Source organism: Eurypyga helias, unplaced genomic scaffold, assembly GCF_000690775.1.
Source record: "Eurypyga helias isolate BGI_N326 unplaced genomic scaffold, ASM69077v1 scaffold31177, whole genome shotgun sequence".
Classification (NCBI taxonomy): Eukaryota; Metazoa; Chordata; class Aves; order Eurypygiformes; family Eurypygidae; genus Eurypyga; species Eurypyga helias.
Window position 1 is genome coordinate 1 of NW_010263414.1, and position 58,624 is coordinate 58,624.

A 58,624-nucleotide genomic window follows, 5' to 3' on the forward strand; every position below is an offset into this window, starting at 1 on the left:
TTCCTTTTCCTTTTCCTTTTCCTTAATTGTGTGTTGGTTTGATTTTGTGTTTGTCTGCATGCACTGATCCTCTTTACAAAGTTTGATCTACCCCAAAATAGCTGCTCATTTCTGCTTCAGTAGCCTCAAGCCTGCAGAGCACATGTGCACGGCTGCACAACCTCTCCGAGAGCAGCACCGGCACAACCCGAGCACGCAAAGCAGTGATTCAGCTCCAGCCCACAGAGATCCTCCCCAGGGAGGGCCAACAGCCTTGCAGCACACGTTCCAGGCGGCAGCTTTGCCACGCACAGCATGGCTCACGTGCCCTAGAGAGGGAAAGTTCATTTTGCCATGCCAAAATTTAGGCTCAACTAGCATGGCTGGAGTAAAAGCAGTGTGTTAGGGTAGGGGATGGGGATGCAGACTTGCTCACAGCCTTGGTTCAGGTGGGTTGGAACCAAAATGGGAGACACAACATCGTTTTTGTGGTCTGGAACATCTAAAGTGCATGTGGGCCAGGGAGAGGGAAGCAGATCCTGGAGCCTCCACTGCTCCCCTGGGAATTTCAGCTGAGGAGAACAGCCGGGTGCTATAAAGGTGCTGGCTCCAAAGCAGCAGCGTGACTTAAGCGCGGTGACACATCTGCAGGGAATAGTGCGTTAAAGGGACGGCAAGACACGAGCTGAGCCGAGAGCATCTGGAGCAAGAGTTAAATCCTAGCAGTGGGCTCAAATAACAGAAACTGAGATGACTTTATACCTTTTTCAATTAAGAAAGCCTCATCTTTTTGATTCAAATCCCGGAGCCACCCTGGGAAATGTTGCTACAGCAGTTTTCATTTACCACCATGCAAAACCCAGGCCAAACACCGACAGGTTATTTATGACCCTTCTTGTTTCACACCAACCCTTTTTTCTTGTTGACACACTAGGTTTTGTGGACAGGGGGGGTCTGGCATGCTTTATAAACACATACACAGGAAACACTTTGGTGAATCAGCGCTAGTCTCCGACCAGAGGTTGTGGTTGGCAGGAAAGCTGGGTTGGTGGGAAGCTTGGCTTTTGGGGGATGGGGAGGTTGACAGCCCCTGTGTGCCAGGGGGGTAAAACACCCTGCCATGCTCACTGCGGTGCATCACACCCCTGGCAGGGAAAAAGCTGAATTTAATGGTGCTGCTTCTTCTTTCAGATGACTTTATTGTGATTGCACTGTATGATTTCCCTGCCTCAAGTGACCGTGACCTGCAGCTGGTCAAGGGGGAGAAACTCCAAATCCTCTCCAAGTAAGTGACCTACTGCCAGAGGGAGGTTCAAAGATGAGCATGGTGAGGCTGGGAAAGGGGGGACCTTGAGGTCAGACACTGATCTGCAGCTCACCAGAGCGGAGCCTGTGTCTTAGATTTGCTCCAGAGGTTGACGCTGGGTACCCTCTTCTCTCTGCAAGGTGGAGAAGGTGACTTTTCCATGGTTTCCTTGGGTTACTCTGAGTTCAGGTAGGGTCCCTGCCTGGATACTTGTGGGACCTTCTTCACTGACAGTGTGCGTGGGCGCAGAAGTAGCGTAAATAACAACAAACACCTAGCTCCTGCTTCATATTTTGTGCTGATCGTGCTTTTGCAAAGGATGTGGGTTGGGCGTGGTCAGAGGAAGGGACAAAATAGAGCCAGAGGTGCGTGTGGTTTCATTTCACCACCTTCTCAGACTCACAAAAGAAGAGGCTGACAGTCTACCTGCCCAGTCCATAACAGAGCAGAGGTGGGCTTGGGTCTCCTGGTCATTTAGCCTTGTAGGGCTGCTCCATTCTTGACCATTCTGTGAGGTGGCCTCCAGAGGTGACATTCCACATCCAGATGCCTCTAGAGATGTCATTTCTCATCCAGATGCCATGGGCTGAGACCCATAAGGCAGTGAGATGGAGAGCCCGATGGGTGAGGATGGTTTTTGATCATGATTGGTGGCTGAGTCAGTGGTGGGAGAGCAAAACAGTTGGGTGTCTGGCAGAAGGAAGGAGCAGAAAGGAGGATCGCACATATCTGTATGCAAGAGAGAAAATAAACCCACATTGAACCAGATTTCCATCTATGCACTTATCATAGAATTATAGAAACATAGAATGGTTTGGGTTGGAAGGGACCTTAAAGATCATCCAGTTCCAACCCCCCTGCCATGGGCAGGGACACCTTCCACTAGACCAGGTTGCTCCAAGCCTCATCCAGCCCGGCCTTGAACACTTCCAGGGATGGGGCATCCACAGCTTCTCTGGGCAAACTGTCCCTGTGCCTCACCACCCTCTCCGTGAAGAATTTCTTCCTGATACCTAATCTAAACCTCCCCACTTTCCATTTACCCCTGTTACCGCTTGTCCTGTCACTACAGGCCCTTGTAAAAAGTCCCCCCCAGCTTCCTTGTAGCCCCCTTCAGGTACTGGAAAGCTGCAATACGGTCTCCCCGGAGCCTCCTCTTCTCCAGGCTGAAGGGGAGGCTTCTCCATCGTGGCACATAGCAGAGGTTTGGGCTTCCTCTGCGCTTGTGGAAAGAGACTGTCACCTCCAGAAATCCCTGAGGGACCAAAAGCCTTCAACCTCGAGGTGGTCCTAGAAAATCGAGAAGGACCCGTAGAGTGTATTAAGGAGCTCTGGTCTATCTGCCGTGCTCAAAACCCCAGAAACCGTGTTGTTGCCACGGTCTTATCCTGTCATGAAACTTCCTCTGGGCACTCATGCTTTTTCTTGGCTTGCTTTGCAGCGAAGGGGACTGGTGGCTGGCAAAATCCCTCAGCAGTGGGAGGAAAGGCTACATCCCCAGTAACTTCGTCGCACAAGTAGACAGTTTGGAAGAGGAAAAGTAAGTGCGAAAGCTTATGAATGGAGAACACCGATGCAGGGTTTTCCTTTCCACGAGAGCTCAGTCTCTCAAAGAGCTGTGAGAACAGCTTTTCTTCATGGCAGGAAGATGTCACTGCTGGGCTGGATGGCAAGAGGTACTTCATCATCCCCAACATTGCTGCCCAAATGTTCAGGAGGAGTTTTAAGCCCCATGTGTGGGCAGAGCAGGGAGGATGAGATTGCTTGAGGAGAGCGGGCAAAGACTCCTGTCCCACTAATTGCACCCACTGTGGAAAATGAGGATTTGGGGGAAAGAACATTTACATTTGCACTGGTAAATTAGCAATGCCAAGGACCATCCCGCTGAGCCAGTCCACCCACGCACAGAGTGTTAACTTCCTCAGCCTCCAAGAGGGTGTTGTATGCAAACTGGATCTGGGGATCACTCCGGAAGGGTGTGTTGATCCTAGTCTTGGATGTGCCAGGGACCACGTCAGCAATTTCATGGAGCAGACACTGAGTGCCCAGACACTGAGTGCCCAGACCCACAGTCTGCCACTGCTTGTTCCATTAGGCCAGTTGCAGCCTTCATGTTTGGTTCCCTGTAAAGAAGAGGGTAAGAAGGACTGAGCCAAAAAGGTTTATTTTACCTATAATACAAGCAGAAGAAGGAACTGTTCCCATAACTTATTCTCCTTTATGGCATTCAGTTACAAACAATCAGCCCCACTTGCAATCTCCTCTTGGAGGGGTATAACCATCATTGAACTCCGCAAATATTTATAGCGCACTGAAATGTGGTTGAGACATAAACGTTCTTTGTACCCAAGGGTACATTTAAATGGTTATGGGCACGTTATGTTCAGCCTCCAGCCCACGTATCTGCTTTATATACAGCCTGCCTGGGCATTGCTCAGGGCTTATTCACTTGGCAGGTGAGCAGTGGGTCCCTGCGTGCCTCAGGTGCTGTGCTTTGGCTGAGCTTGCACCTCTCTCCTGTACGGGGTAATGCACATACCACCTACTCTCTGATTCTCTAGCTGAATGGCTAGGCTGTGAAACAACCCCGAAGTGAACAAAATCTGGTGTTAATCTACTGAAAACAGTCTATTACTGGCACTTTCCAACAGATAAAAAAACTATTTGTTGATAAAAATAGCCTACAGTTTCAGAGCGTAATGGTAAAAAAATAAACTAACTGGAAAGAATTTACTTTTTTTTTTAGAGCTTTTCCTTTATCAACAACGATTTTTGCCTTTTCTGTCTCTCAGGTGGTATTTTAAAACTCTGAGCAGAAAAGATGCTGAGCGGCTACTTTTGTCTTCTGGTAACAAAGTTGGCTCTTTCCTTGTCCGAGAGAGTGAAACCAGCAAAGGTGAGATCTGCAGAGCAAGCGTAACTCCTCCTTATCACCGTGGCTTGGGAAACCCTTCAGGGCTGAGCTGCAGCGTTCAGCTGTGTCCATGTTTCTTGGATTTGGCTGGGCAAAACGAGGCTTGCTAGGCTCAGCAGGCCCGTAGGAGTGAGCTGGGGATTGGGAGGGAGATTTATTTATGATGCCACTGGTACATGTAGCTCAGGTTGTGGTAGAGGTGGGTCTCATCACCATAGTTTCTGGAAGAGATGCAGAAACACAGATAAGCAGAAAAGACTTTCCAAAACAATGTGTAGGGTGTTTCTTTTCCTTTTCTCCCTGAAGAAATATTACTCTTTTTTTTGTCAAAGGGAGATTCTTTTATACATTCTTAAAGAAATATTTCTCCTGCTTGCAGCAGAAACTTGCAGAGTTTTGGAAAGTCTTTTGGTGACACATTTTCACAGTGGAAACGTGTTTTTCCTGATAGTCTGTAGCTGGGGGAATTGATGCAAACCAGGACTTTCGGAAGGAGACTGATGAGCAGGAAAGGTGGACTTCATCCACTTTCCTTCCATGTGGACATGTCTGGCTTTTGAATACACAGAATCACAGAATCATAGAGTGGTTTGGGTGGGAAGGGACCTTAAAGATCATCTAGTTCTGACCCCCCTGCCATGGGCAGGGACACCTTCCACTAGACCAGGCTGCTCCAAGCCTCATCCAGCCTGGCCTTGAAGACATCCAGGGATGGGACATCCACAGCTTCTCTGGGCAACCTGTTCCAGTGTTTGGAACATGATCCAACAAGGATGGAAAGGGCAGAGCACTGTGGTCATTTCTCTCAGGCAGTGGACATAGTTATTAATCATAACACTTAACAAGTAATTACAACTTCTTTGTTCTGAGTAGACAGTCTGGAATCTAGTTTAGGTTGTTGTGTGGGAATTTCATGTTGTTTATTTCCTACATTTCTCTCCTGATATCCTCTGGGCCAGCAGCATGGAGGAAATGATGCTCATGGTAGTCCCACAGTTCCGATCTCAACCAGCTCCATACGGTAGTTCAGGAAAGTATTTCAGTCTTGCTGTGCTTTGGTTTCTTTCCTGGGAAATGGGTACAGGAGTCTTCCCTTGCCACATGGGAAAAGTTGTTTTGTGTCTTCCTAATAGATCAGTAGAGACTTGAAGTATCCCTCCACAGTAATAAGGGAACATCTTTTCCTTGACTTGATTCCTAAGTGCTTCTACAAGACTTCAGCCAAACAGATAAATCGGATCCTTCATTTTACAACTAGTTCTTGCTTACAGTACCTTCTCCTTCGTCCTTTCTTGTCTGTTTTACTCCATTCACATGGGAGGTCTCCAGGGCAGTATCTGTCCCTTCCTCCATGGCTACATCATTATCAATAAGTTAAACAATGCCAGAGCCTGGATAACACAGCTGGGCCATCCACACAGTCTCTGTACAGGTTTTATCCTGGCATCAACCAGGCACCTTTCCCAGTAGCCAGTCTGAGTGTAGCCACCCTGTTTCAGAGGCCGAGAGAGTTTCATGGTGCGGATGTGACCCCAGGACTAGAAAGCAGGTTCTGGCATGACGTAGCTTACACACAGATGTAGTCTGAGCCCTGGATGTGTTGCAGGCCTGGCATTTCAGCCACCTCCAATGTCAAGATTTGACAAACAGGGTCAAACTGGAGTGCTGGTCTTGAACTGGTGTGGTATGTGGTGTGCTAAGTGGGACAACAGGATGCTCATCTTCCTGCAGTGCTCTCCCTCCGGCCATCAGGCAGGTATGCTGTGTTAGCATTATAGCAGCCTACTTTGACTTCCCACCCTCTCCATGCCTGGGCTTACCTCCACAGGTCCCTGCTGCGATGATGCCAAGTAGGAGGGCTCTTTTCCATGCGGATTTGCAGTTTTCAGAACTTATAGGGAAAATTCAGGCCAGGAAACATTGAAGAGACTTGTTTTTAAACATTTCCCTTTACAAGTCCCCTGTTGTGTATGTATATTGCTTTCCTTGCTGCCTTTGTGATGCTTTGAAATGAGCAGGTTTTGACTACTCACTACATGCTGCTCTTCCTTATCCCCTTCTCACTCCCCCCTTCGCTTGCTGGGATATTAATGTAAATGGTAAGACTGTGCATTGCACTCAGGAAGGGTAGGGAGCAACACACATGCTGTGCACAAGCCCAGCAGACACTCGTGTGTTGTATCTGAAGGTCTGGGAAGGAGTGAGACTCTCTGCCCACCTATGTTCCTAATCTTTGTGGCATCTCTAGATGTCACACATGGATGGGATCAGACCTTTCCCTACCCCTACTTCTGCTAGCCACAAGCTGCAAATACAGGATGAAATAATTCCCTGCAATTCTCAGGAGTGTGTGTGGGTCTAGGTTGCACAGGGCTTGGACAGAGTTGGTGGAGTCCTGAGGTTCAAGGAGAAATAACCAGGCTAGACCTGATCTTGATGTCCTGTCTCTGCTGTCTAGAAACAGACTTAGCTGGAGGTGTGTAATATTCTATATGAGCATGAAAGTTCCATGTTATTTCCAAATGGTCAGAAATCAGCTTCTGCTTTGAAATGAGACTCACCTGTACCTTTTCTGATATTTAGTATTCTGCCTTAAAATATGGCTGTTATTCCTTCAAACACCTCACCCTCTGAATGATCCTATGCCATCAGCTTCTACCCAAATACCCTGTATTTTAGAGTGCTTGAATGGCCATGGTGACACCATCTGATCCATCTTAACCACAGCTTCCTCCTCCCTAAAGAGAAGCACATCTCCAAATGCGCTGTGAAACTGTGATCACTGATGTAAAACACCCTGTGACCCACCACGAAATATCCAGAGCAATGCCATGGAATTAACCCCACCCTTCAAACCCCACAGGTTCTTCATATTTTCCTCCTCTGCAACATATATGTAATTCACTTTGCACATCATCAGCAACATTTGACATCCAGGGCCAAGTGGTTGTCCCATATAGGGTTGTTTCAGCCACAGGGGGACACAGAAACATGGAATGGTTTGGGTTGGAAGGGACATTAAAGCCCACCCAATCCCACACCCTGCCATGGGCAGGGACACCTTCCACTAGACCAGGTTGCTCCAAGCCTCATTCAGCCTGGCCTTGGACACTCCCAGGGATGGGGCATCCACAGCTTCTCTGGGCAACCTGTCCCAGTGCCTCCCCACCCTCTCTGGGAAGAATTCCTTCCTGATGTCCAATCTCAGTCTCCCTCTTTCTGTTTAAACCCATTACACCTTGTCCTGTCACTCCCTGCCCTTGTATGAAGTCCGCCCCAGCTTTCTTGTAGCCCATCCAGGCTCTGGAAGGTGATATAAGGTCTCCTTGGAGCCTTCCCTTCTCCAGGCTGAACACCCCCAACTCTCCCAGCATGTGTCCATAGCAGAGGGGATCCAGCCTTTGGAACATCTTCATGGCCTCCTCTGGGCTTGCTCCAACAGGTCAATATCCTGAATGTCGGGGGCATTCTGCACCTTGTCTAAGATCAGCACCTATTCACAGTCCATCTGAAGCAGTGTCTCATTTTGCTCAAGGTTAAAGATACTGAAGATCTACAAGCCTGGGGGCCTCACTTTCAGTCAACATTTTGCAGAGGCAAAGGCACATTCAGCATCCAGGGAAGATGGTCCTTGTTAAAACAGTGTGGGAAGCAGACCATCAGTGAAATCATTGTCAGAGAACTAGCTGAAGCTGCTAGAAATCAACAGATCTTCCCCAGAAGTAATAATCATTCTGAAACCCACAGGAACACAGTTGCACAGCTGTGCCGAGTCACAAACTCCTGGCTTGCAGCAAGACCTCTGCGTCTGTGCTCCTGGCAGGATCCATATCCAGTTGAGCTCCTGGGTTTCCCATTGGGAAGACGTTATGAGCCTGATGAGACCTGTAGGAATGGGAGATGCCACATGTGTAATGTGAAAGAGGGACTTAGTCTGAGATGCAGGCATCAAAATGTAGATATCACATGTGGTAGTTGCCTGAGCTCCTGCTGTAGCCTGCAGGGTTGGTTGGTTTGGTTGCCAAACGCCGAACACCTTGGAGTCATCTCCAGGTGTTCCACTAGAATGTGTGGTTTTACACCATATCTGCCGAGTCCATGTAGATGTCCCAGAGCATCCCAAGTCATACTAAATACCCATTTTTGGGTGGCTGAATCAGCCTTAGGTATGATGTGAAGTTGAATCCCATCCTTTCAACTTTCTGTTGCTCTTTCCCATACAAAACTTGCCACCCTTTGAACAGGAAGGACATGAGACACCTTGTAGGATGGTTTGGGGATCCTACACCCAGATCCTAGAGCTGCCCAGGGTGATATTTGGTTGAGCTCACACTGCCCTGGGCTGCTTTCGAGTGCCGGTGTAGATCTCTGTGTGTCAGCCCAGGTTTGTGCCCGGACGCAATGCAGGACTGTAAGATAGGTGAATGTCGCTTGTAGCTGAGGAGCAAGAACTCGTTTTGTCCATCCTGGCTCTCATCCGGGGAGATTAGGAGTCCTGCCATCTGTCCAGCTCCACTTAACATTTTTCCTTTGCTGCTGTCACTGGGGAAGAGAGGATTGAAGCTTTGCAGCCCTTGTGCTTTGCCTTTACACTGCAGCTCCCAAGGGAACAGTAATTGGCCACAGTGAATGACAGGGAGAGCTCTACCACACTCACTCCAGCAAAATCTGGTTTGGGGTGAAATACAATCGTTAGCTCTAATGACAGGATAAATCTTAATGCTGGGAGTAGGCAGCTGATAGATTGGCCTGGAGGGTGCCTGGAGCCCTTGTCCCTGCTCCATGCTGCACATCACTGGTCTGAAAGACGCAAAAGGATTTTAAGGGTCAGTGGGGTGTGGAAAGGAGGTCCTGCAGGAGACCAGGCATTTTGGGTGCAATGCTAACAAACAGATCAGGTCTCCTCTGCTGACTCTTGGTCCCCAGGCACACACTTGCACACGTTAGTCATTTGCTCCTTCTGCAGCGCTGCCTGTTGTCAGTGCAACTGGGTTCACACCAAGTCTGCCTCCTTCCTCTAGCAGGCCTTGCCTTGAAAAATATCCCACATATCCTAAGTCACATCCCAGGCGGGCAAAGCATCCTCCTGGACTTGTGCCATATACGGCCAATTCTGATGGGCTGCAGCCTGGCCTGCACGCTATATCGATCGCTTTGAAATTAAAATAGCACCATTGTCCTCAACAACAATAATAGAAGTTGTTGTTATAATAAGAATTATTATTGTATTTATTATATATAACATGTTGTTGTTGTTGATATTATTATTATTATTAACTTAGGGACACATAGGTACCACGGAGGAGGTCTGGGGCCAAGTGCTAGGCAGTGTGAATGTGGATGATCAACTCTAGCAGGACTTGTGCTGAGCACTGAGGACACAAGCCCTGTCAACACCTCTCTGCACCCACCAGGAACCAAAGATCACTCCCCAGGGAAGATGTCCTGAGCTGTGTAGTGACCTTTGGTCACTATGACATTGTCTGCAAAAATGAGCCATTCCTTTGTCCTTTCCTTGAGTATTTTGTTGCCTCATTGAAGATGCAGGGGGGCTACAAGAAAGCTGGGGGGGAATTTTTTATAAGGACAGGGAGTGATAGGGCAAAGGGTAACGGATTTGAAGTGAAAGAGGGGAGATTGAGATTGGACATCAGGAAGGAATTCTTCCCGGAGCGGGTGGGGAGGCACTGGAACAGGTTGCCCAGAGAAGCTGTGGATGCCTCATCCCTGGAAGTGTTCAAGGCCAGGCTGGATGAGGCTTGGAGCAACCTGGTCTAGTGGAAGGTGTCCCTGCCCATGGCAGGGGGGTTGGAAGTAGATGGTCTTTAAGGTCCCTTCCAATCCAAACTGTTCTGTGGTTCTATGATTCCATGAACATTATGCCACCTTATCTCATAGTCCAGTCTCTGCAGAAAGGGAGTCCACCCTACAATGACTTCTAGCACTTGGAAAAATTTTAGACTCTCCCAAGTTCTGCTTGTAAAGGTTTATAATCACTGCAACAGCAAAACTATCCACAAAGGAGGTTTTCTTTTGCTATTTTTAAAAAATACAAATGTTTTCCAGCCACAGTATAAGGGAACTGCTGGTGCTGTGATGGAGAAACACCAGCCAATGAGTGTCATATGTCAGTAAACTCACCTCACATGTAGGGTTAGGGTTTCGGGGTCACCGTGGAAGGCCCCACTTCTGCTTATGATCCCACATGACAGATACATACTTTTAAACATATATAGATTTGCCTTTCCAAACATTAAAAAAAAGGCAGCCTATCAACCCGGGTGACGTATTAGACTTTCCACAGCCCAGCAGGCTTGCAACAACTTGCTCTGGAAATACAATCCAGACAAAGGGGGAAAAAAAAACATTACTAAGCTGTATTGAAATTTACACTGACATAGGCTGGAAGTTGCTGCTCTGTAGCAACATCTAGTGATGATTTTGTGCCCAAAAAACCAACCCTGTGGTTTAGATTATAAACCCTTTATAAGGAGAGAACAGCAAGTTGGAGTAATAGATCATTGAGCCTGGTGGGACTTGCCATGGGAAAACAAGGGCTGGGAGACATGTCTGCAGCTGTAGGCAGATAAGGAAAGAGGGGGTAGCTGGTCCCTTATTAGGGTGCTGTTTGTCCTCACAGTTCCTTCTCCTGTTCATTCTCCAGGTGCCTATTCCTTGTCTGTGAGAGACAGTGACTCTGCTCACGGGGACATCATCAAACACTACAGGATCCGCTCCTTAGATGGCGGGGGGTATTACATCTCCCCCAGGATGACTTTCTCCAGCCTGCCAGAGCTAATCCATCATTACAGCCGTAAGTTGTTTGCCTTCCTAATGGGTTTGTCTCCTAGCAGAAGGTAGGCATGTGGACAGAGGGAGGACAGGCTTACTGGTCACACCACCACTCCATCCACTTGCATGGGCCAGGTGTGCTCCTACAAGCAGAACTTGGGTACCCATGTCTTGTTTTTCATCCTAGGGCATTGCAAGGGTGAGCTCTTCCCACAGCCTAATAACCAGGGATTGTCTCCCATCAGGAGAGGAGAGATGAATGCTGATGGGTTGTGCAGGAGGGATGCTTGGAAAGCAGGGTTTAGACTTGCTGGGAAGGAGAATTTGCTTCTCTATGGCTCCCTTTGAGATTTTTCCTTTCACTAAGTCTATCTGGGTGCCTTGAACCCTGTGGCTGAAGCTTTTTTGTGCTTGTGGAGGTTTCCCATGGGCTGACTTTTTCCTGGCATGTGTATATGGAGAAGGAAGTTAGCTCTGGGGCTGAAAGTTCATCCCATCGCACTGAGCCATCCTGTGCTTTGTTCTCACACAGTGAAGGGGGATGGCCTGTGCCAGCGGCTCACAGCTCCCTGCATATCCCTGGTTCCCCAGAGACCCTGGGCACAGGACGAATGGGAGATCCCACGGGAGTCTCTGAAGCTTGTGAAGAAACTTGGCAGCGGGCAGTTTGGGGAAGTGTGGATGGGTAAGTATAAACCCCCCTTTCCAGGAAAGGAATATATGAACTGGGGAAACAGAAAGCCCTCTCTCCATAAGATAAGACTAGTCTGGGCATAGGGATCTTAAAGCGTGAACACATATTTAGGGGTACGCAGGCAGCAGCAGATGCCGTAACCCTGGGAAGGACCAGGCAGGTTGTGTTTGCACAGATCAGTGGTTCCGCATGAGTTTCACAGGCTGGATGCCCCTGAGAGGTGTTGAAGTAACTATACACTCATCTCCTGAGACACGCTCTCGTTCTTCCGGGGAATTATGGGCATGGTTGTAGGATCTAAAGTTAGACACAACAGCTGGGTGACACTACCCTACTTTTTTCTGCTCCCCTGTTTCACTTTATAACCCAGATCTGAATCCCTTATGTCTTGATGCCCACTGTGAATCAGTGGGAAAGGAAGTGGGGTAAGCTCAGCTTCCTTTGCTGTCCTCTTTGTGGTCACTTGTTGCCTTGGCAATCGAGATTGTGGACAGGACCAGACTGAGTCAACGTCCTGACTGCAGAGTCCTGGCTTTTTTTGTGGTGTTTGGATTATTTGAGAATCCAGCTGGCGAGAGGTCCCAGGGTTTTCACCCAGAGTCTTGCAAGGCTGGGATGACTGCATGAGGATGGGCTCACTGCATGGGCATCCACCATCCAGAGCGGGAATGATCCCTGATGAAGCCTCATGGATCGACAGTAGTGCCATGTCTCTCCCTTCTCCTCTCATACCTACTGGTTGCTCAGAGACCATTCGCACTGAGATTTTCCATTTGTTTCCTGTTGGGAGATTGAAAGCTGTGCCATGGTTTTCTGCTCCCTGTTCTTCAAGCTCTTCTCCTTCATATTGCACATCCTGACAGAGCTCGTAGAGAGGCCAAAATTCCTCAATGCATCATTATCTCTCTGCAGGCTATTACAAGAACAACATCAAGGTGGCTGTGAAGACCATGAAAGAGGGAAGCATGGATCCTGATGCCTTCTTGGCAGAGGCAAACTTGATGAAGAGGCTCCAGCATAACAAACTGGTCCGGCTGTATGCAGTAGTCACGAAGCAGCCAATCTACATTGTGACAGAGTACATGGCCAACGGTAAAGAGGCTCATTGTTTTTCATTGGGTTTCTGCAAAATCAGGTCAACAAGCTGGCTGGTACTACAAGGGGTGGGGAGAAGGGCATTGTGCCAATTCTGTAAGTAGAAGGACTAAGGGATCCACAAGTTTGGTTCTAGTACTGGAAGGGACTTTCTGAGTGAAGAAATCATGTGTCTTCTGGTCTCCTATTTCATAAACTGCTTCACAAGATGTTGGTGATGGTGGTAGATTTAGATTACATATCAGGAAGAAGTTTTTCCCGCAGAGGATGGGGAGGCACTGGGACAGGTTGCCCAGAGAAGCTGTGGATGCCCCATCCCTGGAAGTGTCCAAGGCCAGGCTGGATGAGGCTTGGAGCAACCTGGTCTAGTGGAAGGTGTCCCTGCCCATGGCAGGGGGGTTGCAACTAGATGGGCTTTAAAGTCCCTTCCAACCCAAACCATTCTGTGATTCTATGAATCTATGGTCCATTTGAAGGGTATTTAAAGTTCTTATCTCCACTGTTCCTCATGGAAATTTGATTTAAATTTTTACTCCCCTCATGGTGAAATTGTCCTTTCTTTTGGCACTCTTGTCTATAAGGCTTTGAGTGAAGAATGGTCAGCAGTTTGCAAAAGGTCTGTGCAAAATACATGGGAAAAACAGGCTGCACTTGGGAATTTTTCTCATGGAATATGCCCCAGAAAACACCCACTGTGATTCCTTGGGTTTTCTCTGGGATGCAGCCAGTTTTGTTGTATATATTCAGAGAAGCACCGGGAGACAACAAATGCAAAGGCTTATTCAGAAGAGTCAACAGCAGTTTTCCTTCTTTTGCAGGGTGTTTGCTGGATTACTTGAAGACCGAAGAAGGAAGCCAACTGAACCTCCCAAAACTCATTGATATGTCTGCTCAGGTTAGTGAACAGCCTCCGGGAAACAGTCTCAAGACCATGATTTGTCACTGCCTCGGTGAAATTCTTGCACTTCTGAAGTCTGTCAGAGAGTGGATTTCATAGAGAAAAACAGCACCTCCTGGTGTGCTCTTAGAGGGTTTCTCTCTCAGCCCTCGTGCTGATGTGCATGTCAGCTCAGCAATGCTCTGCTGTCCTTAGGACCACCTCTGGGGAACTTAGTGCTAGAGAACTGGGGTTTGATTTTTGGGTTTGGGGTTTGTTTTGTTTTGTTTTGCTTTGTTTTTCTGGCGTTTTTCTGGCGTGCTGAGCAGGAAATGTTTGTTTCTCTTTTTACCAAAAGGAAGAAAAAGCTCAACAAAGAGACTCTACATTGAAAATGTAGAGACATGCTGGCTTTTGGTAGTTCTTCCCTTCTGACAATTAGGCATAAAGTTCTGACCCTCAAATCTGGGAATATTGCTCCTTATGAGAACAAACTTTTGCCTTTGTAGGTTTGTTTCCCTCTAAGCATACCCAGTCTTTAAATGGTCACCTGCACTGTAAGACTTTAGTCCAGAAGTGCTGCTAAACTCAAATAGGTCAAAGTTAGGGAAACCACAACCCGAGTGGCAGCATCTTGGCAACAAGTTGTACATGAAGGATGAGACTGGCAAAGTCACTCCATTTTGGTCTTAGCCAGCTGATGACAGAGTTTGGCTCGCCCAGAGTGGAGTTAGGCTAAAATACTGGGAAAAAAGTCATGTAGCCACAGTGTCATAGCTGAATACAGCTGTTTTGATGTGCAGGTCTGGGATTTACTCATAAGAACACTCAACATCTCTTGGTCAAAGCAAGCCTCAGAAAACAATGTCTAAAGGCTGGACACATGGTTCCAGCCATCATACAGGGTTATTTTATAATGTATTAAAAAGTGGAGAATCTTTATAGTTGAGCAAATATTATGTGATAGTGAAAAATTTCCCTTTTTCCTTTAACCAGGACCAAAATATTTAAATACTTTAAAGCAGTGTCCCCATCCATCCTTCTTATTTTCCTCCACATCCCCATGAAAGGTGCAGGGGAGCGTATTTCAGTGTTTTCCCTCTTCACCACTGATAAACCTTCCACCTCTGCAGCTTTATCTTTGTGGTCTGTGAGAGGGCAGCCCCCTGTTTAGTATCTTTCCCTTAATTTCTTCCTTCCTTCCCTCCTTCTCTCTTTACTTCCCCATTTCCCTCTCTCCCTTTTTCATTCTTTCATTCCTTCTCTTGAATCGTATAGCCTGTGGTTTGTTTTAAATTCCTGATGGTTAGCAGAATCGTCATAATTCATCCATATTACAGAGCCCTTGGGTTTGGTGGGAGTGTTACCCCAGAAATTGATGGCTTGATGCATTTCCATGGAAGGGGAAAATGCAGTAGCCAGGACAACCTGCGCTCAGCTAGAGTCACAGGGGTGACCCAGAGCAAAGCTAGTAGCCAACACTATGCCCAAGTTGGAGGCAGGGACACCAGAAGCTACAAATACTCATGCATTTATTTAACACAACATTATAACTTGTGTTGGACACATGGAATAACAAAGCGTTTCCAAGCAGGTGTGTGGGGAGAGGTCAATGGTTTTGTCTGTCCCAGGCACGAGGGTGGTATAGCTCTGACAGCACACTGGCTGCAGGAATCCCTGGCAGAAACCCATCCCTGGGTGCACCCAAATCTTCTCTCTGAGTTCAGGGTGGAAGCCTTAGATATGATCACATGACGTGGCCTGAACTGGCCAGAAGCCTGTCCACTACAATGGTCAAATAGTCCCCACAGTGGGCACCACCACCGGGGTCAAGCACGTGGGAGTCACCTCTCCATGGGCACCTGGAAAAACTCACCTACCTGCACACGCTCCCAACGTCCCTCCATGCACTTTGCAGCATCCTGCACTGTGCATGACTTCCAGGACCAGGATAATCAAAAGCAGACAGAACTCACACACCCCAGCCCTGTAACAACCCGCACAAGCCACCCATGGCCCGTGAGGTAGGAAGGATTTTGCCCATCTCTGAAGGCATGGGAGTCAATCGGAAGGACATCTTTCATTGCTCCCCTTCCCACCCCAGCACCACCTCCCTTGGGCAGGGATTCAGACACTCACTGGGTAGCTCCGGAAGGAGGAAAAGGGTAGTCTCCTGAGCTATTTTGCAATCTCTTCATCTGCGGTGTCGGGATGACATCACAGCCCAACAGGCACCCAACCCTCCTGAGCGTAATTTTGGATCCAATACCGTCCGTCAGAGTTAAAATTAGAAATATCTGGGCCAATGCATTTGATCTTGTGGTCAGTCTTGAGGATACATGCTCGAAAGCACGCTGGGCTGGAGCAGGCCCATCGCCGGGTACTATCTCATTAACATCAGGGCAGGAAATTACATCAATTCTTCCATTTTCCACTGCAGCAAACAGCACTTGTGCTGAAGGGGTGTTGACACAGGTTAGAAATGCAGCATTGGAAAGTATGTGTTAGTATCCTGTTTAAAACCACATGTAAGTCGAGATACTGATGTGAATCTGTATGGGGTGGAAAATTGCTCTGCCATCACCCACAAGCACATAAAAGCTTTAATAGGTACTAACCATTATTAGCAGAGGTTGCGTGCAGCCACTCACCCTCCTGATAAATGACCCAAATCTGAAACTCAACTGATAGAGCAACTTTGCAAGCTTTTTTTTCTTTATTTCCCAGCTCCCAGCAATAAAATCTTGCTGCTGTCATTTATAGGGGCTTGTCACACATGAGGCACTTCCCCAGGGCTGCTCCTCCTCCAAGGAACTAAATAGGGAAATACCAACTTGGGAGCAAGAACATTCCAAATTAAAGTTTGCAGCCAGGACAAGGGATTTGTCCAGGGACATATTCTCTGTCCTAGTAATCTTTCTATGGATATCTGTGTCTAATGTATCCTGTAGGTATCCGAGGGGAACAGTGTTGTGTCCTAGGTCCTAGTCTGGACAGAAAATATCAGTCTCAGTTTTATTTTGGAGGAGTCTACAGGGGTCTCCTCCCCACCCCAAAGCAGACCAGTGAGGGAGAACAGAGGAGGTTGCTGAAGAACATCTGGTTGTCCTAGATCTGGACTTCACTACTGTAATGGAGGGACAGATGAGCCCTTTGAGTTTCTTTTTCTTTTTTAAATTCATGTATTTAATTTAATCTGGATTATTTGTGATTAAAATCCCAGCTAGAGGGGAGAGTCTTGTGGCAGAAACTGGGAATCCAGTGATGTGGCTTCAGGTTTGCTTCAACTTCCTGCATCTCGCTACAGACAAGACTCACAGCTGTAACTCCTGAGCAAAACAGAGAGTGATGCTTCTGTTCTGCTTGACTTGGCTGCTTAAAGCTTTGGGAGGCTGAGTGCATGCTGGTAGAGCTGCACATACGCACATGTACATGGGCAATATCCCTTTATGCATGTATCACAGAATCCCAGAATGGTTTGGGTTGGAAGGGACCTTAAAGACCATCTAGTTCCAACCCCCCTGCCATGGGCAGGGACACCTTCCACTAGACCAGGTTGCTCCAAGCCTCATCCAGCCTGGCCTTGAACACTTCTAGGGAGTTTATATATCTGCCTGTTGATCTATCTGTCTATCCATCCATCCATGGAGCATGCATGCATGTCCATGCATGTGGAGACATGTGAGCAACCCTATATGCATGCTGTGCTTTTGTCAAGATGGGTAAGACACAGGCAAGCTAGCTTGTTGTCCCAGGGAGGTAACTGGTGAAGACGGACTCTTCCTCCTCTCCTAGGTGGCAGAGGGAATGGCGTACATCGAGCGAATGAACTCCATCCACCGCGACTTGAGAGCCGCCAACATCCTCGTCTCGGAGACGCTCTGCTGCAAAATTGCTGATTTTGGCCTGGCTAGGATTATCGAGAATGAATACTTGGCACAAGAAGGTGGGTGGCGTTCCCAGCATTGCCTCACCAAGACATTTCCCTTATCTCCAATCCTCCTGCCACGCAGACGTGCCAGGATACGGGGTGTCCAAGGGCTGGGTCCAGGTGTGGGGCACCACTGCCGATGGCGTGAGACCAGAGCCCCCATTGCTGCCCTCCTCAGCACCCAGGCAGCAGACAGAATAAACAGGAGACACAAAAATGGGGTCCCAGGAGAGGAAGCAGTGCTTGGGGACAAGAAAAAGTGAGGTTTGCAGAGAGAAACAGGAAAAAAGTATTTTGGCACTGCTTGGGGAAGTCCTGCTATGTTAGTGGAGAAATTTTACCTCTACTCATGAAACCTGCTGCCTGCGCCTACGTGTTCACAGTGAGTCAGTCCGAAGGGAAGGAAATAGCAGTGTAACTCGGCCACCCCACACGGCGCAACTGCAGAGCTGGAGCCACGAGCCTGGACCTAAAGGCAGGTTCCAGATGTCCCAGGCAAACAGAGCCCAGATAAGATCAAGTCCCTTCCACAAACAAAACCTGGGAGAGGGTTTGCTGCTTGGATGGTGTTTCTCATGGGAACAGATTACCTTGAGCATCTAAACCAAAACAAACAAGCAAAAAAGACATACAAAAAGAGTATTTTCCCATGTTAATGTTAAATCCCATTATGATTCCACCTGCAAAGCCAATCCCCTTGATAGGACTGAGTATCTGAACTGGTAGTGGACTGGAGAGCGTGACCATGAGAGGTGACAACTGGTTTGGTTGTTGCAGACGTCCATCTACAGCCATTTGACCACAGGGTTGAGTCAAATTCTTCGGGCAGCAGCTTTTCCTCTGTACTGATCTCTGGCTCTGAGGTTACGTCATTCAGATTGCAAAGAGACTTTACAGAACATCAGGGAAGCAAGCAGAACGGACTGAAATAAAACAAGGAATTCTGGCAAAAGTGGCACTTAGCAGAAGATTTTTCAAATTCTGGAAATCCGTCTGCGTCTAGAGTTGGGATGAAGCTAAAATTTCCCGTAGAAATACTCAGGGGAAAGGCAATTAAATTGATTTTATTTTTTTCTTATAAGTTAGGAAACTTTTCTTTCATTTTGTTGTTCCCAAAATACTTTATGATACAAATTATACCCATTTAAAAAATATTTCAAAAGTAGTAAAAGCTCGCAAATGTAATTTGTGAAATGTCATGATGGGGTACTGTGAGATTGCTGCAATTCTTTAAGTCTGTTTTTATCCTTAAGTTTTGGTGAAATCAGTATAATTCTGTTAACATACCCAAAGGAGCTACATTTCCAGGGGAAAACAGGTCCTATCAGCATTTTTCCAGCTGGCTTTAATCTGAAATAACAACTGCCCCTCTATCTACATTGAGCAATTTTCACTTCACAGACTGTATTTCCGAGCCTCGTCAGTCTGCTTGTCAGAAGTATGATGTGCAAGCACAAGGGCACTTATTTCACACGCTGCATGTGGGTTTTCAGTCCTGAAAATACATATACAAATAAAAATGTGGTATCCTCTGCAGTCTTTAACACATTCAGTTCCTACTTATCAAGGTATTTGGGGGGATTTTTTGGCCTTAACTAACTGAAATTGCGGTTTTATGGCCATTGCTATCCGCAGCGTGCAAAGCAAAATCTTGGTGGAGAAAATAAAATGGGACTTTTTTGTTTTTGATATACATATGCAGCTTAAAGAACCAAAGAGATGGTATTTGCTGTATCTTTTATGCAGTTTTGTGAAAAACAGCTCCCTTCCAGTGAGTGAGTTTATACAGAATAAAATCCTACTGTTGTTGTCCTCTAATACAGCTACCCAAGGCACGGCCTTTGAATAGCACAGACACACAGTTTGGGCTACAGAAACCCACTGGTTCCCCACAGCAGGTTGCCACCTGAAGAGCGATGTGTCTCTCAGGAGAGCTGCTTGATGCCCAAGGGCTGTGGCAGGCACAGCTCTCTCCCAACATTGTGCCCTCGGCATGCACGGCTCAGGTCCGTGCTGATGTTCCTGGCTCCATCCCTGAGATCCCATTGCTAAACTTACAAGAGATGCAAAGGTGTTAAAAGACTGCAGATTCCTCTAACTTGGTCAGTAAAAGAGCTTGCCTAGATTTGGTTTTAATAAGCATATTATTAGTTACCTAAGGAATTCCTTTCATCATTTGCCCTCTGTGTATCTGTTTCTATGGACGTTTATAAGTATATACATGCAAAAAGAGTCTTTTAAAACAAAATAGCCTTGACTGAACTGGAAAAAGAACGAAGAAAGGCAAAGAGATGCCAGGTAGAAATGTCTTTTTTTATAAAAGGAGGAAATAGGCAGAAATTACCTTCCTCTGATCTTACCTCCCTAACATCAGCACCATCAGTAAGTCCTAGCCCAGCCCCCTGATGCAGTCAACCAGGACCCAGGATTCATTTTTTGGGGAACTGCTTGCCAGGGACTGTGGGAGTAGAGGGAGATGCTGTATCTCCACGTGCTATTTCCCTTTCCTTCGTCCGGACAGGTGCCAAATTCCCCATCAAATGGACAGCGCCAGAGGCCATCAACTTTGGAGTTTTCACCATCAAATCCGACGTGTGGTCTTTCGGGATCCTCCTGACAGAAATCATAACCTATGGCAGGATCCCTTACCCAGGTACGGCGTGCTGCGAACACGGGATGAGCGTCAGCTTCAAAGCATCTAGCGTTGTTTAACGCTTGGAGACACGTGCCCGCGTGTGCACACATGTGCCCAGACACACACCCCTGTTTCTTGATGCTGGGTTTCTTCTTCTCCCATAAGCCCCAGTTATACCTGTGCTAGGAAAAGCCTATAGTGAGGAGTCAGGGAATGGGCAGAGGGATGGAGTGATGGAGTGAGTAGCTCAATCTTGGAGAAAGGAATGTGCCCAGATACATCCCAGCACCGAAGTCCCTCATGCTCCTCCAGCCCTGCCTGGATGTGAGCTACGGGAAGCACTGAGCTTCACTCCAGGGTGCTGAGTAACTCCTGTTGGGCTGTTTCCCTCCAGGGATGACCAACCCCGAGGTGATTCGCAACCTGGAGCGGGGTTACCGCATGCCCTGCCCAGACATGTGTCCAGGGGAACTCTACAACGTCATCCTGAAATGCTGGCGGAACAATCCTGAGGAGCGCCCGACCTTCGAGTACTTGCAGTCGGTCCTCGAGGACTTTTACACCGCCACGGAGACGCAGTACGAGCCAGAGCCTCAGCAGTGACCCACGGTCCCACCGGCGCCAGGGGACAGGTCGGGAGGAAAGCCACCATCCCACACAGCCCAGCGATGACTCGTTTCAGGCTTTTCCCTGCCTCCTGTGTGCCACCACGATGCATTTGGAGATGGGGAATGAGGGGGAGGCATGAGGAGGGCAGATGCTGCCAGCTCTGTGGTTATCTGCGGAGGTGAAAGAGGTGGCTGAGAGCTGGCACAGCTCCTTCCCCATCCACCTCGGAGGTCTGTACCCACTTTGCAGACATCATCCCTGCCACGAAGGACAGCAGACTCCTTCGTGACCCAACCAGAGAAAGAAAAGCCCCTCAGCCCTGCAACTTCAGCCTCAGAAGAGGGGCCATGGCTGGGGTGGTGATACAGCGGGGTGCACCATCTCCCCCCAGCTCCTGATGCCACTGCCGGCAATACTACAACCTCCTTCGTGCCGAGGGTGAGGGTGGGAATGCATCCTGTAAACACCTCCTTGGGTCACGCCAGACCCCCAAGCTCTGGAGCATTCGCTCCAGGTGGTGCCACCCTTCTGCTCCAAGTCAGTAATAAAAAACCCAATACATACGATACATAAAATACAACCAATTCCCATTTCTTTATTTGGGCATGAGGGCGAGAACAGGTCCCTGTGTTTCCCCTGCCCACCCCCAGCCCATGGAAGAGAAGGGGGAGAGGCCATGGGGTTCCCCGGGCAGCTCTGGGTGATGCTGGGGGGGGTACCCAGCGTGGGAAGGGGGGATGCGGGATGCCCAGTGTGCACCCCATGGACTGCCGGCTCTGGAGCCTGGAGGCAGGAGGGATGTTCGTGGTGTGGCCACGAGATGTCCCTCCTTCCCCGCAAATCTGGTGTGGCGGAATCAAAAACCCTCTATATTAAAATATCTCAAAACAAACAAACAAAAACAAAAAAAACCCCTCCCTGCTTTGCTGACCCACCGCTGCACAAGCTCTTGGTGCATCATCAGTGCATCATGCCAGCCCCATGGCAGGTCCTGCTCCATGCCCAGCACCAGCAGAGTTCGGATGCCCTTTCCCTGCTCTCTGATGTATCTCTGGCCCCCAGCTCCAGTGGGCGTGTCCACATCAGGCTGCAGGGTGGTCTCCGACCAGGTTGGACACAGATGAGCTCCCCTTTGGCTTATGACACTGAGCAGCATCTCTGCAGGGTGTTTAGTCTGGTTTACACAGCTTGGAAATATGATTTCCTGCATCCTCAGGAGGGAAGGAGGCTTTAATAGCAGAAAACAGATGTCCAAGCCGTGGAAAGAAGGGAACTGGTTGAGATGATAGAGCCTTGGAAATCCTAGATCTAGTGGAGACACCCCAGAGTGTCCAGGACATTTTTACCGTGGTAGTGGATAGGGGTCTATGGGAGACCCCTAACTCTCTAGGAATGCAGCTGGAGCCAGATGGGAAACCCCAGGATGTGGAAAAGACCGTTCATAGAACTATAGAATCATAGAATCTTTTAGGTTAGAAGAGACCTTTAAGTCTACCCATTAATCTAACACCGTCAAGTCCACCACCAAACAATGCCCCTAAGCACACCATTAGACAGCTGGCTTCAAGAGGTGGGATTCCTCCACCCCCAAAGTTTCCAAACCTGGAGATGAATCAACTTCTGGTGCCTCCAAGCTCTTTTCTTATCCCACCCATAGCACATCTGATCTCCAACTGCTTTCCACAGCAGCCCATGGGCAGCTTCGCTCCTCATGGAAGAAGATGAGGTTTCCTCCCAAGCATCTCTGTGACCCATCGGAACTCATCCTCCAGTTCAACATGGGAGCAGGGTGGTGAGGCACTGGGACAGGTTGCCCAGAGAAGCTGTGGATGCCCCATCCCTGGAAGTGTCCAAGGCCAGGCTGGATGAGGCTTGGAGCAACCTGGTCTAGTGGAAGGTGTCCCTGCCCATGGCAGGGGGTGTGGAACTGGGTGGTCTTTAAGGTCCCTTCCAACCTAGAACATTTATGATTCTACATGTGGTGAGGGCCTGGACACGGTTAGCCAGGTCTCCTCATCAAATCATTGGCAAACCTCATCTATCCATCTCCACCTTCACAGCCCGGTACCTGGGCCCCGTGAACTCAGTGCTAGCAGGTCCTTGCACTAATTTAAAGTGGCACAGGCTTGGTGTATTTGTTTCATGGTTCCAAGGGTCAAGTTGCATCTGCTATATGTATGTGCCTGTTTTAAACAAAAAACATTTATTAGTCATTTATTCAGTAATTTCACTGGGGTTGAAGAAACAGTCTTCCCCCTGTTTGAACCCCAGCTTGGTCTTCCACATTCACCAGGAACACCGTGCAGAACTAGATTTCTGTTAATGAGACAACACACTGCAAATAAATGCAGATGAAAGACATATGATGCCTTCGCTGCAAATATTTTATTGAACTGAAAACAGGATAATTTGTGCTGGAACAAACCCGGAAGAAGAGTTAAAGGGTTTCTGCTAAACACTTGTCCGTTGCATTATCGCCCAAGGCCAGAGAGTCAAGTATTGTAGCTCAATTTAGAAAGGAAATGGATATTTTTATGGCCAATAGCAACGTGTGACCAAGCCCAGGGTGAACATAACAAAAGAGACTGTCACTGTGCTTCCTCTGCACTCGACACCATGGCCTATTTTGTTTATGCTGCACAAATACTTGTTGAATCTTGGTCCCTGCTATGCCTGTGATAAATGGATCCAAGACATTCACCTGGCTGATTCCACCAAAAAGCCATAGCAGAAGCCTTCTTCCATTTCACAGGGGACTGGGACTGGGGGTTGTGACACCACCTTGAGTATTTCCATGGGGTGGAGGGAGGATGTGAGCCCCACAGGCAGCCATGGTTTTACACAGAAGCTACCCAAACCCCTGGGAGACAGATTCCACAACTCCACCACAGCAGAGTTCATTCAGTTGGAGAGAAAAAGACCAGCACTCCAGTCTGTATCCTGTACATGTGTATCAGCCTACAAGAATGCTGGAGAGGGACTTTTTACAAGGGCCTGTAGTGGCAAGACAAGGGGTAATGGGCTTAAATTAAAAAAAGGGTGATTGAGATTGGATATCAGGAAGAAATTCTTCCTGGAAAGGGTAATGAAGCACTGGAACAGGTTACACAGAGAAGTTGCGGATGCCCCATCCCTGGAAGTGTCCAAGGCCAGGCTGGATGAGGCTTTGAGCAACCTGGTCTAGTGGAAGGTGTCCCTGCCCATGGCAGGGGGGTTGGAACTAGATGGTCTTTAAGGTCCCTTCCAACCCAAACCAATCTGTGGTTCTATGATTTTATGATCAGGGACCTCAAACAAAAGACCAAGTGAGAAGTAGGATACTCACTCCTGTGACCTTCCACCCAGGAGACAGCTGTACTTCAGTGGGGCAGGACATCTCCAATGGCCCGAGCAAGCTCTGCAAGAGCCCCTTCACACCCATACATACATGGCAGTCTAAGAAGTGTCTCTTCACCATGGGTGAGCTCCAGCCAGAGTCTCACAGGTGAATCTCAGAGCAGGAGAAAGGTGGTAAAAGTGACCTGGGTTCTCACACTCAGTTTGTGATTCTTGTGTGCTCTGCAGCAGGGACCCTATCACTCGCACAAACAGTATGTTACAAGGACCCTGTGAATCTACCCAAGAAGAGCATGTTGTTTATCGTGTGTAGACATCGGTCTGTGCGATATGTTTTACAAAGTAAGAGGCAACTCCTGCTGTAAACAAAGTATGAACTCTCTAAATAGCCAAGAAAAGGATTAAAAGGGGCATCTAATGACATGTATCTTGCATAACAACCAAAACAGTCCCTTAGTTTCTTCCCCTGGAGCTGGGTGGTCTTTCCAAAGATGTCTGGAATGGTCTTTTCAATTCTCATACAGAAAGACTCAGACATCTGTTATTGGTCTCTGCTACTGCTTTCCCTGTGCAGCCTTGGTCTTGTTACTTCATCCCCATCCTCTGAAATTGCATCTGTGACGGTAATGCCTGGCCTTTTGTTGGTGTTGAGTTCATCCACATTAAGACCCTGTTTGGAAGTGGTTTGTGGCACTGGAGGGAAGGTTTCTGTGGTATTTCTCAGTTCTCCAGCTAGCAGGTGTAGCGATATCACAGTGGCTGCAGTGTAAATCCTTCCCCAGGCTATCACTCTTCACTGTGACATCTTAGCAAAGCAGAAAGTGCGTCTGGAAACTGGGAGATAAAGCCAGGTGGTAAGACAAGCATGGAAAAATCAGTAGGTGCTCACAGGAGAGAGGTAGGAGCAAGAGGGAGAGCAAAGGAAAACCAGGGAGAGGACAGGGCTGCGGGGAGCAGCAGTGCTGAGGAAATCAGGTGGCTTCTCTGATGTCTAATAAGGTGTGAGCTCCAGCTGAGGCTTTTCCCATCACCCAGGCATTCATCACAATGTGGATTGTCTCGTGTCTAATAAAAGATTAAGCACAGTACACACTATAGGCTTTCCTGAATGTCTTCAGGAAGCTGGGTTAAAATCAGAGCAGGACAAGAAGTCGAGCTGAGATGGAAGAACAGATCAGGGAGAAGGAAAAGGAAGGAATGCATGGCCCTGCCCAGGGAATAAAGACCTAGGGCTTCTCAAGTAAAGCTCTTCTACCCCATTCTTTTTCCCCATGCTACCTGACTCTGGCTCACACTGCAACTCTGGGTGAGCAGGATTCAGCCAGGGCAGGGGTAAAGAAGAAAAGTCCACTATATTTACAGATCTCTGACTAATGGGGGAGCTGGTACTCTTTTTGGAAAGCAGGTTGCCCTGCAGAGAGAGGTCTACATGTGCTTTAGCAGGCTGCAGTTGGACCCTGGAGCTGTGAGGTGGTCTTGGTCAGCTGGTGTGAAGCAAAAGTAAAGCAGTGATGTATCAAAGTCACATCCTGGGAAATTAGCTTTTTTCAGAGCCATCATAGAATCATAGAATGGGTTGGGTTGGAAGGAACCTCAAAGCCCATCCAGTCCCACTCCCCTGCCATGGGCAGGGACACCTTCGACTAGACCAGGTTGCTCCAAGCCTCATCCAGCCTGGCCTTGAACCCTCCCAGGGATGGGGTATCCACAGCTTCTCTGGGCAACCTCTGCCAATGACTCCCCACCCTCTCTGGGAAGAATTTCTTCCCGATGTCCAGTCTAAATCTCCCTCTTCCATTTTAAACCAGTTACCCCTTGTACTGTCATTACCTACCCTTGGAAAAAGTGTCCCCCCAAGCTTTCTTGTAACCCACTCAGGCACTGGAAGGTGCTATAAGGTCTCCCTGGAGCCTTCTCTTCTCCAGGCTGAACACCCTTAACTCTCCCAGCCTCTCTAAGGTCGCCAGACCTTGGAGCATTGTCGTGGCCTCCTCTGGACTCGCTCCAACAGGTCTGTGTGCTTCTGATACTGCGGGCCTCAGACCTGAATGCAGAACTGCAGGGGGGATCTCATGAGAACAGAGCAGAGGGGGAGAATACCCTTCCTTGACCTGCTGGCCACACTGCTCTGGATACAGCCCAGGATACAATCCCATGTTAGGCTTTTGTTTGGTCCTGAGCAGACCAGCATTGGCAGGCACAGCCTCACCAACAGTGTACCATGAGCGTGTGCCAGGAGCTCAGGACCTCTTCCAGGGTGATAAAGAACCTGGCACCCTGAGGATCCAAGTGTCCCCACCCGCCTCATGCAGGACAGGGTGCCTGGAGCTTGTCACACTGCCACTGAAAAGTGAGGCAGGGCTGACAGGGAAGGGAGGTGGTGAGGAGCCCTCACCTTGCTCTGGTTTACCTCCACCCACACACGGCAGAGCAAATATCCCCTGGCAAATACTGCAGGGCAAACAAGGGCACCTATGTGCTGTGAGGCTGAGCTCTGGTCTCCAAGCTACTGCACCAAAGTGAACAATGACCACCTTTTGGCCAGGAGAGCCCCCTCCTTGGCCAGGCAGCTAGCCAGCCTAATGCCTACAGCTGAGGGACAATTCATCTGGCTTGCCTCTCTAAAAGAAATCTTGGTTCAGAGTGTCCCCAAGGGCTGGTGACCAGGCTGGGTCTGAAAAGTGTAGGTATCCATCCCTGAGCACCTTCCAACCAAGGGAGAGGTTGGGGCCATGTGACACAGCCAGGCTGCATGGGTGGCAGAGATGAGTTACAGATGTGAAAGTGCGATGGAGAACCCAGCAGATCTGACCAAGGAAAGGCCTCTCCATCCCCACCAACCACCCAGTGCAACATCCCATCTCTGCCAGCAACCAGAAAAGCCCTCCATGGATAACGAGGCTCAAGGAGAGCATTTCCATCATGCACTCAGGGCTCATGGCTGCTCCAGAGAGGTTTGTGGGATGTGTCATACACACTGACTTCAGTCCTGCTGGGTTGCAGGCAGGAAGGCTGGAGGTGTTTCTGGATCGTCGTCTACATCCAGTCAGGTGTTACAACACAACCCCTAGCTTGGAAAGCCTCTAAATTGCTGATTTCCTTGTTCTGCTTTCCCAGGGCTCTTGTTGCACGCTTTCCGTGTTCTGCCCACGGGATCTGCAATTGCCCACTGCTGGAGAGGCTTTGCTGTGACCTGCCGTGGGTGCTCCTTTCCTCGGCTGCATCCAGACCTCTGTTGTCCGGAGTTTCCTTCCCCACCAGTCTGTTCAAGGTCATTCCCAGTTAAAATTAGTAGCTTATTCAGCACTGGAGAGAAGAGAGCCAACTTCCCCGGCCTGCTAGCAATTCTGGGAGCTGGCGTCATGGGCCCCAGCTCCGTCTCCCCTTGGAGGTGAGGGAGCCTGTGCGTGCTGTCCTCACAGTCACAAAGGACTTGCAGCTAGCTCATTCTCTCTGCCTTAAATCTGAGCTCTAGATCTGTGCAATCAAAGCAGGAGGAAGGAGCATCTCCCTGGAACTTCCAGCTCCCACCAGCATCCTCTGAATGCCAGATGTCACCCCCATTGTACCCAAGCCAGATGTTCTGCTCCTCACGCCTCTGTGATAGCAAGAGAGTTCCATCCAGCCTCTCAAACCTATATTTATCTTGTCCTCACCTGATCCCTCTTCCTGGCCTCCTTATCTTGCTTTCCTTTTTATCCAGGGCAGGCTGAAGCCACAGGGTGGAGATAGCAGAAAGGCAGCCATGGCAAGGTGATGGGGGTTTTGCTCTGGTCAGTCTGCTGCCCTGGGCTGGGGATGCTCAGGGGTGTGAATGTCTGGTCCAGCACAGCTGGTAAATGGAATTGGTGCTTCAATCCCAGCTTGCTGCAGAACCCAGGGAAACATCCCTGTCACAGTGCAGCAGCAACACATAGCTTGTCCTTCTCATAACATATGTACCAAAACTTGGTCCCAAAGAGGAATTGTATCCTTGTCTCCCTAATGTGTCAGTCAGGGCCCCTCCTCCAGGCTGAACTCAACCCTGAACTGGAACATCGGGGCATGATCACCAGTAGCAGATGTGGACAACAGAGTGACAGGACAAGGGGTAACCGGTTTAAACAGAAAGAGGGAGATTGAGATTGGACATCAGGAAGGAATTCTTCCCAGAGAGGGTGGGGAGGCACTGGGACAGGTTGCCCAGAGAAGCTGTGGATGCCCCATCCCTGGGAGTGTCCAAGGCCAGGCTGGATGAGGCTTGGAGCAACCTGGTCTAGTGGAAGGTGTCCCTGCCCATGGCAGGGAGGTGGGACTGGATGGTCTTTGAGGTCCCTTCCAACCCAAAACATTCTATAATTCTCTGATATCAGAAAAAAATGAAATCATGTGCACCTCACTGGAGGAACGAGTGATGTTTGCATTAGGCAGCTGTGAATGAAATTCCCTGTGGTGGCTCTGTTTTAGAGAGGATATTCTTCAAAAATAGAGACATCCCTATGATTTGGAAGAAGCCAAAAACACTTGCTGTAACATCCAAGCCTTCCCTTATTGCTACACTCCACCCAAAAATATCTAGATAAAGCCAAGTTTTTCCCAGAGAAAATAGGCTGACTTGAATTGAACCTGTCAGGCAGAGTCTTGGGATTGTCAGTTAACAGCAAAAGAGGGGTAGGAGAGACTTATAACAAAGAAGCTAGGGATGTGGTGTACTTGGGGCAAAACCTGGGTATTTCAAATGTTAAATGTCCAGCCTGCTGGTTATTGCCTTGGAGAACAGGTATTGGGGTGAAACACAGAGGTCCCTGGGAGCAAGTCAAGGTGCTGAGTCCTTTTGGCAGCCAAGCCTGGACAATGTGGGTCTCAGCATGGGGTACCTTGCTTAGCTCTCATGTGAACACCCACCTCATTTATTAATAATATGCATTTCTTTTGGCCGCATGAGAGCCTAAAACATTATTGCTTCTGGATTTAGGCATTGTGGTGGCCACCAATTCTCCATCAAGGGCCAGCAGGCAGTAACAAGAAGGTGGGGTGCAATTACCAGCTCATAATTGAAGTCTTTGAAGGATAAAACACATTGAAGTGACAAGGAGGGTCACATGCTGAGGATGGCTCAGTGCACATAGGTGAGATTGTTCATGTGGCCCCACTTGACCAGAAATGGGAACTACAACCATAGTGGTGTCTGGGAATGAGGACACCTAGCTTTGACCTATCTGCTTCCACTGGCATTTGATGCCCACGTATATGTATCCCTCTGTGTGTGACATTAACAGGGACTGCAGTCAGTTTTCTGAGTTTTCCTGGAATTTGAGTGTCTGCCTGGTGACTCTGACCAAATGGCAGAGGAACAACTCCAGATCAGGAATTTGAGTGTATTTTCAAGTGGAGAGTGGCATGTAGGAACACAGCCCAGAGCTGACCTCACCTGTTTTATTTGGGAAGAAACCCCTGCCAGAGAGATCTGGCCTGGCCTCCAGGTTCCCCGCTGCTATGGACTAGCAATGTGACGTGAGCAACAACAGACCTTCCCATTGAGCCCTACATGCATGGCCTGCTGCTCTCCCCTGCCCCACAACCTAGGGGTCACAACCAGGCCCCCAGATCACCCACAGGGATATACTAGGAAGGTAAAGACTGGAGTTATATGGGGCAATACCTGTTTCTGAGAAGATATTCCCCTTGCAAAGAAGAAAGGCAGAACATAGAGCACCTACAAGCCATAGGGATCAGCCCTGACCGGGGCATGTGCTCTTGTAAGCAGAAGGATGCCCAGAAGCTGTGGATGCTCCATCCCTGGAAGTGTTCAAGGACAGGCTGGATGAGGCTTGGAGCAGCCTGGTCTAGTGGAAGGTGTCCCTGCCCATGGCAGGGGGTGGGACTGGGTGGTTGTTAAGGACCCTTCCAACAACCCAAACCATTCTGTGATTCTATGATTCTGTGTTCAGCTGCTTTATACAGCTAAATGCAAGGGCTTTTGCCCCATGTTTTCTTAACCAGATCAAACCTTCAGAACAACTGTCCTGTCCAGCACGTCAGTAATGAGTATAACAAGAAGCCCTTCTGCACTTGAAGTTGGACCCTGCCCTACAGCAAGGGTGTGCTCTGCCCCTTCTCTAACAGCACCTTGCCTTTACCATCCTCATCTAATGATCTTTGCCTTTGCCATCTTCAACCAAGGAGCCAGAAGGCCATTCTGCAGCACAAACACTGCTAGGGCTGTTCTGACTGGTGTTGACTCTCAAGTACCTTAAACTTTTGAGCCCGCTCATTATAGCTGTGCTGATAAACAAAACAAGTACCTGGCCTGTCCTCTGACCCTGGGGCCAGCCAGCTTAGTCTGGCCACATCCACAATATTACACTCTCTTAGCCTCCAGAACAGGGTCAACAGATGCAAAATATGTTTTGGGAATGGTCCCTGGTATGTGCTGTCCCCAGTCTGATTGTTTGGGTCTATGATAGTTGAGCTGGGCCAAGCTGATGCTGGGAGTACATTAACAATTTAGCAGTGCAAGCCATCAAATTGCTGGATGTGTTGAATTTACCAGTACAGATGTATCCACTAAGCTCACTTTTGCCTGAAACCGCCAGCACTGTTTTTCACCTGGTGACCAGAGCCACCTCGTCCCATGGGTCAACACCACAGAGGAGGTTAATCACGCCCAACTGGATAGATTGGGAAGAAGCAGCTCTGCCGCCTATGGGCTGGCAGTTATTTATCCCAGGTGTTGAGATGCTCACATGGGTTCCCATCCCTGGATCTACACAGGCCAGAAGCCCCCTGCTCAGACTGTATCTCCAGATCTCCTCTTCTGGAGCTGTGCAAGTACGCCATGCAGCTCACCTCGCACTGTAGGTGGTCCTCCAGCCCCACCGCATGGTCGCTTCCCCCTGATAACTCCGAGGTCTTAAAGGTCAGCCCAAGGGCAGCGGGTGGACATGTATCAACCAGCTTCGACATGCTGCACTCCAGGAGTAGCTGTGTTTAGACCCAGCGACTCTCTGATCTTCAATAACCTGGCAGCAGCTTGTAAACAATGAGCTTGACGTGATAGCATCCTCAGTGAGCAATTTACACCCTTCCCCCCAGTCCCCCTACCCTCTTCTCACTCCCACAGCATTGGGAGCCTGAGGGAGAGGCATGCTCAGAGCCAAAATTACTAGGAGAGGCTCCGCTTGTCGCTGAGGGTCAACTACAGTGGGCTGGGGAGTCAGGGGAGACTGAAGGGGTGGAAGCACTCGTGTGTGTGCTCTACATGCACAGCTTAGTGTCCATGGTGCTCAAGAAGCACTTAAAGGTGATCCTAAACCACTGCCTTGTTTTTTCTCATACGTATTTGGTTTAAAAAGACTGGGATGGTGGACAACTGTAAAACCTTCTGCATGTACCTGTAGCATCCTAGCGTCAAGAAATGACTTGCAAATCTAAAGCTACTGGGATAAAAGCAACATCCACCAAGGCTGGTGGTCTGATCATGCCTCCTGTTTCCCAGCCTCAGCTCCTTGTACATAAGCAAGGAAGGTCTGAGCCTGGAGGATGGGCTGTATTTTACTCTGTGGATTTCTCATAGCCTTGTCCCCTTTGGATGCAAAAGAACAGGATATCAGGATGGTTCACCAGGGAGGAAATGCCCAACCAATGTCCTCTGTGAAGCAGGAGGAGCTCACAAAGAGGGATGGAGAGAAAGTGGACCACCACATTGCTCTGATTGATGTTGAAACATGGAAAAACCCCTTTGAGCCTCCATCTCCAAGCTGTCCATCCTGTTTAATATTGACCCAGATGAGTCCCAGGCATGGTTTGGGGGCTATCACAGGCCGGGGACCATTCCCAGTAGTGAATTTGAATCTGGCCATGTTTCATTTTGAATCTGGCCTGTTTTTCTGAAGGTGAAGAGAGCTTACTGGAATGGATCCAATCCACTCTGGTCCCCTTGCCTTCGAGACTAGAGAGCGAATATACCCCATGTGCTCCTGTTTGCTTCCACCTGTGAAAAAAACGAAGTATGAAGGCAGAAGAAATCAAAGGGCTCCCCAGCCAAACCCCCCCTTTCCTTTTCCCTTAGCAAAGCAGCAGGGTGAAGGCCACGGGACAGAGCACAGCTGTGCTGGGTATTTCAAAAGCAGTCTCCCATGCAATCCCTGCCAGCGGCCCCACTCCTCCTCCTCTTGCTTGGCGTAGGACTGCAAAACAAGCCGACCGCATCCCTGCTCGCTCCAGAGCTGTTCCCCAGCGCTCAAGGTAACAGGCAGCACCCATCTGTGCCCCGGCTCCCCCTGCCCACCCCTCGCCTCCCCACGGGAATGTTCTGTACCCGGGCACAGAAGCGTCACGGGGGGAGCTGCCTGCGTCAGGCTCTCCTGCCGTGGGACCTTGACTCCTGCCTGGGAGCGGGAAGGACGGACAAGGGCTGCAACTGCAGATGAGCATGCAATAACGGGGTTTAGGTGCAGGACCCTCTGGTCCAGAGTCACCTCTCTGAGCTGCTGGCTGCAGCATGATGCTTCACTGGGGACCAGAGCTCCAATTGCATTGAAGAAAGGTGCCAGATACCCTCAGGAGCAGGATTATCAGCTCCCACAGGACATTTCTTCTACACCTTGTGCCCCTCAGACATAAGGGTTTGTATTTTTTACAAAGACTTGCTGTACTATTTAAGGTCTTGCTGTTATCACATTGGATTTTCTTGCTATCCATATAAACATGCACTCTGTTTTCACGTGGATTGTAAACCCATCATTTCATCTTATGGAAGGGATTTCCCCTGGTTCACAGCCACAGTTGCCTGATAGTGCTAATGGTCTGGGCCTGAATGAGGACAAGGAAATGTTAAGGCCCTGCAGTGCCTGGAGACCAGATGCACTTGAACCAAGTGCACTTGAACCTGCACACACTATGCCCAGGATAATGTCCCAGATTTTTCTGCAGTGCAGCCCACCCTTCACCAGAAATGATTGGGGGGAAAGAGGATTTTTCCATCTGGAAGAGAAAGATGGCTCTTAGCCAGAGAAGGGCCTTTCTTTCCCTGGTTATCCACTGACCACAGTCTGCAGAGAGGAAGTCATGTCACCTTCTCCTGCCCCGTCTCCTTCAGCCTTTTATCTGGGATGCAACATCAGCAAGGTCCTGAGGGTTCAGGACCACCTTCCTCCTCCCTGCATGAGCAAGCAGAGCTGTTGAGAGCTCAGCTGTGCATAAGCAGGGCAGCCACTTTGATCCTTGGCCTTGAGAAGTAAACTCGAGGCACCGGGAGGCACCACAATGTCTCCGAGACAAGGCAGGACTTTGGTGGAACACCGAGGCATGACTGAGCCCCTAAAAGTACCTCACTGGCTTTCCAGACAGCCTTATTTCCACCTAAGCCCTATAGCCTGTGCTCCTCACCAACAGTCTTCAGGCAGGTCCCACCTTACCAAGACCCCCTCAGCCTTTCCTCAGAGGCACTACAGAGGTTAGATTTGACCCATCCCTGGAATGGTTCAGGATGGATGAGGCTTGTAGAAACCTGGTCTAGTGGAAGGTAGACCCCACGGCAGGGGGGTGGAAAGTGATAGCCTTTAAGGTCCCTTCCAACCCAAACCATTCTGTGATGATTCTATGATGATTTTAGGGTTCCCCATATCCATCTACAAAAGCCCCAGCACAGTGAAGCTCCAAACTCTTAACACCACACTTGGACCATGCTCAGCAAGGAAAAAACCAACGTTTTGGTGCAATGCAATGCCCGATCTGCCCAGCAATGCTTCTTTCTATTTGCTCACACCTCCTCCTTGTTGTTTCAGGGGACGTCTACATATCTGTCTGGCTTGTGAGCTGCCTTTTCTCAGCACAAGCCAAGAGCAAGAGAGGTTGGCTGCCACGCTGCTGAACAGATATGGGTAGGCAAGAAACTGTTTGGCAGGGAGAGTCGACATTAACTGCTCAGGCTATTTAAAAAGGGTGATTTAATCAGCAGAGGTATTTTTGCCCAGCTCCGCGCACGGTACATTTGGCAGTTTGCTGGAATCAGACCAGGGTCTTTTATCAAGAGGAGTGAGGAAGGGAAGGAAAGGGCAAAACAGATGTGGGTGCAGATGAAAATAAAAAGGGGGCTTCCAAGGCTTTTCCAGAAAGAAAAGCAAGGAAGAGAAAGCAGAGTTAAAAATAATATCATGGCATGTTCTGGGCAGAGATACCAGCGTCCTAGGAAAAATATACACATTTATATTTTGCCAAGAGGGAAATAAAAGGGAGGATGAGGGAGGAAGCTGAGGCTGTTCTTTCATTTGCAAATGAGGCAAGGCCAAAGAGCAGAGCTCATCACTGGGCTTTTTCAGCAGAATCTGCATTTAATAGCTAAAGCAAGTTGGGCTTGAGACCTGGCAAGCGCAGAAATTTGCTCCTAAGGAGAAAGGCCAGATCTGTTAACACTGGTGGTGTGCTACCAAATGCTGCCCAAATCATACCACAAAGAAAACTGAGCAAATCCTTGGACGGGGGTGAATGGAGCTAGGGTGAACTATGGTTTTTGCTCTCAGTGATCATTGCTTCAGTCCTTTCTGTTGTCAAAAACAGTCGTCACCATACAAGCATGAAGGGCCAATGTCATCCAAGAATTAAGTTCTAACTCTCTGTCATTTGAGAGGGAGTTAGGTACATGCATTCCTTTAAGAAGCTAACCATAAAGTCTGGGAAGACTTTTGCACCATTTTAACTTTATCTCTTTGAAACAGCTCTGGGTTTTGTCTAAGCTGGATGAAATTTTTCATGACAATCATTAATTCACTGAAAAATGCAGGTTTTGGCAGATCAAGTCTCTTTGTAAGTTCAGGCCAAATTCGGCAAGCTGTTTCAGCCAAAAAAAAAAAAAAAAACCCAAAAACAAACCCACAAAAAAACCCAAACTTTGAAGCCTTTTGCCCTAAGTTTCAAAATGAAATTTCTTGCCTTTTCTTTCTTGTGCAATGCCTTTGCCTTGAAATGAAATTGTGATCCCCTTATTCAACTTCTTGTGAGATTAAGTAATAAATCAAGAGAAAATTGAATATTTGGTATCATTTCATTCACCTGAAAAGAATGATCTGAATTCTTTGTGGCAGGAGGTAGGAATTTGTCCCCCAAACCAGAAACCCATTCCCTCCTCACCATTACATCATCCAGTTTACCTGGATGGGGATGCCAGGACACACCACTGGGAAACAAGTACTGCAAAACGGCAAATATCAGCTAAGCCACAGCTTAACCCCCTGGACGAAACAGGTTGAGTGAGAGCGAGTCGGGTTGTGCCAGTATAAATTGCAGCTACTCTGAGACTCCTGCCAGCACAGTTTGTTCTAGGCAGGGACCACAGCCCTTCACCTCCAGCTTCGGGAGATGTTTTGTAGACACCGTCACCATTAAAGGAGAGAAATTACTACCAGGAGATATAGTTATGTCAAAGTGAAGGAGCTCATCCCACCATAGTTTCCTCTCCTTCAATCTCCTGCCTGCCTGATACTCTGACACCAAGTCCCTTCTGCCTCAGAGCTGCATGAGTAACATATACGACATCCCTGAATCCTGGTTTTCTGGGCTTTTCAACCCAAAGCAGAGATGTTTTCACAAAACTGTTGGTCCTGAGGTGCAGGAGTGTGGTATAATCACATAGCATATGGCCCACCAGGTCCTTGAGGGTACCAGGGACACTCTGGGGACACTTTTGCATTACAGAAGAGCATTGCCCATGGACAGAGAAAGGGACTGATCACAGCTTTCAGGCTAACCTGATCTTTGTCAGCCAGAAAGACCCCACATCATTTTTGCCTCCAGTTGGGGACATGAACCCCATCATACAAAAGGCCACTGCTGGCAGGAAGGGCCACAGAGCCGAGACACTGAGGTCAGCAGGCTCTAGGACACAGTCCTGCCAGAAACCCACCCACACCAGCCTAACCCGGCTCCATCTCTTGCCCACACCACCTCCACAGCCAGCCTATTTCCACCCCTGATGCTCAAAACACTAATTCCCATTTATTTCCTACTGTAAACATAAGAATCATTGCAATGGGGACAGGTAAAGCTACAGCCCCATATCCCACTGCCACATAGACCAACAGCAAACTCCTGCGCATTCCTCACTCCGGTGGTTGTGTTGGCACCTTTTCCACAGGTAGATCTTTGGATGAGGGACCCCTCTTTCTGGTGCCTTTCCTAGGTTGAATTTGTTCACCATGGCTTTGTAAACAAGAAGTAAGTGCATGCTCAGACTGCGTAACACAGCTTGCAGAAACTGCAGGTCTCAAAGTTTGTGAGAAACGAGCAGAACAGGCCGGCAAAGCCATTTCTGGTTTGGCCCAAAAGAGGAAGTAAAGAATGTGGTTGCATCACAATTAAAAGAAAACCTTTTAACATGCCTTGCATAGAAGCAGTAACTAGTATTTCTTTCACTAGCGAATTTGATTATTTGGCTCAGTTCACTGATAAAACATCAGCTTCCACCGTAAAAGCTGAAGGTGGAGCCACTGGTGTCTGCAGAAACTACTGGTTGTTTTTCAAGAAAAGACACCCTAAGGACCTAAATAGCTCCAGAGATTAGCAAAAGGGGCAGCAGACAGGCTCCCATAGTGAATTCTGGTTTGTTTTCAACTTACGATAGCTGTACTGGAAACTTTCGCATCAGTTTTTTGGTACAAAAATGTTGATTCTGGTCCATTCTCGAGCAACCCTTGATGCTGAGACACAAAAACTGCCATACCAACTCACGGTACTATAGGCAATTTCAGGCTTCTCCCCCAAACGATGGACAGACAGGCTGGTTGCATGCACTGGCTTCAAGGACAGCACTTCATCAAATACCACTGCATATCTCTCCTTCCCAGATAAATGACACAACCAGGATGTGACTCAGCATCAGATCCAAAGGATACCCCAAAATGCTACACACCTGTGTATAAGCATCTGAATTAATCCCAGCCAATACCAACTCATCCCAGGTGGAGCCTGGGGAGCAATTCTGCTGGATGCAGGTGGCTGCTTCAGCATGAGCTGAATCCCTCCAGGCTCTGCTGACTGCCTGGATGGCTCCTCCAGTAACTCCAGCAGGAAGCGCATTAAACAGCCATCGCAAGCAAAGGGGAACTGAAAAACTGCTTTGCTGTGTTATTTTTCAATGCAAAGACCATAAACTATTACATTTTATCCTTAGTCTGGAGTCTGAGCTGGAGGAGGTGTTGAAATGTGTAGGAGGAGGCCCAGTGTCTTAAGATTTGGGAAGGTCCTTATAGCACCAGCTTTGGCTTGGAGGAAGCAGAAAATCCCCCGCGCTGCTGGAAGCTGCCGTGTTCGTCCCACTGTTGAGGCACAGAGCAGCCGAGCGACTCCTGACATTGCAGGGAGTAAAAGCCAAGCTTCTCATGGTGGACATCAACTCCTGAATCACAGGCCACTCTGCTGCCTTTTCTTCTTGTGTCCGGAGCAAAGGTGGGAATCACAACACCACAACCCAGCTCATTCCCCCACGCACCACCACGAATTGTTCCTCGCAGTGCCTGACTTGCTTCAGCAGTTCCTAAACTCTGTGGTCTGAGAAGAAACTAAAACCTGCTCATCACTTCCCCCTGCTACAGTTTCGGCGAAGTCATAATGACGTTATTTTTTGTAATTGGAGCCCACAGCTTATGGGGTGCTTTAAGGAAGCTGGCAGCTCCTTGGGGATGCTGAAAGCAGCATTTCTCCATCACGGTCTCCTCTGGACAGGTCCTGCTGCCTTCACCAGGCATGTGTCTGTCAGGAGGAGAAGTTGTCCCGTGACTCAGGATGCAATTCAGAGACATTCTCTCTGATAGAAAGCAGGTTTTGGAGAGTCATGGAACAGTGTACAGAAAACAGAGGGAAAGGGAAGACTCTCACCCCACGGTTTTGAGAGAAGACTTTTTTTTCTTCTTCTTTCTATTTATTTTAATTTATTTTATTTTATTTTGGTTTGGTTTATTTTTTATTTTAGGTTAGTCTTAATCATTCCAATGGCCTGGCATAGCACCAGAAATTCTATCATCAGGAAAACTGCAGGTTTGGCAGCCTGGGGCACAGACCTGGGGGAGGCCAATAGGGCCACACATTCTTAAACTGGCTTCACATCCACAAAAAGTGAAAGCCTGCATGTTCACCCTCAGGGTCTGGATAGGTTTGCTCACAAACCTCTGGAAAATGCCGCTGACATTGATTAGAAGAACACCTGGAAGAGCATCTCCACTTTCATATCTTTCTTTTCTCCAGATGATAGAATCATGGAACGGTTTGGGTTGGAAGGGACATTAAAGTACACTCAGTCCCACCCCCTGCCATGGGCGGGGACACCTTCCACTAGACCAGGTTGCTCCAAGCCTCATCCAGCCTGGCCTTGAACACTTCCAGGGATGGGGCATCCACAGCTTCTCTGGGCAACCTGTCCCAGTGCCTCCCCACCCTCCCTGTGAAAACATGGTTGCTCAGATGGATCCACCTCTTTGGACTGACAGCTCCAGGTAGTTTTTTTTCTAGCTGTCCATGGATCCAGGTAGCACATCTGCAGTTCTTTCACAAATAGAATGCAAAGTCAGTCTGTCTTGGACTCCTGAGATATGTGGGACTGGAGCAGAGGAAACGCAGGAGCACTCAGGCAATGCCAGGTTCTGTGGCACCTTCCCATGTGCCACACGTCAAGTCGCTGCAGAAGCTATCAGATTAGCTGGGAAAACATCAGGTTTAAAAACATTGCTGAGGTTCAGGTGTCTTTTCCCTCCTAGTGAATTTCACTTTTTCTCCACAAAGGTGAGGACTAACAACTTTTGAAGCTGAAATTGCTGGCTCATCAGCTTGTGCCACAATCAGGGGACTTCCCAGAAAGGCTGAACCAAGAGTGGATTTGCAGCAAGAGCAGCGTGGCCAGCAGGTTGAGGGACGGGATTCTCCCCCTCTGCTCTACTCTTGTGAGACCCCACCTGGAGTGCTGCATCCAGCTGTGGGGTCCCTAATATCAGAATGACACAGAGCTGTTGGAGCAAGTCCAGAGGAGGCCTCAAAGATGCTCTGAGAGCTGGAGCCCCTCTGCTATGGGGACAGGGTGGGAGAACTGCGGGTGTTCACTCTGGGGAGGGGAGGCTCCAGGGAGACCTTATAGTCACTTCCAGTGCCTGGGGGGGCTACAGGAAAGCTGGGGGGTGCAGGGGACACGACACCGACTTTTTTACAATGGCAGGGAGTGACAAGACAAGGGGGAACAGATTTAAAGTGAAAGAGGGAGATTGAGATTGGACATCAGGAAGAAATTCTTCCCAGAGAGGGTGGGGAGGCACCGGGACAGGTTGCCCAGAGAAGCTGTGGATGCCCCATCCCTGGAAGAGCTCAAAGCCAAGCTGGATGAGGCTTTGAGCCACCTGGTCTAGTGGAAGGTGTCCCTGCCCATGGCAGGGGGGTTGGAACTAGATGATCTTTAAAGTTCCTTCCAACCCAAACCATTCTGTGATCACTTTAGGGCAGCTCCTGAGGCTGCTGCTGGGGAAGAACCGAAGCAAGTGGGTCTGTGACCATGTCTCTAGCAGGAGCGAGACCCTGATCCCTTTTGTGGTGTCTTCACTGCTTGCTCCTTCCACCCAGTAAACTCCATTTCTACTTGCCACAGGTGGTTTTAGAGTATTTCTTGGTTTGGATGGGTTTGTTTTCAAGAGGGTTAAAGGAACAATCAGCTTCTGGTTTGCTCTTGAGGAATAACATTCATTGCAATCAACCCTCAGTCACAAGGCACAGGAAGAGCAGTGAACGCTGGGGTAAATGAACAAAATTATGATGTTAAAAATGCAGAGGGATTGCCAGGAAACACTCAGAGGATATCTGAAATGCAGCAGGGGAAATGAGATGGAAGCAAGGTCTAATTTAGGGATGAACTATCCAATTTGCATTTGTTATGCTCACACCCTCCCTATCCCTTGCCTTACTTTTGGCCATTTTTAGATGCAGAAACTTTTTTTAAGTTCTCAAATATTTAGGATTGTTTTCATATACACTGCAGCCATCCACAGGGAATGATCCTGCATGATTTACTGCCTGGCCAGAAACCAGAGGGGAATGAATCTGCACAAGAGGGATGTACACAGCTTCACCCAGCAGCCCCCACCAACTGGCTTGCACAAAAGGTGGTAGCATTCCCATTGTTTCCAAATCCATGTCTAGGGGCTTATTTCAGCTGGGGGAACGTGGGAAACCTCACCAGGCCCAGACACAGACAGGACTGAGAGAGTGAGAACTCGTTCTCAGTTCTGTGGGTGGTAGTGTATGACCATTCTTAGTTGGTGGAGCAATTTGTCTGGTTAATTCTGGTAACGAATGAGACTATGGCATGCTAACTAGTTATGTGACCCCTGAGTCAGCATACAACTTCTTGGAGGGACAAGTGGCATTCAGCCACCGGAGACTGAGCACTAACAGGTCTGTGATGCCCTTAGATTTCTGGGGAAATATAATAATAATAATAAAAAAAAAGTCAACCATATCCTGGGGTGTATCCAGAGCAGTGTGGCCAGCAGGTTGAGAGAGGGGATTCTCCCCCTCTGCTCCGTCCTGATGAGTCCCCACCTGCAGTTCTTCATCCAGCTTTGGGGCCCTTCAACATCAGAAGGATATTGAGCTGTTGGAGCGAGTCCAGAGGAGGCCACAAAGATGCTCCAAGGGCTGGAGCCCCGCTGCTATGGGGACAGGCTGGGAGAGTTGGGCTTGTTCAGCCTGGAGAAGAGAAGGCTCCAGGGAGACCTTATAGCACCTTCCAGTACCTGGGGGTGCTATAAGAAAGCTGGGTGCAGGGGAATTTTTACAAGGGCAGGCAGTGACAGGATAAGGGGTAATGGGTTTAAACTGAAAGAGGGAGATTGAGATTGGACATCAGGAAGAAATTCTTCCCAGAGAGGGTGGGGAGGCACTGGAACAGGTTGCCTAGAGCAGCTGTGAATGCCCCATCCCTGGAAGGGGTCAAGGCCAGACTGGATGAGGCTTGGAGCAACCTGGTTTAATGGAAGGTGTCCCTGCCCATGGCAGGGGGGTTGGAACTGGATGATCTTTAAGGTCCCTTCCAACCCAAACCATTCTGTGATTCTATGAAAGCTAACTTTCTCCTGGGATTTCAGATCTTATCCGTGGACCAAATTTCCAAAGGCAGAGGGGCTGCAAAACACAGTTGAGCACCAGAAATATTTTCCAAGATGTTCTTGCAGGTTAGCTTTTGCATTTTAACATCTTGCACAAGAAGTGCAAATTGCAGAAGACCATGGGGAGAGGGAGTCTGGGCTTATAAATCCAGAGACTCAGAGACTCCTTCCCTCCTCTCAGCTACCTTCATGGTCTATGAGTCACTTATTTTTTGATATAGAGATGTCCAACTTCAGCAAGAAGGCTGGGAGAAGGTCCTGGATCCTTCCTGGGAAACAGAGGATTTCAGTTTCAATTTCCTGAGCCTGAGAGGGACTTTGAGCTGAAATCTCTTCTCTCCGTAACAGCTTATCCACAGGGCTCCCCTCACCACTCCCTGCAGTGTCACAGAGAGGCTATCCACTCTGAGATGGTATTTGGGAATATGATGGGGACCCAAACCCCTCTCTCTAGGAAATCCCTCAGTAACCTTTCAAGAGGAAATTTGTCCATTTGCAGCCAAAACATGAAGGCTTTACAGTTTTCAGGCATTCCTTCTGGTGATAACAAAACAAAAAAAGAAGGTAAAAAAGAGCCTCCAAAAAAGCATTAGGAAGAAAATTGAATTCTCAGACCTGTATCCCTTTTCCCCTTCCAAAAACATTTAAAGCAAATAATTCTGACTGCTGCCACTGCAATGCCACAGACAGAGTGAGTGGAAGCTCCTGAGACCGGCCAACTCAGTGCATGCAGGGCCAGGACTTGCAGTTGGGAGGAACCCTGGTCACTGGGTCCCCTTCGCTTTGCTCTCAGATCCCCAATCACTCATCAACAGACCCTGAAATGAGATGCAAGTCATTGCAAAAGAAAAAAAGAAAAGTCTCACTGATTTGGGGGCAGGGGATGGGGCGAAATCAGTGTTTTCTCATAAATCCGGACAAGGTGTATATCACTTTAATTGATGTCGAACTTTCAGCCTGACATGCTTTATAAACCCTGGGCAGCTTTGATCTCCTTGTCTTTGCCTATAAATGCAAGGATTACAAAAACATTCCAAAAAACGGCACCAAAAAATGTCTTTCACCGAGGTACTTTGCTCCAGCAGATAAGGCTAATAAGCAAAGAAACCCCAGGTATTAGGAAACGAAGCTTTTCAGGAACATACTCCAGGGTGGAGAGAGAGGGGGGTCGAAGCGTCTGAAGGATATTGATGCTTATGCTCCCCCTGTCATTATTTCACAATATTGTTTATATCCCCGGGATGTGGATAAAGGTAGCTGTCACTTCTGGCACCACTCTCCCTGCCCGGGGAGATTACAGCGAACTGTGGCTGACACTGCCCAACGTTGCATTGACTGACAGCCCCCCGCGGCATGGTTACTGTCAGAGCCCTCGGAGGGCCGGGGGTGCCCGGGTCTGAGAGGCACGGGGAAGGGGAGGGAGTTTTCCAGAGAGCGGCGGGCTCCTCTTGGCCTCCAGCACATCCCCATGCTGGAGGAGGCAGCTCCTCTCCATGCAGGACTCGACAGTGTTAGTAGAGTCAAGGGAAGGTGTTTTGCCAGCCCTTTTGTGGGTACGGGGTTCAAGACCCGAATGTTGGGGTCCCTCTCAGGTGTTTCAGTGCCCTGTTCACAGGGGATGCTCAGGGATGTAGATGGGATGGGGTCCTGTGATGCCTCCACAAAAGGGCGTCTCTTTGCATGGGGAGAAGAGATGGAAATGGAGAAGGCAGACATGAAAACAGAGTAGGGAATACTTGGTACACCAAGTCAGGACTCAGCTGTGGGTCAAGACTAATAAATTTCTCCAGGCCAGTGTGTCTCCCTGCAATCTGGATGCCTAAATTTCCTTTATATTCCCTTTATTTCCCATGGTAACCTTAAACATGATTCAGTTGGCCAAATAGGGGCACTGGGAATGTCTGAAAGCACCCAAGACACCAACACAGGGTCAGAAGATAGAGCACAAGACTCACATCCCTCTGAGCGGCACCAGGATCTCTGGCTAAAATGGCCTTAGACACCCATGTGGCAACCAAATCCCACCTCAGTATTAACTGGAGCCACCACAGCTCTTCCCAATCTGGAAACTGGGACATGTCTGAGCTTTTGATGAGTTCTGCAGAGTTATGGCATTATCCTTGAAGTTAGTTATGAAGTTATCTCCTCAGTACTGGGAAGGTCTCAGCTGGAGCGCAGCCCACCCTCCTGAGCCTGGGATTCAAGGGAAAAAGGGGTCAGACTGTGGACAGCCCCCCAAAAAATGCAAAGAGAATTACTAAAGGAGTAGAAACAACAGATTAAGGAAGAAACACTGGAATTGGTTAGTCTGCAGAGACACTTGAGGAGTGATATTCCTTCATGGAAGGTAAAAGAAGGGCGGGAAGGGACGGCAAGAACAGGGAAGCCTGGGAAGGGAAAAGTGCCTGGGAAACTCAGCATCCTTCAGAACAGCCTCTGGCAAGGGTAAGTAGGTAAATACAGCCAACTCTGCCTTGAGGGAGGAGGATGGACGAGATGCCTGCATGGAGCCCCTTCCAATCCAACAGTGCTTTGACCCTTGGATAGGGCTGTGGCAGCTGCCATACGATGTGACTTGCCCCAGGCATCTCAGGAGTTTTGGGGAGGAGCAGGGAACGAGACTCATCTCTGTGGGCACCCACACCGGTGTCTGGCTGCAGGGCTACCTCTCTATCTGCCTGCATCTGTCAAACAAGCTGATTAGGACATCTGAGAAAAGCAAAACCCAGAGGCTGGGACTGTCTTTTGATGGCATTATTTGGTGAACTCTAACAGGCTTTGTCAAAGAAAATGGGGGAAGGGATTTCCAGGCCTGGCAAAAACAACCCTGGCTGTACTGCTCCAGGCTTTGCCATGTTCCTCCAGGATATCTTCCCTTTTCTCACTTTGTAAGCTTTTCTTTACAAAAACAAACCTCCTGCAAACTGGATTCTATACTCTCCATAAGACAGAGGAACGCAACTACAGTGCCCACAGGATGGGTTTTGATAGGAGCATGAGTTTCAAAAAAAAGGAATCAAACATTTATATTAATTAAATGACATTGTTCATTAACATGATTTAGGATGGCAGACCATCTAGAAGAGACGTTAACTCTCCTGGTTTGGGGTTGAAAGCAAGCTCCAGTTTTTACAAGTCCAGATAAGTCTTCTTTGAGAAATGGAAATTTGGCTCCTAAATCAATTAGGCCTGCCAACTCTACAAAGAGAAATTTATAACTGAGCACAGAATTAACCCTAGACCTTGCAAATTCTATGTCAAGCTGCTGACCACTGCCTCTCGCCTCTTTGCCTACTAGAGACGCATGGCCCAAAGAGAGATATTACTTTGCAGTAACGCTGTCAGAGACCAAAGCAAATCTGATGCTCCCAGACATGTGGAGGGCACAGAAACTTGACCTGTGACTGTAACCATCTTGCAAACAAAGGATCCACCCACCCCAGCGTGAGAGGAAACCAAAGCATGCAGCATCACTGGTTTTCTGCTAATTGCCCCTTTGCTGGACCTGAGCCGGCTGTGTGAGGAGCCCTGGCAAGGCCCAGGGCTGTCCTAAAACCCACCAGCACAGTCCTGAACTCAGCTCCACACACATCATCTGTCCTGATGAAAGATAGAGTTGGGACCCTTCAAGGAAGCATGTTGGACCACTTTGTCTGCCAGACATCGTGACCACAAAGATTGATGAAGGACACACATGGTGCAGTTCATGCCTAAACGATCTTGTAAATATGCCTTTGGGTTTGTTTTAAAACATTTGGCAATCTCTCTTCTAGGACAAATGGGTCACTCAAGAGGCACTTGCGTCATGGAAACACTAATCATGGGTTGCCAGTCAACCTGGCTTCAAGCCTGACTTTGGAGCCACTTCTTCCCAGCCATGTACATAAAACTTGGTCAGCTAGAGCCAGACGTCCAGAGCCCAAGTCATCTGCTTTGACTTTAGCAGCTTGATTCCATTGCCCGTGAGTAAGCATCCAGTGACATTTCAGATGCCCTCAGCCTCCAGCTACCCTTCAAGACCTGCGCAGGATAAATGACACCAGATACATGTGAATGTCTCAGATAAATGTAAATGTCTCAGGAAAAAAAAAAAAAAGTCTTGGTGTTGGAAGTAGATGATTTTAAGGCCCCTCCCAACCCAAACCCTTCTATGATTCTCTGATAAGCCCCAGAGCATCTCAGAGGGTACAAGATGCCTACATGTGTTCAGCTAAATGGATGTGTCCGATCGAGCTAATGACCTCCAGGCTCCCTTTCCTGCAGATCCTTGCAGACAAGCAGGCAAGAATCGTTTGACCTCTTAGAGATGCCTGCCTTAGGTTGAGATGAACTGTGCCTTAGAAGTGCCTGCCTCATTTCACCAGCTACAAAGTGAGCTCAGGGTGATTAGCTCAGCTCTGGATGTTTACAATACGTACTGCCTAAATCTGACCAGTAGACTCTCAACCTTGGGCCTTTGCTATTCTGCGTGTCCCTGTGTCCCTTCCAAGGCTGGGTTTCTAATAGAAAAGGAAAAAAAGAAAGACAAAGAGGCCCTCCCTCTGTCTCTGCTTACATCGTCCTTACACGAAATGGAGAGGATCCTAATAGGATATTTAGAAGAGGTTAACTCTTCAGAAGCCTCCGTCTCTGCCCTACATCCTGGACGCCTGCCAGAGCAAAGCCAAGGATAACAAACCAGCTTTCGTTCAAGTATTCTGAGCCAATTAAAAAAGACAAATTAGTTTGGCCTTATCTCTCCCTCCTCCTCCCCCTTCCCACCCGAGAGACAAGAGGGGATTCGCGGAGGAATGTTTCTCCTCTGTGATGGCTCTGCCTCGCTGAACTCTTCAAGGTCTATGATGGATGAAAGCTCTCTCTTCCATTATGCTTCCGACAGCCCGCTGGGTCCTAATGGGACAGGGGGCAGGGGCAGTGGAGGGAGGAATGGAGTGGCAAATAGGGGGAAAAGCTTTATTCAGGGGATGAAGGTAACGGAGCTAATGGACATCTCTTCCCCATCCAAGCACAGCCTGAGGATCTCTGAAGCTTTGCAAGCCCCATTGTGTGATAAACAAGAAATACCCTGCGCCATCTGCCCTTTTTTTGGTTGTTCTTTCTTCCCCTGCATTTTTTGACATGCAGTTGCTGCATTTTCCATGTGCTGCAAGCAAAAACTCTAGCATGGCTTGGGTATGCCAGGAGGGAAAAAAAAAAAATTGCCAGGAAACGCTTTTGGGAAGAACTGTGTGATTCAGTTCTGGGCTTTTTAAAGACATCACGTGCTAGTTTGACCTCTGCCATGGTCTGAGCTCATCTGCATGAAAAGCCGGGCAGAAACATCTGAGCAGCCACAATGAGTCAGAGCAGAGCTCTATCTGCTTACGCGCTCTTTCCCAACCCTGGCCACTAGCAAATGTTTATGTAAAGGGTTTAAGAAGCAGGGCAAGAGGAGTGATACATCAACAAGCTCAGCTGCACTGTGGCCACATGCTCCCTGCACCCAGGAGAGTTCAGATGGGGTACCCCAAAAGACTGGGCGCTCCACCAGAACTTCACTTGGGTGAAGCAGCATCCCTGTGCTCGGAGCACAGAGACATTTCCCTGTGCAGTTAGGTTGGCTTCGGTCGGCAGTAGTTGGTTTGTGCCAAAACTGTGCCAACCATCGTGCTAACAATACAGCCCATCAAGTTGCAGTGTCTGCGCTTGGCACTGTTTAATTTATTAGTAGAGCTGTGTCTGTGATGGAAAAGATCATCTCATTCCCAAAATTAGGAAGCCGCTTGCTCTTGTTATTCATGATAACAAGAAGCTCTTGACATCCTTCTTTTGCATGGACTTTATTTCATAGTTGGGGTGACACATGCCTTGTCTGATGAGACACTGCAAGGAGAGAAGTTTAAATCCCATCTCACTTCCCAAACTAACACTCTACCCAGTGGTTGACTAAATATGTCTCACTTGGCTAACTGGTTTCCCAGGAAAGGCACGGACAGGAGCCAGTGCACACTGCAGATAACCCTAAGGTACGCTGTCCCCAGTTCATGGACCTTGGGCTGAAGAAAGCCAGAACATCCAAGCAATTGAGGAGAACTAGACTCCTTGGTTTCCATCCAGTCCCGATCTGGTAGACTCTTCAGTGATTTTGCAATATCCTGCTTCTGCAAGTCTGAGAAACACTCCAGGATGTCTTCACAGTAAGACTGCGTCTTTACAGAAAGAGCAAGAAAGGTTTCATAGAAAAGTCCAGGGGAAGTCTCCTATCCCATTTGTGAAACATCTATTGGGAAGGAGTTGCATACACTTGACTTCCTGATGATGCTCTCCAATAGCTGGAAATACGGAGAAACAGCAGCAGACCAGGAGGTATGGAGGTAACAAGAAGATGGTCTGAGAAACAGAGATTGAGAAAGGATGAAAATACAAAACGAATCCAAGCTCCATGAAGAGAAGATGCTCGTTTGCACTTATTAGTTCCATGTGATTGCAAGAGGGTAGATTTAGATTGGACATCAGGAAGAAATTTTTCCCAGAGAGGGAAGCACTGAACAGTTTGCCCAGAGAAGCTGTGGATGCCCCATCCTTGAAAGTGTTCAAGGCCAGGCTGGATGAGGCTTGGAGCAACCTGGTCAAGTGGAAGGTGTCCCTGCCCATGGCAGGGGTGGGACTGGGTGATCTTTAAGGTCCCTTCCAACCCTAACCATTCCATGACTCTATGGACCAGAGAGGTCCAGGTTTCCCTCAGCACAAGCATCTCTCAGACAGCAGCAGTATAAGACTCCTCCTGCCTCAGACTACCTCTTGCCTCTGCCCCACCCCCAGCACTGCTTTGGAAGGGGATCATCACAGGGAGATTAGCTCCTTATCCGCATCCTTCTGAAACGACCCTGCAGGCAGGAGTGGTTGGGATGGTATGGACCCTCCTTGCGTAAAACCTAGACTAAGGAAACAGGCTCATGAATTATCTAGGAAGTGGCAGCCATGTAGAGCTCCTGGAGACAGGAGATCTGCACAACTGGTGGGGTCGCACTGGATCCTCAGTAATGTCAATTTTTTAAGGTTCTGGCCTTTGCATAGTGTCTGCAGCAGCAGGGACTTTGCAGAAACGCCAATGCCAGGCACAGCCTTCCCAGGGCAGAGCTGTGACTGTACCCCATGGGCAAGGCGCCAGGAGTGTTTTCTAGGAACCACTCAAAGGACCTGCAGGGCTTGAGGTCAACGCTGCAGCACTTTTGCGTCAGTCCGGGCGACAGAGAGTGTAAAAGACTATATCGGAAGCACAGGAGCAGTCCCTCAGAGGGGCTCCAGGCAGGCTATAAAAGGAGCTGGTCTCTGCTAAATTCCACAGGGAGGGAACATGCTGTAATTACACTGGTGGTGTCTCAATCGACAGTGGCACAAACCAGAACCTTCCAGTTCTGCAGTGGAGAACAACAGCCGAAAAAAAAAAAAACTGCCTTGTGCCCTTGAAACAGGGAGCGTGCAAATTAAAGTTTAGTCTGAAGCTCCACTCCTCTGCAAGCTCAGCCCTGGCCTTGGAAAGGGGGTGTGCACGTGGGCTGCTGGGAAAGAGAAACAGTGGGAGAAAAAGCAGGAAAGGGAGAGGTGGAGGGGGAGACATGAAAAGGAGAAAAGAAAGATTAGGGATAAACATATCCCAGCTGATAAGCAATCAGGGTCAAGATGGGAGGGGCTGGAAAACCTGCTCAGAAGGAATGAATGGAGGGGCTTTCTTTTCTTCAGCCATGCAATGAAAGGCATCAGGCAAGAGCCTACAGCCCCTCCCTGCCATGCCCAAAGCTTTGTACAGAAGGCATGAAGCACTTGATCCCCCCCAGGGTTGGGAGCCCACTTCCACCTCATATGGGGATAGCCAGCCTGATTTCCAAAGGGTCTGGGTCACCACCAGTTCTGTGGGTGTCAGAGAAATTTAGCAAGAAGAGAGCACAGTATTTCTGTTGGCATCTTGGTATAGAGACTCTGTGCTGGGAGCTGAGTGTTTGTGAGAATACAGGGTAATCTCCATGGATCGAAGGGTCAGAGGAAAAAGGAGGGTTTAGTAATGAGATCCTGCACGCAGCAAGCTAGGATGGATAGAGGCCAACCTCAAGGCAACAGATCAACAGGAACATTGCAGATCAGAAGCTCAGCACAAGTCAGCTGGTGCAAAGGAAGTTAAGCCCACACTGGGAAGTATAACTGGAGAATAACCTGGGATACAGGAGGTCCAGATGGCTCAGTGCTGGAGCAAGGGTCCAGCTTGGGGCATCACCCGATGATACGGGAGTGGGTGGAGGGAATGCAGAAGACAGTAACAGGAATGATGCAGTGGGAAATGCAGACGATGAGGAGTAGTTGAAGGACATGGAGCATTCCGTTCAAAGATAAGACATAGGATAAATGTGATATGTACCTCATTTGACTAAAAGAACACTGTCTCCATCACCAGTGGTTTACAAGAACAGGCTGCACAAGGAGGAAAGGTTATAGAGGTCTAATCCAGCCAAGGGAGAAATGTTTGGACTGGCTGAGTTTTTCAAGGGTCCCCACCTGTTACAATATCCTTCACTCCTGTTCTCTTATTATTCTCCTGTTGCTGCAGATTTGCTCAAGTTGTCCTGCTGATGGTCACACACTATGTCCCAGAGTCTAAACGGTGGGTTTAGACTCTATTTAGCTGCTGGCAGCTCTTCCCAGTGAAGATCCATCAACAGCTTTGTTCAGAATGGCAGGCAGAGCTCAGGAAAAGCATTTTCCAAGCAACACATTTGGCGAAAGTCTGTCCTGCAAATCTTGCCCAGTGAGAAAAGTGAACATTGATAATGAAGCACCTTGGAGTGACACATGCCTTTGAAAAAAAACAGGCAGAACAGAATGTGTAATAGGGAAAGGACAAGTTCATTTTGAAGAGTTGAAGTACTAAATCACCCAGCCTTCCTGTTTGCTTATGACCTGCAAACCCAGCAGGACCAGGAGTGTAATAAAACCAGTGTAAAAGCACAAGAAAACATTTCCTAGATTACTCCAAGTTTTCCTGGTGAAAACCCTCACTCTGGTTTCTCCATCACCTTGGTTTGCTTAGCCATTAACCTTACCTTGAGCAGAAGCTCCATGACCATGAACAGGGGCTGTGCCCTCAAACCAGGAGGAAATCTTACAGCTCTCAAACACTTACTGAACCGGTCAGCGAGTAGGTGCTAAGTGTCCCTCAGCAGTCTTTCCAGGTTTGCCAAGCAAATCTGTCTGGACCCTCCATCCATTCATCAGCTGGGTAACAACAGCAGCAAAAAAATAATCTTCCCACCTCTTTTTCCTAAATCCCCCTTCACTTTTCATGAATCACTCAAGGCCCCCCATGGTCTCACATCCCATATAGCTCAACCCATGATATTTCAGTACTGTAAGTATGATACTCAGATGTAGCTCCCACTTATAACTCAACAGCTTGCACTTGGCTAAAGCATTGCTTCCAGAAAGGCATCTGCTCTTAATTTACTGGTATCCAGGGATGAAGAACCTGGGTAGCCTATTGACTAATTACCCTCCATGGTAACCACAAGTATGGGTGGTTTGAGTCTGCTTTGCAGCCATGGGAAGGCCATTTTTTGCTAGATTGAAGAGACCTTTTGCATCAGGCATTTTTCTCCCCAGGCAATTCTTCTCCAGTCACCTCTCCATCTCCTTTTCTGATAAGCCAAACAGAGCAAGCTTTCTGAACCTGTCATGCTAAGGCTTTTGCTTCATTCTTCAGATAATTTCTGTAGCCTTTTTTTCCATGCCCTTCGACATTTTTCAGTATCTTCTTTAAAGCAGCAATGTGGCTATCCCAGTGTCTAGCAACAGCCTATCTCTGCATTCACAGAGAGATGACCTCTCTGGTTTAACATATGTGGCCTGGTTAGGAATGACAGGAAAGCATCAGGTTTTATAAAGGTAAATAAATCAGGATGTTTTCATCTTTCCTTTTTATATGTTCACTTATAAATTCCTGTTCACAGTGAAAAATCATAATAAAAATTTGACTACAGAATCTATATTTGGGGTAACTTGTACAGGGCAGGGGTGTGTGTGTGCTTTTCACACTTATTTTCTGGAAAAAAATGAAATTATTTTCAGAAATGGGAAAATTTCCTGAAGATTTTCATCTTTCCACCTTTCTATACCAGTCATAGAATCATAGAAACATAGAAGACACAGTGTAGATGCAAGTGGTGCTTCTGGGATGGCATTTTGGGTTCTGCTCTGCCCCTCTTGGTTGTTGCAGTGGAAGATGCTACTGAGTGAAGTAGGAGTCCTGGGCCTCACCACACTCTCCAGGAAGAATTTCTACCTGACGTCCAATGTAAATCTTCCGTCTTTCAAACTGAACCCATTACCCCTTGTCCTGTCACTGCCTGTCCTTGTAAAATGTGTGTGTCCCCCCCAGCTTTCCTGTAGCCCTCCCAGGCACTGGAAGCTGCTCTAAAGTCTCTCTGGAACTGTCTCTTCTCCAGGCTGAACATCCCCAACTCTCCCAGCCTGTCACCATGGCAAACGGGCTCCAGCCCTCTGAGCATCTTTGTGGCCTCCTCTAAACTCGCTCTAACACCTCTCTGTCCTTCTGATGTTGGGGACCCCAGAACTGGACCCAGAAATGCAGGTGGAGTCTCATGAGAGCAGAGCAGAGGGGAGAATCCACTCCCTTGACCTACTGGCCACACTTCTCTGGATACAGCCCAGGATAAAGTTGGCAAGAAAATAAGGCCAGGAACATCCTTTGGCACTGGCCCACAGTCACCCACACCACCACTGTTAGCAAAGTCTTTGCCATGGCCTTTGCTTTTGACCAACCAGTAATTCAGCTTCTCAACAAGCAGTTGAGATTCCCACAATCTAAGTCCTACCTGGAAGACATGACCTACGTGAGCAGGATTTGCTGGCCCATAGCAGCATTGACCCTGGACGGCAGGAACATCCAACCCTTCCCCTGCCTCTGGTCCTCAAGAAAAGTTGGCTAATTAACGGAAGTGTGATATTGCTGGCTTGTGGAGAGAGGTGAAGGAGGGGGAGATGTTGCTCAGATAGGGACTGGTGGATGGGTTAGGTAAACCATGATGCCTCACAAGCATGGTTGTCTTTTCAGGACTTGATACCGCTACCTTGACCCAGTCCAAGGCAGACCAGGACCACCCTGGCTTTAAAGCAACACACACCCCAGAGAATATTGGAAGTGGAACCCAACATTGTTTTGGGACATAGCAAATGTGAAAGGTCACCACAGACCAAGGAGTGTGGCGTTTCACGGGCAGAGCTTTGCACAATCCGGTTCTGGAGCCAAAACAAAACCCATAGACTGCAGAGAAGTATGTGCCTCACCTCATCTCCACATCTCCAGCAATGCCAATGAAATAAAATAAAACTGGTGGCTGAAAAGAAAGCCAGAGGGAGACTTTTATGAGTGCAGGTAGTGACAGGGTAAAGGGTAACAGGTTTAGACTGAAAGAGGGATGATTGAGATTGCACATCAGGAAGGAATTCTTCCAGGAGAAGATGATGAAGCTGTGGATGCCCCATCCCTGGAAGTGTCCAAGGCCAGGCTGGATAAGGCTTGGAGCAACCTGGTCTAGTGGAAGGTGTCCCTGCCCATGGCAGGGGTTGGGACTGGGCAGGCTTTAAGGTCACTTCCCACCCAAACCATTCTGTGATTCTATGAAAACAAAATCAGGGTAAGGATGGATCAATGCTTCCCCAACACACTCTTCCAGCCTCTAGCAAGTTACATCCATGTGACATCCTGTGCTGGATGAAGCTGATCTCATGTTTAATGGCCCTTGTAGTCTGTTTTTCCTCCACCCAACTGTCCAGTTGCTTTTCTGAACGCTCATGAACCTCTAGCCAGGCTGGAGTTCAGCTTGCTGGGTTTGATCCCGCGCCCTGGTGTCATGAGGCCAAGCTTCTTGCAGACGTTAGGTTTGAGGACGCAGTGGGGGCCAGAGGAGCCCTATCAGTCTTACCCGCCGCTGAACTCCTGCTGACACTGAAAGGAGACGGCCAGACTCCCCGGGATGCTGAGCGCAGGGGAACTGCACAGGCCACATCCCAAACAAACAGGAGGGAAAAGGCAGAAATTGGTCCGTGTAAAAAATGAGAGGGGGAAGTAAGGGGCAAAGTGAGAAGGGAAACGTCTGATTCATTATGCTTTTGTTTTGCTTTTGTCTTCTCCAAGGAGGAAGAGGATGGAGCGCCGTCGAAGACAGAGACAGAAGGATGTTTCCTGGCCAGGCCTGGGAGAGGATCAGATAATGGGCAGATAACAATAGAAATGATGACTGAGACGAAACTGCAGCCACTCACTGGGCAGAGAGAGCAGCCAGCCCTACCACGGGCAGCCAGGGGCCGAAGAGGAAGAGGCAACAGCACAAACAGCTTCAGTGCATGAGCTGGCTGGTCCAGGTAGAACCTCTGCAAGCTGAGACCCTCCAGGACTGCGGCACCCCATTGCACGAGCGCTTCCACATTTTTATTTGGGGTCTGAAGACACAACAGCAAGTTCAAACCATGGTCATGGCTGGGGAGGGCCAGTAACCATTTGCCATGACTCTCTGCCCACTGTGGTTCATGTTTCTACTCTTGCTTTTCCTTCATCAGCACTTCAGAACTGCCAATTAAGATTTGTTTGTCCATTGAGTCCCCATCATGGTGGGATTTCCACAAATCTGATGGGTGCCATCTTGTACGAAGGAGCAATAACCCAAACTAACTCTGAAGGTCTTTTCAGAAATGCCGGGTTTTGTTTCTCCATTGTGAGTAAAACACGCTGTGGTCTTCACACATCTCCGGGCGTCAACATGCAAACATAGTCAACCAGGGTATGCAAACACAGATGCAAATAGGAAAATGCCAAAGCCCCAGGCTGAAGCCTGTTGGATATGGATGAAAATTGTTGTTGTTCATGTCCGAATTAGTGATAGGGCACACTACCATGTGTGAGGTTCTTGACAACCCCAGACTTCGACGGAAACTGCTGCCAGATGCATATGTACATACCACTCACCTTCTCTGGGGAAAGCATGTCGAGTCTGAGTAGCCCTGCAGCTGGAGAGACATGTCCATCACACCCCAGACAATGACCCAGAGGATGATGCTCACAAGTGTTCAGAGAGTTTGCCTGGGGTTAGTATTTGCAGTTGACTGCAAGTTCCTCTTCTCTCAAGGATAAATTCTGAAGGGATGCAAATGGGTCCCAAGCAGCTTTTTGGATCTCCACAGACTTCCTATGTATCACAGAAAAGCCTTGAGTCTGACTCTAGCTATTGAATGGGAAGTTAGGGGACTGTAACAAGACACAGGATTGCTTATCCTTTCACATCAAACAAGCCTGCTGAGCTGACACCAGAGCTGCCTAGCTGCTGGGGTGATGGATGTGCAGCAGACACCTATCGAGCCACACAATACAGCCCTTTGCGTGGACTGAGTCACCCCGCTGTTGAACCCAAAGTCCAAAATCAATGCTGTCCTCTGCTTGGTCACACTGTGACCCAGTCACTTGTGAAACAGCCAACGTATGAGTCATACCAGCTTCTTATTAATAACATATTAGTTATTGTACAGCTTCTGCAAGCGGCTATACATACTTTATGAGGACATATCCCGGCCTTCACACCAGAGCCTGCTCCAAGAAGGAGTTACAGTGAGTTTGAAAGTACTGGTGCTGCTGACTTTGGCCAAAGGATGGTCACGCAGCAGGGCTGCCATGAGGGCTGGGGTAGCCGAATGAAACCAGGCCATGGAACTCAAGGATGATGCTCAGGTATGGGTCCAGAGGGCCTGTGCCCACACTTGACAACCTCATTGCTGCTCTTACTACTGCAGGATAGGCTAAATCTAACATGCTTAATCCTACCTGGCCATGTACCTCATGTTGCTGTATTAACATTAATTCAATGTGCTTCTCTCTCCCCATATAGCAGCCGAAGTGACTCTGTCCCTGTTGCCATAATTGCAGATGGGTCCTGAGGGTTTAAACCTATGAGACCAGCTTCTCATGTTATTACTTTGTGCAGGTAGCTTAATTTGTCCTTCCCATTCAACTCCAGAAATTTTTTAAGCCACGGACCACTTAAGGATGCTAAGTTGCTGGCTGGGTTCTTTTGAAAATAGATGCCGAAAGGTGTGAAAAACACTGGGGGAAAAGCCACAGTGGGAGCTCAACTGAGCAGTGAAAAGCTGCCCAGGAAAGTGCTGTTAGGGACGACCCACACTGCAGGAAAGTCTGGGCTCACCCTGTCACCAGCAGCCAGGCCAGTCTGGCTGCAGAAAGCCAGGACTGTACCTTATGGGGCTCACAGAAGGAACCAAAGAGGACATTTATCCTGACTAAGCGAGCACTTTGGTTAAAAACATTGTCTGGAGAGGGAGGAGCAGAAATTATGCTCATTAAATTGTTAGCTGCAAATAGTCCGCTCATCTTGGGCTGGTAGCCCCCCTCTGCCACCCAGCCAGCCCTCCCTCCCTTCTCCATGCAGAAGGGCTCCTATCTCCTGAGAATCCTGATAAACCCTCCTCTCGCGCCCTCCCCTTCCCCCCCCCCCCCAAATAAAAGTGAGCTGTCTTAGTGCTAGGATGCAGAAACCACTTCCAAGCCAGCATTACATCAACATTGCAGCTGATAAAGGGATGCACAATGGAGTGTTAGACTAATAGAAAAACACAGCTCAGATAAGGCAGGCTCCTGATAGCCTGGGCTGATGTAAAATGCCATTGTCTCCCTTTCTGTCAGCTGAGTCACGGAGCGATAGGGAATTCCAGTGGCAACAGGCAAGTCAGGGGTCAGAAACCACGAATTCTGGGCAATGCAAATCCCCTGATGTGGGCACCGGTGGGCAGACGGAGCTGGGGTGGCAGGATGTGGTTGGGAGTACAGGTGGTGGCAAATGTCCCACAGCTGCAGGGATGGGGACCAAAGGCAAAGGATGGCAAAGGTCCAGGATGTAAGACTGCATGGGGCTCTGTGTGCAAAGTTATACCCAGCACAGGCCCCTCAGCACTGCCTGGCACACGACCCATTGATTTTAGTGGCTTTTCCCTGCTGTTTCACCTCCCTACCCTTATTCCACTCACCTCCTACATTTTCCCTGGATACTCTGAAGTCAGGAAGGGTGGGAAGTCAGATGGAGAAGTGCAAGGGAGGGGATGCTGGTGGCACTGCCCTGGGTAACTGCAGTCTCCCAAGCTCTTTTGGGTTGTCAAGATCATCTCTTCCATGGGGCTTGAGCAGCAGCAGGCGTAAGAGGGGCTGGTTCTCGTGTCAAGCTGCCATCTCACACTAGTCTGAATGATAAGGGGGGAGAGGCGCGAAGAAAGACACCATGCCCACACCCAGCCGGGTGCCCGGAGCCAGAGGAGGATGTCTGTCTCCATTCCTCCTGTGAACGGGAACTCCCAAAGCCCGCAGAGGGCTGTGATTAGTCCTCCAGCCAGCAAGTGAGGGTGTTTTTCCCTCTTTGGGCTCCGTTCTCATTTTCCTGTGCTGCCCTTTGATCTCCTCTCACACGGCCCCAGCCCGTGAGGCTGCCCCAAAGGAGGAACTCCAGATTATGTGACAGGGTTATGTCATTTTTCCAACGGACGTGATGGCTTGGCTTTAAGTTGAGAGGACTTTTTTTAGTGCTGGCATTGCAATCATTGGCCAAATAGGTCCCAGAGAAACCCTGTGGTGGGTTGATGCAAAGACCTGGTGCCCCAGTGAAAATCTGGGGCATTCAGAAGGGACCCAGGACAGGTTCAGGAACCAGCTCTGGTCCTTATACTCATGTTTGCTAAGAATATAAGGGGTTCAGCGCCTGTCACAACACAGCTGGTCCAAGACCAGCCCTGGCCAAAGCCCCAGTAAAAGGGCAGACCATGGGATTTACACCGAGAAATGGATGCTACCTCCCATACTTGGATGTGGAGCAGAGGTACAAGGTTATTGCACATTAAAGGGGTAGAAAACGTGAAACTAGTGATGGAAAATCAGATCTGGCTGAAAATCTTCATGGATTGTCTTTCTGTTTCACCAGAAGTGGAAACTTCCAGTGAAAAGTAAGCACACACACACACACAAAAAAAGAGTTTTCAACAAAGCTTTCTTATATATTTTTCTTCTAAAAAATTTCTGATTAAAATCTCTCTATTCTTTCCAAACCAGTGGGCTTTCTTACTGGTCTGGACATCTAGGAACCATTTCCTCTTTATCCAAAGGCAGAAGCAAAACCTGAAAGATTGAAGAGTGCAAAAAAAGAAAGGGGGGGTGGGGGGATGGGGGTGGATAAAGGGGTGGAGGTCCATCATCAGCATGATTTAAAGAAGCCAAGATGGCCAGGCAAAGCTGCTGAAGGTGGAAGATCGTGGAGGACGCCCTGTCACCTAAGAAATTCTGATTCTTGCATCTTGATCCTGCCTATACTCTCCTTGTTTCAATAAAATGATGCTGATCAGCTGACCCTCATGCCAGTCCCACTGCAAACTCTTGTGAGTGTGGAAAGACCCAGCCTGAACCTGGCTTCTGATACCAGCTAGATGGATGAGGGGGTATTTTCTGTTCATAGTGCTTGGCTTCAGTACTTACGTGTACAAGGAAGGACAGAAGTTCCTCTCCATTTTAAAGAAAGGAGGGATGGAGTCTCAAGACCCCCTTGCTCATCAGGGCTGCTGGGGGGACAGTTTGGGCCCTGGTTGCACTGGTTTGCAGAGGTGTGCTTGTGAAGGACCAAGACAATTTTTCAGAAAGTGCTCTCAAGGTGCTAAAGGCTTCTTCTGAGTCAATCAACATGAAGTGGTATTCCAGAGGTCGACCCACACTCCCTCAAAACTCAATATCCTCCTGAAGGTTCCCATCCCCTGGAGGTTCCCACCTCAAGGCAAACACGGGCCACAGACTGCATGCACTGTCATGGATCAGGGCTTGTGGCTTGCCAGCACTGATGACCTCCAGGACAGAGCAGGACAAGAGGTCTGGCTTTGTATGGAAACTCCAGGGAGATGTTCACGTGAGAAATTCATTATCTGCTCTGGAACGCCACCAGGACAATGGACTAACACCTCTATTCCCATGGGGAAAGCTGCGATGGCCACAGACAGCAGAAAATTGTCCAAGAAGAAAGGACCATTCCACACAGTTAAAAGTCACCCCTCTGGAAAGAAAGGGTCCCTGGAACAGCTACTCTCTTCCAGAAGAAGCCATGACATCTTTGACTCAAAGCTACTTGAAGAGGAGCTCTGCAATACCAACTGCAGCCCAGGAGAGGAAGGTGTTCCCTTCAACACGTTTCTTTGTTGAAATGATCAAAGCTGCCCGAGGGCTCAAACTACAGCTGAAATGACCTCAGCGCTGTGCTCTT

At 48.6% G+C, this 58,624-nt stretch overlaps 1 protein-coding gene across 1 annotated transcript; it reads left to right on the forward strand.

Moving 5' to 3' along the window:
• Nucleotides 1–1,170: 1,170 nt before the first annotated feature.
• On the forward strand, nucleotides 1,171–20,877 carry LOC104512854 (tyrosine-protein kinase Blk-like; the record flags this gene model as incomplete). Its single annotated transcript, XM_010156009.1, has 10 exons — nucleotides 1,171–1,264; nucleotides 2,727–2,825; nucleotides 4,078–4,181; nucleotides 10,864–11,013; nucleotides 11,524–11,676; nucleotides 12,598–12,777; nucleotides 13,599–13,675; nucleotides 17,453–17,603; nucleotides 20,110–20,241; nucleotides 20,618–20,877. Coding segments are annotated over 10 exons (1,349 nt in total), but the record flags the coding sequence as incomplete, so codon positions are not given.
• Between the last annotated feature and the right edge of the window lie 37,747 nt (nucleotides 20,878–58,624).